At 35.4% G+C, this 72,089-nt stretch overlaps 5 protein-coding genes and 2 long non-coding RNA genes across 7 annotated transcripts; 2 read left to right on the top strand and 5 right to left on the bottom strand.

The window, feature by feature from the left end:
* The first annotated feature begins 25,794 nt into the window (after window positions 1-25,794).
* LOC113283188 lies at window positions 25,795-27,663 on the top strand. The gene is made up of 2 exons (XR_003327375.1): window positions 25,795-26,998; window positions 27,104-27,663. It is a non-coding gene; the product is annotated as an uncharacterized LOC113283188 (long non-coding RNA).
* A 1,059-nt stretch (window positions 27,664-28,722) lies between these two features.
* LOC113278604 lies at window positions 28,723-30,071 on the bottom strand. Its single transcript, XR_003325576.1, has 3 exons — window positions 29,976-30,071; window positions 29,728-29,787; window positions 28,723-29,090 (listed from the first exon to the last, which is right to left on the bottom strand). It is a non-coding gene; the product is annotated as an uncharacterized LOC113278604 (long non-coding RNA).
* A 7,176-nt stretch (window positions 30,072-37,247) lies between these two features.
* LOC113279862 lies at window positions 37,248-37,655 on the bottom strand. Its single transcript, XM_026528514.1, has one exon. The coding sequence runs from the start codon at window positions 37,653-37,655 to the stop codon at window positions 37,248-37,250; it is 408 nt and encodes a 135-aa protein (XP_026384299.1).
* Window positions 37,656-38,228: 573 nt separating this feature from the next.
* Window positions 38,229-41,183, bottom strand: LOC113279861. The gene is made up of 4 exons (XM_026528513.1): window positions 40,764-41,183; window positions 39,051-40,121; window positions 38,873-38,984; window positions 38,229-38,599 (listed from the first exon to the last, which is right to left on the bottom strand). Exons 1-4 carry the CDS (start codon window positions 41,181-41,183, stop codon window positions 38,229-38,231), a joined length of 1,974 nt encoding a protein of 657 aa, XP_026384298.1.
* A 3,328-nt stretch (window positions 41,184-44,511) lies between these two features.
* LOC113277971 lies at window positions 44,512-46,399 on the top strand. The gene is made up of 3 exons (XM_026526924.1): window positions 44,512-44,536; window positions 45,297-45,593; window positions 45,673-46,399. The coding sequence occupies exons 2-3, from the start codon at window positions 45,309-45,311 to the stop codon at window positions 46,270-46,272; spliced, it is 885 nt and encodes a 294-aa protein (XP_026382709.1). The 5' UTR covers window positions 44,512-44,536; window positions 45,297-45,308; the 3' UTR covers window positions 46,273-46,399.
* A 43-nt stretch (window positions 46,400-46,442) lies between these two features.
* LOC113279860 lies at window positions 46,443-47,612 on the bottom strand. The gene is made up of 2 exons (XM_026528512.1): window positions 47,216-47,612; window positions 46,443-47,110 (listed from the first exon to the last, which is right to left on the bottom strand). Exons 1-2 carry the CDS (start codon window positions 47,610-47,612, stop codon window positions 46,443-46,445), a joined length of 1,065 nt encoding a protein of 354 aa, XP_026384297.1.
* Window positions 47,613-48,188: 576 nt separating this feature from the next.
* Window positions 48,189-49,866, bottom strand: LOC113279859. The gene is made up of 4 exons (XM_026528510.1): window positions 49,372-49,866; window positions 49,034-49,291; window positions 48,603-48,932; window positions 48,189-48,530 (listed from the first exon to the last, which is right to left on the bottom strand). The coding sequence occupies exons 1-4, from the start codon at window positions 49,864-49,866 to the stop codon at window positions 48,189-48,191; spliced, it is 1,425 nt and encodes a 474-aa protein (XP_026384295.1).
* Window positions 49,867-72,089: the final 22,223 nt, after the last annotated feature.

Genomic DNA, 72,089 nt, shown 5'->3' with positions numbered 1-72,089 from the left:
CTTAATCAATTACATAGTTCTTGAAAGTCAAATTATCCAATTCTAAACTTGTTTGGAAGTGTGGAAAATCGGTTTCAAGATTGTAAGTATGAAAGAGGACTTACAAAGTAAAGATGTCGACATACTTTGAACATGTGCAATAACGCTTATCTTTTATTGTTCAAAGATATTCCTTAATAGTTAAAGAAAAAAATCCCGGATGGAAAAATAAGTTGAGGATCTTTTAATTAAGGTTTTTAATTTTATTTTTGGAAAATGAAAATTAGTAATGTGCATTTACTAGTTGGTGATTTTCTAAGATATTTTCGGTCAATGTTTGGACAAAGCATTTCCAGGAATTATGGAAACCGAATTTGGAATATATTGCATATCTTGAGAATATTTTCGGTTTTGGAAATTCCTTGGTGTCCAAACTTCCTTGGTCTATAAATATCAAAGTTTACATATCGAGAAAACCAATCCTCAGAGTCAGCAAAACTACCTAGTTGTGTTGTTACTGGTGGAGCCGCCTATTCGGAGAGGAAAGTAACCTAATTAGGCGAAATCTCATACGGCCGCTCAGTTTAAAGACTTCTTTGGGATTGAGAAGCTCTATTAGTACCGTTGGTAGGAAACTAGATAATTGCGGTTTATTATTAGTTTTCGATTGATTTGATTGACTAACGGTTGTTGAAATTTGATTGCACCTAGTTTGTTTATGCTTGAGAATCTTCTCTTCTGATATAAGATTCACTCAAACTAAATCGAAGTTTCTACGGAGATCTTTAGACTGTTTGTAGATCTAAAGACGTATTTAGATAATCCATTGTTAACAGACTCCGATCTGTGTGTGATTGATCACAAGAGATTCAAGTTGATTGTGTGCAGGTATTTATTGAAGATCTAAGAATATTTGAAGACGAAGAAGATTTCTGATTTGGGTTCATAATCTTTGGTGTGCACAATACTTGTTTCGGTTAAAGAGGATCCAACTATAATCGGTTTATCCTTGTGGTAAATTGGATTGATCAGTTGAGTAGATCGGCATCAATACAATTCTTTGTGATTCAAAGTATTGATTGCAAAATCTTGGCAATTACTTTGGTAGTTGTTATTAGATAAATCTAATGACCTGAAAGGATTTTATTAGGATAAACGGAAGATCCTTTTGTCGAACTCATATCACTTGGTTGAAAATAGTTGTTACCAAACAGATTTGTTGTTCCTTTACTGTTTGGTGAAAATGTTGGGTTCTAACAACCACACCCAACAATTCGTTTGGAAATCGGAGAGGACTTACTACAATACACTTTCTAGAGAATAAACTAGACAGTCAGACTCAATCTAGAATAAAGTATATCAAATAGTTTAATATCTCGAACTCTTAATTCAATCCGCAATCAGCAAATAGAAATCTGCGATCCCGATTGAATATAAGAGTAAGTACTTGAACGGTACCAAAGACAAATGTTCAAGTTTCAATCAATGTAAATCAACAACCCAAGGTTGGAAATTCTAATTGATTGATCTTAACGCACAACCTGTGATATTTCAATTATATAACAAAATATAATGCGGAAAAGAAATAACACAGACACCAGAATTTTGTTAACGGGGAAACCGCAAATGCAAAAAAAACCCGGGACCTAGTCCAAATTGAACAACGCACTGTATTAAGCCGCTACAGACACTATCCTATTACCAATTAACTTCAGACTGGACTGTAGTTGAACCCTAATCAGTCTCTCACTGACTCAAGGTACAGTTGCGCTCCTTACGTCTCTGATCCCAGCAGGATACTACGCACTTGATTCCCTTAGTTGATCTCACCCACAACCAAGAGTTGCTACGACCCAAAGTCGAAGACTTGATAGACAAATATGTCTCACACAGAAAAGTCTATCAGATTGAATAAATCTGTCTCCCACAGAAACACCCAAGAGTTTTTGTTTCGTCTTTTGATAAATCAAGGTGAACAGGAACCAATTGATAAACCAGACTTATATTCCCGAAGAAAATCCTAGTATTATCAATCAGCTCACAATAAACTTATTTGACTAGTGAAAGAAGTTATTCTGGAATCACAAACGATGAGACGAAGGTGTTTGTGATTACTTTTCTATCTTGCCTATCGGAGATATAAAATCTCGAGACAATTATTTGAATTATACTCAACACGATAGAAACAAGAAGATCAGATCACGCAACTGCAAAGATAATAGTTGGGGTCTGGCTTCACAATCCCAATGAAGTATTCAAGTCGTTAACCTATAGGGTCTCGAGAAGAAACCTAAGGTCAAAGGAGAATCGTCTCTAGTTATGCAACTAGTAACACACAAGAGGTGTAGGGATTAGGTTTCCCAGTTGCTAGAGTGCTCCTTTATATAGTTTTCAAAACAGGGTTTGCAATCCAAGTTAACTTGGTAACAAAGCATTCAATAATCATTGTTAGATGAAAAACCCGATTCAACCAAGATAATATCTTTCAACCGTTAGATCGAACTTAGCTTGTTACACACAAATTAAATGTACCCTCATTTAGGTTTATGTAACCGTACGTATACGTGTACACCATGTTGGTTCACAAATAGTTAGCCAAGGTTAGCCATATGATTACTCTCATATCAACCTTATGCATCTCAACCATAACTAGTTCAAATGACTCAAATGAAACTAGTTAAATAATTGTTCAATTGGTATAGAAAACACAATTGAAACCATATCGGTTTGATTCACTTGAATCAATCATGAACATTATAGCCACGGTTTGAAAAGATTACATTCCTTATGATTTAAATGTTTAAGTCCATGAACTGACCGATTTGACAAAGTAACCAGCTTAAGTATGCGTACGGGTGTGCGTACTTAAGCAACTGGATTTGAGTTTGTTAAGTTTCCAAACTCAGCAGAAATTTTCGGTCCGAAAACTTCCGCCAGTATGCGTACGGATACGCACACTTAAGGTGACTAGTTTAGGAGTTTGTAATTCCCAAACTCAGCAGATATTTTCGGTTCAAAAACTTCCGCCAATATGCATACAGGTACGCATACTTATCTTGTCTCCTTCACCAATTTGGTATACACACATATGCATACACTTGGTTCCCGGTTTGTGGATTTATACACTAATGTGCGAACACACTATATATGCTTATATCCAAACATGGTTACATTCTCAACTCTTTATTTAAATCATTGAAACATTCTTCTATAATGACAATAGCCGTTTTCACACACTATTAGCATCAAAGCAAATTTTAAGATATTGAAATAATCATTATCGAAACATTCCACGCCTACATCAAATGATTGTATCACACAAACCATGTAAGATGTTACTCGGAAATTTTCTCATGATATAAGATGAACTTGGTCGAAGCGAAAGCTTACCAACACATATTTCGAGAAATATGTAAGCGAGATATACTCAGCTCGAAATCTCAAATGTGTATAAAGAAAACTATATCTGAACATGACTTATGTCTCAGTATAGGAGATAGTAGAAATAGACCTTCCAAGTGATAGATGAGTTAAAGTCTCCACATACCTTTTGTCGAAGAAGTTCCACAAGATCCCATTAGTAGTTCTTCGTCTTCAAATGATTAACTCTGTGAATTCTAAGCTCAACTACATTATCTATGTCCACAAAACGACTATCTCTATCTGAGACGATGGAAGAAGGAATACCATGTAAATGGTAAATCTCTTTAAAAAGGAGTTGAGATACCATAACCGCATCCGTTGTCTTTTTACAAGCAATGAAATGAGACATTTTGGAAAAACGATCTACCACTACAAATATTGAATCCATACTTCTTGGAGTACGCGATAAGCCCAAGATGAAATTCATGCTCAAATCTTCTCATGGAAGAGAAGGAATAGGAAGTGTCATGTATAATACCGTATTAAGGGTTGTTCCTTTAGATACTTGACATATATGACATCTCTTCACATATCGATGAATCTCCTTCCCCATTCTCGGCCAAAAGTATGAGCATGAAACCAATTTACACGTACGAGTAGTCCCCATATGCCCCTCATCGTGAAACTCCTTAATAACTTTCAATCTCAAGCTTGATTGCGGAATGCAAAGATAACTTTTCCAGTAAAGGTATCCATCGAAAAGAACATAATCACCATTTTGGAGTGACCTTTCATCAACCATAAGAGGACCAAAATAAGTATCACTTTTTAAGAGCTCCTGAATATCATCGAATCCCAAAATACGAGCCCTCATTTGTGTAAGAAGAAAAGTACGTCGGCTTAAGGCATCCGCTACCTTATTTTGTACACCCGACTTGTGCTTGATGGAAAAAGTGATTTGTTGCAAATAAGAAGCCCATTTATCATGCCTAGTAGAAAGCTTGTCTTGAGAATTAATGTGCTTCAATGCCATGTGGTCCGAAAATAAGATGAACTCATTGTGGATAAGATAGTGCCTCTAATGTTTGAGTGCTTGAACAATAGCATAAAACTCAACATCATAAGTTTATATGCAAGTCTAGCCCCATTCAAATTTTCACTATAAAAGGCCATCGATTTCCCTTCTTAACTAAGAACCACCCCAATGCACAACTTAGAAGCATCACAATGAAGTTCAAATGGTTTATCAAAATTTGGTAATATTAACATTGGAGATGTACTTTACTTTATTTTCATCAATTCAAAGGTGTCATTCGCTTCTTGATTCCATGAATACTTTCTACCCTTCATGCATTCGGTTACTGGATGTTCCACTAAAATTTGTGATGAATCGACGATAGAAATAAGCTAACCCATGAAAACTTCGAATATCAAACAAAGTTTTTGGCTTGGGCCAATTCCTTATGCATTCCACTTTATCTTCATCTACCGAAATCCCATCCTTACTAACCACATAGCCGAGAAACAAAATTTTATCGATCATGAATGCACACTTCTTCAAGGTAGCATAAATTTGTTGCGCACGTAAAATCATGAGAACCTCACAAAGGTGACATATATGGGATTCCATATCGGTACTATAAACATCATCAAAGTAAACAACCACACACTTCCCAATCAACGGTCGAAGTGCTTGATTCATTACTCGCATAAATGTACTTGGAGCACTTGAGAGCCAAAATGGCATAACCATCCATTCATACAAACCATCTCGAGTCTTGAAAGCGGTTTTCCATTCATCTCCCACCTTGATACGAATTTGATGATACCCACTTTTAAAATCATGTTTGCTAAAAACACATGCTCCAGTTAATTGATAAAGTAAGTCATCCAAAACGAGGAATTGGAAATCGGTACTTCAATGTGGTTTTATTGATTGCCCTACTATACACACACATACGCCATGAACCATATTTCTTTGGTACTAACAACGCCGGTACCGCACAAGGACTAAGACTCGGTCTTATAAAACCTTTGGCTATGAGCTCAACGTAATTATTCATGTTCTTTGAGACTCATACGATAATGGGCTTTGCTGGGAAGACTTGAACCGGGTACTAGCTCAATTTGGTGTTGCACTTATCTTAATGGTGGTAATGCATCCGGTAAGTCGGTAGGAAAACATCTTGAAGTTCTTCGATAGTTGGCTTGACTTGTGGTGGAACGAAATCATATGATGGTGACTGTTTAACAAGAAGTGTATAGAACACCTCTGAATCATCCAACTCTTCTACTAACTTGTGATAAGTAAGTAGATTTTTTCCATCACTATTTTGTGGCTTAGGCAAAATCTCAAGATTGGGTACAAGAGTCAACTTCTTATTGCTCCACATGAAAGAATAGTTGTTAGATCTCCCATCATGATTCACAAACCGATCATACTACCAAGGCCGCCCAAGAAGTAAATGACATGCATCCATGTAAAAAAAACATCACACCAAACTTTGTCTACATATTTGTTACCAATAGAAAAATTAATAAGATAATGTTTAGTGACTTTTACCTCACTTCCTTGGTTAAGCCATGATAAATAATATGAAGAAGGGTGTGCTTTTGTCCCTAACTTCAACTTTCGAACCACTTCTTCGGAAACGATATTTTCACAACTCCCCGAATCAATCACAAGTTTGAAAACTTTCCCTCCAATTGTGCAAGTGTTTTGAAAAATATTATGGCGCGTCCATCGATCACCTTCATCGAGTTTTGGAGTAATCCGAGACATCTATAAATAGGCTAGAAATAAAGACTTATAGTTTTGATCACTAACATTGACAAACATGCTTGAGATACCAACGCATGCGAGTTCGACCGATCAATGCTCTAACAATCTCCCCCTTTGTCAATTTTAGTGACAAAACTATCAATACATATGGATTACAAAATAGATAGAAATTGTAGCTTATCATCCAAATGATTAATATCCTTGGCATCTTAAACGCGACTCGAAATCTTCGTCACTTCCAAGTACTCCATGATCCTAAAGGTTGTAAGTTCAGCATCACAGTTGTTGAAGATCCGTAGCGACAACAATGACAAAACAAAATGCTCTCAATCATTGTTATACGGTGTCATAGTCTTATTACACAACATCAAAGTTCAATTGTATCACAACTTTGACAACAATACTATGGTGGTATGTATCACTCCCCCTTAGTCAATACTTCACCTCAACATGAAAACCAATCCCCCTTACATAATGATCCGTAAACTATTTGTATTTGTAGTATCACACTACACATTAATTATCCCCCTTTTTGTCAATATAAATTGACAAAGGTACGAAAACTAGTGGGATCCTCATGAAATTTTCACATAGATACTTCATGAGCAAAAGAGAATATCATATCAACTTATTTAAAAACCATCATAAAGCCGAAACTAAATGCATTTATCAAGGAGTTTATAAAGATACAAGATAACCCCTAATATTCCCACAGCCGCACTCCCCACAAATATTTGGCAATTAAGAACAAGTTCAAAATGAACTCTCCTCCATAAAATGTTATTCCCGAAAGAACAACAAAGGCGACCTTACTTTCACAAGAAAAGAAGGATTTATTAGGACAAAATAAAATCACATGAAAATATGAATTTGAATCAAAAGTATTCAGTTAAATTATCCATAAAAGATTTCATGATTAATCCAATCGAAATGAAAAATTAAATTAATCAAAAGAAAACTCATGATTTAATTCAATCGGAATTACACAACTAAATTAACCACAACGTGATCAATTCAATTGGTCATGCTCAAACATAAGGAACCTTACGGAGCAACACAGTATATGCACAAAGATGTGGATCGGAGATCGACCAATACTGTGGAATAGACACGGATTCATTCTATTTTCCATCACTATTTCTACAATGACATATAATAGACTTAATCCTTGTAAACAAAAGTTTTATCCTTTCTTTCATCAAAACAATTACATAAAAGGATTTAACTTTTGTAATGTCAAAAGTTCATTTTATCTTCTATCAATACATTCATACCGACGTAATAGAGATAACTTTTGAACAAGTATGGAACAGTCACAGGTTCACAGACGTAAACAACATATCCCATAAAAATTTGCAATATATAAAATCATAAAGATTAAAATTGGAAAAATCGTCTTCCAAAAACTTAGAATTTAAATAAATAATTCTAATAACATAGAAGATGAAAATCATTGGACATAGCTATGTGTACTTACAATAATGCCTATTCCAAACCCTAGTTATTCTTCAAAAACAAGAAATAAATTCTCTAAAATAAGATTTACTAGACATTGTAGAGATTTCTCAAGGCATCTACAGAGAATTCCTTCTCATTATTGAAAAAGCTATTGATAACGAGATCATTCAACTCCTCCAAATCTTCAGAAATATCAGTTAATTCACTAAGTTCTCTTTTCAGTTCACGCAGAGTGTTCTTTGTTAGAGGCAACATTTGTTCATAATGAGAGATATCTCTTAGAGAATAAATGATTCGAGATTTTAAACCATTTCTTTTCCTGATGAAACCCTCCACCATATCCCTAAAGTTATTATCGGAATGATAAACAGACAATAGGCCGTTAGAGGAAGAACCTGGATCATCAGTCGTGTTTTTCGCCTTCCTTTTTCTTGAAGAAGCAATTCCTTCACTCAGATACACATTAACTGCTTCTACAACATCTCTTTTCGTGGTACCTCTAGTTATAGGGGCCATGAGACTGTATCTTTAGAAAAAAGGGTAAAGAACAGTGATGTTCACAAATGAACATAAATAGACTTCAGGATAGCAAAACCCTAAAGGACCTTGAAAGAGTCTCCACGGTTCATGATCCATTATCAATCTTGACAATAAAATATTTACTTGCTCAATATGGAACAGAAAAATCAACAAAAGATTTACAAGACTTGAATCAACCTTGAAGTAGTCCTTATTTTTCAAGTCAAAAATAAAGATACGATTTATTACTATGTTTTAGGTAGTAATAGAGTGAAGAGAGAGTTCACATCTTGTGTCACCGGGTGACATTTCAAGGTCTGTTGAGTAGATGGACTTACCTCGTCTGCCTCTGATTCTTTTGGATTTCTTCTTGTACCTAGACGTCTCTGACTGCTTCTCTATAGACAGATTCATCGTTTGCATGTCATCTTGAAGTTTGTTAATTCTTTTACAGTTCCTCTTGAATCTTGAACACTTACTCTGGACATGGATTGTACTTCCACAAAAAGAGCAGAGCAAATAGGATTTTCTTTGTATATTTGAAACCTATTTATCACGACGCGCAGGTTTGATTGATCCAAAGCTGGTTGGAATAACCGAGTTTGTTGTGCTTATAGTCTTTCCTTTGAACCATAAACCTTGTGTGTTTCCGAAAGACTTTTGACCAAATAACATTGCTGAAATTTTGTTTGAGCTTCCTGACAACCTTTGCAGGTCACACTTGAGAGAATTAATCTCTTTTTCCTTTAGTAAGTGATGACTCAAGTTTATTCAACAATTCTTTTAGTTGAATATTTTTCTGGTGAATTTCTTCAAACTTATCCAAAAATTTCTAGGATCTCAGTCTCAGATTCGCATTCCAAACGGGAGTTTGAATCGCAAGAAACTTCTGCCGAAAAGGCTGAACTTTCTGTACACACTATAATAGTGTGTAACCCACTGTGACACTGAGATGTTTGTTGACTTGAATCATCAGAAACAATAGAGAGAGAATACAATCTCTCGCATCTTTTGATTTTCATTACCATATCCTTGATCTTTTGTGTTATCAGTGATTTATTAAAATCAACATGACTAGAACAGCATTCATCAGCCCATGACAAATTAGAGGCTTTGCTTGGAACGATTACAACATTGAATGCAGAAGTTCTGACTGTACTCTGATCAAGATCGAGTAATTTAATCATTCCCACAAGAGTACTTCTGGAAAGAGTATCAAGGTTATTTTCTTCAACGATGGCATGCTTCTTAGAATCGTATCTAGATGGCAGCGATCTAAGAATTTTCATCACAACGTCCTTTTCAAGAATAGTCTTACCCAATGCAAAATATCATTAACAATTCCAGACACTTTGTGATTAAACTCATCAAATGAATCTTCATCTGCCATACGAAGGTATTCCCAATCGGAATCAAGGTTTTGAGCCAAGCTTCCTTTTCACTGGTATTTCCTTCTAATACGGTTTCTATGATATCCCAAGCATCTTTAGACCTAGTGCATGTTGTCACATGGTGCTGAAGATACAGGGTAATGGCATTCAAACCGTCGGAGTTTTGCTTTGCAGCAAGTATCTCGGTAGCATTGTATTCAACAATGTTCTTTGGAACGGTTGCATTCCCTACTGCCACAACGGGAGCATCATAGCAATTAACTACATAAACCCATGATTGAAAATCACGCGCTTTAAGAAAGGCACGCATAGAAATTTTACACCATAAGTAATTTGAGCCATCGAATACTGGTGGTACGTTTATAGAGATGGCACCTTTGTCCATATCAGATCGCTACAAACACAGACTTGTAAGGTCTTTAATGTGTTTGCCTGCTCTGATACCAATTGAAAATGCGGGGGTCTAACAACCACACCCAACAATTCGTTTGATAATCTGAGAGGACTTACTCCAATACACTTTCTAGAGAATCAAATAGACAGTCAGACTCAACCTAGAATAAAGTATATCAAGGAGTTAATATCTCTAACTCTTAATTCAATCCGCAATCAGCAAATAGAAATATGCTAGCCCGATTGAATATAAGAGGAAGTACTTGAACAGTACCAAAGACCAATGTTCAAATGTCAATCAATGTAAGTCAACAACCCAAGGTTGGATATTCTAATTGATTGATCTTAACGCACAACCTGTGATATTTCAATTATATAACAAAATAGAATGCGGAAAAGAAATAACACAGACACCAGAATTTTGTTAACGAGGAAACCGCAAATGCAGAAAAACCCCGGGACCTAGTCTAGATTGAACACTACACTGTATTAAGCTGCTACATACACTAGCCTACTACCAATTAACTTCGGACTGGACTGTAGTTGAACCCTAATCAATCTCACACTGATTCAAGGTACAGTTGCATTCCTTACGTCTCTGATCCCAGCATGATACTACGCACTTGATTCCCTTAGTTGATCTCACCCACAACCAAAAGTTGCTATGACCCAAGGTCGAAGACTTGATAAACAAATTTGTCTCACACAGAAAAGTCTATAGATTGAATAAATATGTCTCCCACAGAAATACCCAAGAGTTTTTGTTCCGTCTTTTGATAAATCAAGATGAACAAAAACCAATTGATAAACCGGACTTATATTCCCGAAGAACAACCTAGTATTATCAATCACCTCATAATAAACTTAATCGACTAGTGAAAAAAGTTATTGTGGAATCACAAACGATGAGACGAAGGTGTTTGTGATTACTTTTCTATCTTTTCTATCGGAGATATAAAATCTCGAGCCAATTATTTCAATTGTACTCAACATGATAGAAACAACAAGATCAGATCACGTAACTGCAAAGATAATTGTTGGGTATGGCTTCACAATCCCAATGAAGTCTTCAAGTCGTTAACCTACAAGGTCTCGAGAAGAAACCTAAGGTTAAAGGAGAATCGACTCTAGTTATGCAACTAGTAACATAAAATAGGTGTGGGGATTAGGTTTTCCAGTTGCTAGAGTTCTCCTTTATATAGTTTTCAAATCAGGGTTTGCAATCCAAGTTACCTTGGTAACAAAGCATTCAGTAATCACCGTTAGATGAAAAACCTGATTCAACCAAGATAATATCTTTCAACCGTTAGATCGAACTTATCTTGTTACACACAAATGAAATGTACCCTCATTTAGGTTTATGTAACCGTACCTAAACGTGTACACCATGTTGGTTCACAAATAGTTAACCAAGGTTAGCCATATGATTACTCTCATATCAACCTTATTCATCTCAACCATAACTAGTTCAAATGACTCAAATGAAACTAGTTAAATAGTTGTTCAATTGGTATAGAAATAACAATCGAAACCAAATCGGTTTGGTTCACTTGAATCAATCATGAACATTATAGCCACGGTTTGCAAAGATTGCATTCCTTCTGATTTAAATGTTTAAGTCCATGAACTGACCGATTCGACAAAGTAACCAGCTTAAGTATGTGTACTGGTATGCGTACTTAAGCAACCAGATTTGATTTGTTAAGTTTCCAAACTCATCAGAAATTTTCGGTTCGAAAACTTCCGCCAGTATGCGTACGAGTACGCATACTTAAGGTGACTAGTTTAGGAGTTTGTAATTCCCAAACTCAGCAGATATTTTCGGTTCGAAAACTTCTGCCAGTATGCATACGGGTACGCATACTTATCTTGTCTCCTTCACCTATTTGGTATATACACATATGCATACACTTGGTTCCCGGTTTGTGGATTTATACACTAATGTGTGAACACCCAATATATTCTTATATCCAAACATGGTTACATTCTCAACTCTTTATTTCAATCATTGAAACATTCTTCTGTAATGACAATAGCCGTTTTGACACACTATTAGCATCAAAGCAATTTTCAAGATATTGAAATAATCATTATCGAAACATTCCAAGCCTACGTCAAATGATTATATCACACAAACCATGTAAGATGTTACTCGGCGTTTTTATCATAATATAAGATGAACTTGGTCCAAGCGAAAGCTTACCAACACATATTTCGAGAAATATGTAAGCGAGATATACTCCGCTCGAAATTTAAAATGTTTATAGATAAAACTATATCTTAACACGACTTGTGTCTCAATATAAGAGATAGTATAAATAGACTTTCTAAGTGATAGATGAGTCCAAGTCTCCACATACCTTTTCTCCAAGAAGTTCCACAATCTCCCATTAGTAGTTCTTCGCCTTCAAATGACGAACTCTTTAAAATCTAAGCTCAACTACACTATCTATGTCCTAGTCCGAGACATCTATAAATAAGCTAGAAATCAAGACTTATAGTTTTGATCACTAACATTGACAAACATGCTTGAGATACCAACGCATGCGAGTTCGACCGAGCAATGCTCTAACAATTTCCCTCTTTGTCAATTTTAATGATAAAACTATCAATACATATGGATTACAAAATAGATAGAAATTGTAGCTTCTCATCCAAATGCTTGATCTCCTTGGAATCTTCAACGCGACTCGAAATCTTCGTCACTTCCAAGTACTCCATGATTCTAAAGGTTGTAAGTTCAGCATCACAGTTGTTGAAGATCCGTAGCGATAACAATGAAAAAACAGAATGCTCTCAATTATTGTTATACGGTGTCATAGTATTATTACACAGCATCAAAGTTCAATTGTATCACAACTTTGACAACAATACTATGGTGATACCTATCACTGCCCCTTAGTCAATACTTCACCTCAACATGAAAACCGCTCCCCCTTACATAATGATCCGTAAACCATATGTATTTGTAGTATCACACTACACATTAGTTCTCCCCCTTTTTGTCAATATAAATTGGCAAAGGTACGAAAATTAGTGGGATCCTCATGAAAATTTCACAGAGATACTTCATGACCAAAAGAGAATACCATATCAACTAATTTAGATGCCATCATAAAGCCGAAGCTAAATGCATTCATCAAGGAGTTTACAAAGATACAAGATAACCCCTAATATTCCACATCCGCACTCCCCACAAAGATTTGACAATTAAGCACAAGTTCAAAATGAACTCTTCCCCATAAAATGTCGTTCTCGAAAGAACAACAAAGGCGACCTTACTTTCACAAGAAAAGAAGGATTTTTTTGGACAAAATCAAATCACATGAAAACATGAATTTGAATCTAAAGTATCCAATTAAATCATCCATAAAATAATTCATGATTAATTCAATCGAAATGCACAATTAAATTAATCACAAGAAAATTCATCGTTAATTCAATCGGAATTACACAACTAAATTAACCACAACGTGATCAATTCAATTGGTCATGCTCGACATAAGAAATCTTACGGAGCAACAACTAAACTGACCACAAGAGAATGATCAATTCAATTGGTCATGCTCAAACATAAGGAATCTCATGGAGCAACACAGTATATGCACAAAGATGTGGATCTAAGATCAACCAAAACTGCGGAATAGACACGGATTCATTCTATTTTCCATCACTATTTGTACAATGACATATAATAGACTTAATCCTTGTAAACAAAAGTTTTATCCTTTCTTTCATCAAAACAATGACATAAAAGGCTTTAACTTTTGTAATGTCAAAAGTTCCTTCTATCTTCTACCAATACATTCATCCCGACATAATAGAGATAACTTTTGAACAAGTATGGGACAGTAACAGGTTCACGACCGTAAGCAACATATCCCATAACAATTTGTAATATATAAAATAATAAAGATTAAAATTTCAAAAATCATCTTCCAAAAACATAGAATTTAAATAAATAATTCTAAAAACATAGAAGATGAAAATCGTTAAACATAACTATGTGTACTCACAAGAATGGATATTCCAAACCCTAGTTATTCTTCAAAAACAAGAAATAAATTCTCTAAAAGAAGATTTACTAGAAATTGTAGAGCTTTCTCAGGCCATCTACAGAGAATTCCTTCTCATTATTGAAAAATCTATTGATAACGGGATCATTCAACTCCTCCAAATCTTCAGAAATATCAGTTAACTCACTAAGTTCTCTTTTCAGTTCACGCAGAGTGTTTTTTGTTAGAGACAAAATTTGTTCATAGTGAGAGATATCTCTTAGGGAAGAAATGATTCGATATTTTAAATCATTTCTTTTCCTGATGAAATCCTCCACCATAGACCTAAATTTATTATCAGAATAACAAACATACAATAGGCCGTTAGAGGAAGAACCTAGATCATCAGTCGTGTTTTTCGCCTTACTTTTTCTTGAAGAAGCAATTCTTTCACACAGATACACATTAACTGCTTCTACGGCATCTCTTTTCGTGGTACCTCTAGTTATAGGGACCATGAGACTGTATCTTTAGAAAAGAAGGTAAAGAACAGTGATGTTCACAAATGAACATAAATAGACTTCAGGATAGCAAAACCCTAAAAGACCTTGAAAAAGTCTCCACGGTTCATGATCCATTATCAATCTTAACAATAAAATATTTACTTGCTCAATATAGAACAGAAAAATCAACAAAAGATTTACAAGAGTTGAATCAACCTTGAAGTAATCCTTATTTTTCAATTCCAAAATAAGGATACGATTCATTACTATGGTTTAGATGGTAATAGAGTGAACAGAGTGTTCACATCTTGTGTCACCGGGTGATATTTCAAAGTTTGTTGAGTAGACAGACTTACCTCGTCTGCCTCAGATTTTTTTGGATTTCTTCTTGTACCTAGACGTCTCTGACTGCTTCTTTATATCCAGATTCATCGTTTGCATGTCATCTTGAAGTTTGGTAATTCTTTTACAGTTCCTCTTGAATCTCCAACACTTATTTTGGACATGGCTTGTACTTCCACAAAAAGAGCAGGGAAAAGAGGATTTTGCTTTGTATATTTGAAACTTGTTTATCACAACGCTCAGGTTTGATTGATCCAAAGCTGGTTGGAATAACCGAGTTTGTTGTGCTTATATTCTTTCCTTTGAACCGTAAACCTTGTGTGTTTCCGAAAGCCTTTTGACCAAATAACATTGCTGAAATTTTTCTGAGCATCCTGACAACCTTTGGAGGTCACACTTGAGAGAATTGATTTCTTTTTCCTTTAGTAATGAGGTTCTGGTGAATTCATCATTAAGACAGTCATTCTCAAGAGATTTCACCTGTAGTGATGACTCAAGTTTATTCAACAATTCTTTTAGTTGAATATTTTTCTGGTGAATTTCTTCAAACTTATCCATAAATTCTAGGATCTCAGTCTCAGATTCGCATTCCAAACTTGAGTTTGAATCGCAAGAAACTTCTGCCGAAAAGGCCGAACTTTCTGTACACACTGCAATAGTATGTAACCCATTGTGACACTGAGATGTTTGTTGACTTGAATCATCATAAACAATAGAGAGAGAAGACAATCTCTCGCATATTTTGCTTTTCATTACCATATCCTTGATATTTTGTGTTATCAGTGATTTATTAAAATCAACATGACTAGAACAGCATTCATCATCCCATGACAAATTAGAGGCTTTGCTTGGAACGATTACAGTATTGAATGCAGAAGTTCTGACTGTGCTCTGATCAAGATCGAGTAATTTAATATTTCCCACAAGAGTACTTCAGGAAAAAGCATCAAGATTATTTCCTTCAACGATGGCATGCTTCTTAGAATCGTATCTAGATGGAAGCGATCTGAGAATTATCATCACAACGTCCTTTTCAGGAATAGTCTTACCCGATGCAAAAGTTGCATTAACTATTTCAGACACTTTGTGATTAAACTCATCAAATGAATCTTCGTCTACCATACGAAGGTTTCCCCAATCAGAATTAAGGTTTTGAAGCCTAGCTTCCTTTTTACTGGTATTTCCTTCGAATATGGTTTCTAAGATATCCCAAGCATCTTTAGACCTAGTGCACGTTGTCACATGGTGCTTAAGATCTAGGGTAATTGCATGTATGATGGCATTCAAACCGTCGGAGTTTTGCTTTTCAGCAAGTATCTCGGCAACATTGTATTCACAAATGTTCTTTGGAACGGTTGCATTCCCTACTGCCACTACGGGAGCATCATAGCCATTAACTACATAAAACCATGGTTGAAAATCACGCGCTTGAAGAAAGGCACGCATAGCAATTTTCTACCATAAGTAATTTGAGCCATCGAAGACTGGTGGTACGTTTATAGAGATAGCACCTTTGTCCATATCAGATCGCTACAAACACAGACTTATAAGGTCTATAATGTGTTTTCCTGCTCTGATACCAATTGAAAATGTGGGGGTCTAACAACCACACCCAATAATTTGTTTGGCAATCTTAGAGGACTTAGTCCAATACATTTTCTAGAGAATTAACTAGACAGTCAGACTCAATCTAGAATAAAGTATATCAAAGAATTTAATATCTCTAACTCTTAATTCAATCCGCAATCAGCAAATAGAAATCTGCGAGCCCGATTGAATATAAGAGGAAGTACTTCAAAGGTACGAAAGACCAATGTTCAAGTGTCAATCAATGTAAATCAACAACCCAAAGTTGGATATTTTAATTGATTGATCTGAACGCACAACCTTTGATATTTCAATTATATAACAAAATATAATGCAGGAAAAAATAACACAAACACCAGAATTTTGTTAACGAGGAAATCGCAAATGCAGAAAAACCCCGGGACCTAGTCCAGATTGAACACCACACTGTATTAAGCCGCTACAGACACTAGCCTACTACCAATTAACTTCGGACTGGACTGTAGTTGTGCCCTCATGTTTTGGTGGAAGTGAGGATGTCGCCTACTGTTAGAGCACTGCTCGGTCGAACTCGCAAGCGTTGCTATCTCAAGCTTGTTTGTCAAGTTTAGGTGATCAAAACTGTAAGTCTTGATTTCTAGTGTACTTATAGCTATGTCTCGGATCAGGATAGAATGTGTAGTTTAGTTTTAGACTTCACGATGTTCATCGATTGAAAACGAAGATCTATTGAGGAGAGCTTGGAGGAACTTCATCAACAAAAGGTATGTGGAGAATAAAACTTATTTATCACTCAGAAGTTTATTCTATTTTTTCTCCTATTGAGACTAAGTCGTATAGCTATATAGACTTTTACATTATACACATTTGATATTTCGAGCTGAGTTTAACTCGCATATCTATTTCTCTAAATATGTGTTGGAAAGTTTTTTGCTTGAGCTACATTCATCATAATTCTTGACGAGTTTATTTGGAAAAAATTTATTTGTTGGAAACTAAATAATAAGTCAAAAGATGATCATGTGAATATTGCCTTGAAACATCTTACATGATTTGTGTGAGACAATCAATTGATGTCGACTCAGATTATTTCGTATTGATCATTCGATCAATTAAAATTACTTATAAGATAATAGTTTGTGTGAGACATCTATTGTTGTCTTCTAAGGACGTTTAATGATTGAAATGGGAGTTTAGAACAATTAACCATTGTCTAGATATAGCACAGTATGCATACCAGTATGCAAACTGTTGTGGTATGATTTAGGTCGGGGAACCAAGTTTTCATACCAGTATGCGAACGGTGTTAACTGTTAAATTCTGGGAACCAAGTTTGCATACCAATTTATGAACGGTTTCACCTGAGTCCGGTACGGAACGACAGTATGCGTACCCGTTTGCGAACTGTCGGAAAAGACCAAAGTCCGGAATTAAGTTTGCGTACCCGTTTGCAAACTAAGTTGGTTTAAAATCTAAACTCGGTTAGGTATGATTTCATACTCATGAACAAATATATTTATAAATTAAGGAATGCAATCTTTGCAAACCGTGGCTAAATGTTCAAGAATTGATTTTCTTGAATCAATCTGATTTTGTTTCAATGGTGTCTTGTATACTTCTATGAGAATATAAACAAATGAACAACTCTATGAGTAACACAATTAGATTCATTTGATTATAATTTGATCTAGAATTTTTAGATGAATGTGGTTAATACAAAAGTGTTTGTATGGCTAAATTCGGTTAACTATTGTTGAGCCAACTCAATATACACGTTTAGGTACGGTTACCCATATCTAAATGAAAGTATATTTCATTTATGTGTAACAAGGTAAGACCATCTAACGGTGGAGAGATATTGCTTTGGTTTTAAGCAAACTTAGCTTGAATCTTAAATCAGGTTTTCATCTAACAGTGAATATTGATTGCTTTGTTTCTAAGCTATCAAACCCTGATTTGAAGACTATATAAGGGAAAACTCTAGCAACTGGAAAACCTAATACCCACACCTTCTGTGTGATACTAGTTGCGTACTAGAGTCGATTCTCCTTTAATCTAGGTTTTTCCTAAAACCATTATAGGTTAACGACTTGAAGACTTCAGTGGGATTCTGAAGCCAAACCCAACTATTTTCTCTGTATTTGCGTGTACAGATCCTACTTGTTCTATTGTATTGACTACTATATTCTCTAAGATTGGCTCGAGATTCATCTCTGATAGGTAAGATATAAAAAGTAATCACAAATCTCTTCGTCTCATTCTTTGTGATTCCACGATAACTTGTTCTACTACCATATAATTAAGTTATTGTGAGGTGATTGATGTTTCTAGGCTGTTCTTATGGAATATAAGACCGAATTATCAATTGGTTCCTGTTCATCTTGATTTATCAAAATACAGAACAAAAATTTCGTAGGTATTTCTATGGGAGACAGATTTATCTATCAGAATAGGCTTTTCTGTGGGAGACAGATTTGTGTATAAAGTCTTCCACTTTGGGTCGTAGAAACTCTTAGTTGTGAGTGATATTATCTAAGGGAATCAAGCGTGTAGAGTCCTGCTAGGATTCATAGGCGTAAGGAACGCGAATGTACCTTAATCATTGTGAGACTTGGTTAGGTCTCAACTACATTCTAGTCCGAAGTTAACTTGTAGTAGGCTAGTGTCTGTAGCATCTTAATACAGATTTGTTTATAAAGTCTTCGACTTTGGGTCGTAGCAACTCTTAGTTGTGAGTGAGATCAGCTAAGGGAATCAAGTGTGTAGAGTCATGCTAGGATTCAGAGGCGTAAGGAACGCGACTGTACCTTAAGCATTGTGAGACTTGGTTAGGGATCAACTACATTCCAGTCCGAAGTTAACTTGTAGTAGGCTAGTGTCTGTAGCAGCTTAATACATTGTGGTGTTCCAATCTTGACTAGGTCCTGGGGTTTTTTCTGCATTTGCGGTTTCCTTGTTAACAAAATTTCTGGTGTATGTGTTATTTCTTTTCCGCATTATATTTTTTTATATAATTGAAATATCAGGTTGTGCGTAATTCAATCAAATGGTAAATCCAACCTTTGGTTGTTGATTGAAATTGATTGACACTTGAACATTGATCTTTGGTACCGTTCAAGTTATTTCTCACATCAATGATTGAAATTGATTGACACTTGATCATTGATATTTGGTACCGTTCAAGTTATCTCACATCAATCAGGCTCACAGATGTAATGACCCGTCCCTCCACCGATATTGTCCCCACTTAGCCACTGTGGTCATCCAACAGTGAGGTTTTTAACGGGCATCGCTGCGGTAATCCAGTAGAAACTTCACGGATGGTCACCCATCCCTGGATTACTCCCACCCGAGCATGCTTAACTGCAGATTTTTCCGCCAACTCTGGGACCAATTGTGCTGAAAAGGCTCGGTGTTAGGAAAGGACGAACCATTACTTATATTCCATTCGGCCAACCACTGCCGAATATTTGGGTATTACAATACCACCATCTTAAATTGGAGCCGTCCTCGACTCCGGAATATGTACAATCCCAGATCTCCGACGTTCCCTGCCCCTCATGAGAAGAACTTGGACCAACCCTGTCCAGCATACCTTCCCACCCTCGACAGATGACCTGTCGTCGGCTCTGATACCATTCGTAATGACCCGTCCCTCCACCGATATTGTTCCCACTTAGCCATTGCGGTCATCCGGCAGTGTGAGGTTTTCAACGGGCATCGCTGCGGTAATCCAGCAGAAACTTCCCAGATGATCACCCATCCCTGGATTACTCCCGCCCGAGCACGCTTAACTGCAGATTTTTCTGCCAACTCTGGAGCCAATTGTGCTAAAAAAGCCTCGGTGTTAGGAAAGGACGAACCATTACTTATATTTCACTCGGCCAACCACTGCCGAATATCGGGGTACTACAATAGATCTCTATCTGCTTGATTGCAGATTATATTGATAAATTGAGATATAACTCTTGGATATATTTTCCTTGATTGAGTCTGACTGTCTACTTGATTCTCTTGAAATTATATTGGAGTTAGACCATACAAATTGTTGAACGAAATATTGGGTGTGGTTGTTAGACCCCCGTTTTTTCACCTACCAACTCAAGGTGTTGGGAGGAGATTTATGTGTGGTTCGTTTAGTCGAATGAGGTGGGCATTTGGACATATGCTCATATAAAAACGAGCAGAAGGAAACTGATGATAAAGAAGAAGGCAATCAATCATGGAGCTGGAATCTGGAGTTTCATATGCCACGCTCAGTTATCAGTGACAACAACTACTATGAACCTTTGGCGCTCACAAATAACAATGAAAATTTAATGTGGAATGGAAGAGGTCTTTCTTGTCATCATGACATGAAAACTAAAACTATAAGTGACATACTAGATGAAGAAGTTAACGACTTGCACAATTTTCAAGAAATCCCACATATAAACAACTCTCTTTCCATGAAACATCTAGGTGGAAAACGTAAAGCCTAGGAAAGACAACAAAAAGGAGACTCATTGCTCTCCAGGTAATATACGAAATGATGACATGAATAAAACCAAACAGATATTGATGAACCCTCCAGGTGATTTTCCTCTACTTTTCTCGAGAGTTCTGGTTTTTGCTTTTATATCGGAAATGCTATTCAGTGCTCTAATCACAACACTACTTACAGCTCAAATCCATGTGTCCCAGTATTATTGGTCAAGATTGTTAAGCTGTGATCCACCTTTTTACCAAAATCCCCAAATCTAGGGTCTGGATGTGGTTGAGTGCTAAGTAGTGCTGCAATAAGTGTGTGGAATATCAGCTCCGCTTTTTATATGATTTTGATGTATAAAGGCAACAATATCTTACTTTAGTCTGAGTTTTGTACACATTATTGAATGATGACATCTTTGAATTTCACCATGCAATCAACATCTTCTGCAACAATTTCTACAATTTTGGGTGTCTCTTAAGCTTTTGGTTTTGTGAAAATTTGCGTGCTCTTGTGAATTTCAAATTTCACTGCGAGTTTTCGTTGAATCCACTTATATGGACCGTTTTTTTTTTTCTTTTTTTTTTTGTTTTGCATATTCAGTGTTAAGAACTCCGTAAAGTGAAAATGTGGTTGGTGTCACAACCGAAACTGTTACAGACCCCCCAAATCACTATTCCTAATAGGTGGCATGATCATGGACCATTGATTTAGAGAGGGTGGGGATGGTGAAAAAAAGGGGTAGGTATTTGTGTATGGTCGTGCGTGTGGGGGAAAAGTGGGGGTATCTCTGGGGGCACCAAGCATTTTCGGTGTCACTGCCTTGCCTTTTAACCCTGCCAACATTTAAGCAATCGCCCGAAATGCAAGACAAAAAAAAATATGAAAAAAAAAAACATTTTGAAGCATTAGTCAGTCAGAGGCCAATTGGTGGAGTTTCTGCAAATTTGTGGATAACCTCTCTATTTAACAATAATTACAGCAATTACAGTGTCTTGACCAGGTGCATATGCGCGGGAGAGCATGGTGTTATGCTCCATTTGTGAGGACACAATGGGTAGTCGAAATCAACCAAATGATTTGATCAATAACCACATACAATTGGTCTGCACTAATAATATATATAGATCCCTCGATTACTCACTGACATTAAAGATCAAAATTCATGACTTGTCACACTTGGTGAAAAAGGAAATTTCGCAAGCTACAAATCCAAAATTGAAATTCAATACATTTTAGTAACTGGTATAGATTATCCTAGCTAAATTGGGATTTATGTCACATAATTGGGAGCTATCAAATTTCCCTTCCCACACCATCAAATTGTTATGGGCTACCAAATTTCTCAAAAATACTAATTTACTCTCAAATTAATTCCTAAAACTATCTCATATAAATATTAATCTTTCCATTTTCAGTAAATCAAAAACATAAAAAAACTAAACCTAAAAACCTTTTTATTTTCATCCTAATCTTCTCAAATCCTCAAAACCCTAATCAAATTTTTTTTTTGATCCTCTTCTCCAACGATCTTGGATCCAACCAAGAAAAAGGTAAATCTCTATCAACCCGTTGTAGTTTTCTCATTTCCTCATTGATTTACATGTTTAAATTTTCGATTTTTAAAAACCCAAATCTCCGATTACACCCAGAATGGGTATATGTTGACATATCGAATAAATCGATTCTGGGTTTTGTTCTTCGACCATGAAGAGCATGCAGAGTAATCGGTTTATATGATGATGAACATCAAGCAATTCTAGGTTTAGAAACGAAAAATTAAAAGACATCACCAGAATCGGTTTATAAGTGCTTTAGAATAATCCGATTTGTAAACTTTTATTTTTTTAACTATGCGATCCTATAATCGGGTGTCATGTGCTTGTTAATTTACCGATTAATATTGTCTCTTCAAATTCCTTTTCGTAATCGGTTTTTATATATGTATCACATAAACCGATTAATAATGTTTGACACTCCTGTATGTTTTTGTAGTTAGAATCGGATTACATGTGTTTAATTATGTACCGATTGTTAACTAGTTGTTTTTTTTTAATATAGATATGGACTTCGGACACCCAGCGTTTTACACTCGAGAGCTCACCTTGGGGGATATTCTTAAGGAACCACAACCAGTGCAACTATAGGTTTGCTTTTGGGCGTGAGACCCGTCTTGAACAAGCCCTCGCATTGATAGACAAGCTTGCACTAGAAGAGCTTTATGAGGTCATGAGGTTCACTAGGACAAGGAGAAACATGATTTTAGCTGAGAGGGATCGCCATGGATTTATGGAAGGTATGTGGGAAGAAATGGCTCAACTTCAAGCCATGGCTGAAGCAGAAGCTACTGCTATTGATGGTGATGGTGCTGCTGTCGCTGATGATGCTGGTGATGGTGCTCCTGCTGGTGGTGGTGTTGCTGCTGATGCTGCAAATTCTCTCGGTGGTGCTGCTAATGCTCTTTAAGTTTAAGTTTTAGATATTAAAAGTTTAAGTTTATAAGACTTGTGGTTGTTTTAAGTTTTTAACACTCTTTTGGGATAGTTAAAGTTTGTATTTTGGATGATAATGGTGTTAAACTTAATGCACTTAAAATTTAATTATAATTATGTGTTGCTCAATAATTCTAGCCTGACATGCCAACAATCGGTCTACTTGATATGTCAACATAAACCGATTTTCTAGGTTCCATAAAGGAATCGGTTTATGTGTGGGTTATGTATAATCCGATTCTTCATGCCTTCAAAATGTTATTTTTCCTGTATGTTTTTCAAGCTACAATCGGATTACATGTGCATCTATATAAACCGATTAGTGTCGGTGAAAATTCAATTTTTTTTACATGTCTTCAATCGGTTTATATTAGTCACAAGAAAGACCGGTTCATGCTGGCATAAAAACACAATCGGATTTTACAGACCTTCGAGAAGACCGATTATTTCAAATTATTTCACTTTTTTCAACAAAAAAAAAATAGCCGTTAGGGACTTTCTCTGTATACAGAGACCTCATCCTTGGACCCCATTTGCCCCAAAATTGCTCATTTTATTCCCTCTCACTCCATATACTCCGCAACTACTCATTTCATACCTCCAAAATGACATCATTTGATTCAAATGAAGATCTATCCATCACCAAAGCATGGTACACGGAAACTCGAGTTAGAAATCAGTCCTCCGCAAGGGTGGATGCCGCAACCTTTTGAGTAAGGGTATACAACAAATATAGGCAAGAGTTTGGGAATCCTGATGGAAGAAATGTTCAACAAGTCCATGATAGGCACCTAGTCATCGAAAATGCGATACTTGCTTTTTTAGCTATCCAAAAACGGATTTTGAACGCCAGCCACTTTAGCTACTCCACTGGACAATTTGCAGTATTTTTGTGGTTTATTTTATGTAATCCAAGTTGCTTGGTCTTCCCACTAAACACCACTAACAAAGTAAGTTTGCGTCGTGATTTTGTAACACGAAGCCGTGAAAGCGCGCTACTTGGAGGAAATGGGGGAAGCATTCGCTTTTGATGCAAGCTATCACTTCATGGTATCCAAAATCCAGGAGTATGCCCCGGACTTCATGGAGGGTGGATCAGACTTGGATTCCTCCGACAAAGATTGATGGTTTTAGAAGTTTTTGTGTAGGTTTTGTGGGTAGATCTCTATGTAAACCCTCACGAGACTATAACTCGTCCACTAGGATCCGCTAGGGGTTTAAAGGCTTGATGCATGTGCTAAATACATCCTACAATAATGAAGTGAATGAAAAAAAATATCTTGTGAAAGACAACAATCGGTTTATATATGTCACATAAAACCCCGATTCGGACAATCGGATTATACATATGCCAACGTCAACCGATTGTTGAAGTCCTCTGTTAATTTTGGAACACCAACCCAGAGTCGGTTTACAAGTGATGTAAACCGATTATGGGTACTGTTTAGGCAAAAAAATCAAAAAAATTTAAGTTGTTTGATGTTTTGAAGAACTCTTTAACATTAGTTAATTCACATCTAAAACATAATTAACACCTAATATGATTAATTAGTACTAATTAAACAGGTGTAAATTAAATACTTAAATAATTATTGGATAAGGGGTGATGTGAAAATTATTTCTATTGATCTTTTTTGTCATCTAATAGTAAGCTCCAATTAAATGGAATAGGCCTCGATTTAGCCAGGTTGATTATACATGTCGTTTAAAAATGTGAAGTGCCGGTATAGATTATACTTCCCGAAGTCCACTCTCCAAAAACTTGAATTAAGTATGCTAGGTGATAAACTAAACTCGAATCTTTGGATGGGACATTAATGCAGCCAACATACTACTATAATTCACTGGCGTGGTTGGTTTGGGTGGGGCCGACCAAAGCTTCGAACCGAATTAAGAAGGAAGTGATACAAGTATACAACTGCAACTGCAAGCGCCGCATATGGTTTCTCACTGAACATACAAAAAAAAAATGAAAAACTAAACTTTACCAAAAACAAACAAAATTACAGTGAAACAGCTATTTAAGTTTAGTCGCCTGAATTGTCCATTGTATATCACCGCCGCGGTCGACTTCTTTACAAATTAAAGACTAAAATTCAAATGGGGAGACGATGAGGTGAAATGTGAACACAACCGTATAATAAAAAATATATTAGCAAAACTTTAATTTTAAATTCATTTCGAAGTAGATGTGAGAATAGAATTGCCAGCCGGTGATTAAACCTAATTAGAGTAATATAAATAAGGAAAGGAATGTGTACGTGATCAATGAAGTCGGTATACTCTGGACTAATGAAACTGATCCTAATGTACTCCACAGGTGAGGAACATGGCGAAGCTCTCTCGTGCGGACACACCGGGTCAACTGGTGAAGGACTTGGTATATTGTTTGAACATCTTTAAATAATAAAGCATTTCTTTCAAATTTATGGGATAACATTCAATAAGCTAGGCCAAGGGTGAAAAACTCATCCCTAACCATGTGTGTATATATATATATACAAATACATCGCAGCAAACTGTGTATTACTACAACCAACCAAATTATAAGACAAGAAAATCAGTTTCAAAACCACATATCATGGAGGGCAAGAAGGTTACAGATTTGTTCTTTGTATTAGTTTTGGTCTTTTCTCTGTTTCTATGTTCTGTTCATTCATGTAAGACTGATGGCGAGGAATGTTCCACGGACCCAGATAGTGACGATAGATGCTGTAATGATGAATTACATTTAAAATGCAGGGGTATTGATGCAGTGTCAGTGCCTTGGCCTTTTAACATCCCCAGGATATCATTGTAGCCGTTTATGTTACAACGTCGGTGAAGGTTGTATTGCTGGCCAGTGCTGTTCTGGGGCTCATTGTAGTGGTTGGTTTTCAGGGAACTGTGTATCTGACTAATTTGTATCACAGTTATTGAAGGCATGAGGGATGAATCTGCTTACACGAACGTATATATTGATAGCAGTGTGTGGTCAAGCGAAACAAACAACTCTATGTACTAGATCAAACATGATCACTTTCTTGATAATTTCTGTACGTTTTTCTTTTTATCGCGAGGGTGTGTTAGCTTAAGTTTTTAAACTAAAATACTTCTATGTCTGTACTTGTTTTTTCATTTTTGTAATGTGAAGGTGTGTTGTTACCTTGAGTTCTTAAACTCATAATGTTGATTTTTTGTGTGTGGCTCTTGAGCCTGTATCGTTTAATCCTGGTCGGGTTATGATATTATTTCTTTGAACATTTTATGTTTTGAAAATTATATCGATTGTTTTTGGCAACCGCATACTGAGATGGCATAGACAATTGTCCTCACTTTTCTCTCTCCACTCTAGCACCTCTTCTCCTAAAACTTGAAACTCAACCGGATTAAAGTTTTCCTGCTCAGATTTGGTCTTTAAAGACCAGATCTGAGCAGGTTAATGTTAGTTGTTATTATTCTTTTAGTCTTTGCTTTGGGTTTTCATTTTATATTTTAAAGTTGCAGCTTTAGATCTATGATTATTTGGGTTTCCATGGGGTTTCTTTCTATCCTTAATTAGCTTAATGGTGTTGTGGTTTTCTTCTACACCTTCGTTTGCCTTCCTTTTCAGCATCATATTCAGTCAAAACCTTGTTTAAAATCTATCCTAACTCATCTAGAGCGGTTTCAATGGTGGTTGATAGATGTGAGGTTTGAAGAAGGAGTTACAGTGGTGGTGGAGTCTCAAATTGCAGCTTCTTTCAAGAATATAATTGGATTCTTCTGGTAGGCTTCAATGGGTGTTGCTTTGTATTGTTATTGTTGTTCATCCAATTTTTCTTCTCTTCTCAATCAGTTCTCTCCTGAAATCATTGATTTCATCCATTAAAGGTACATGTTTAGTTGATGAAAGCAGTAGCGCCGGATTTCATGATAATGTTTGATTATGAAAGATGATTGGTTGGCAGTTACCTAAATCTCCGGTTTGAAATGTTCTTAGCCAAGAAGCCATGTCGGACCAAGCTTTTAAGGTTTTCCAGAGAGTATTGCAAGGGTTTTATCCATTTTTTTCTTTGGCTTTCTATCTCTTCTTCATTTGGGTGTATCAATGGCAAAAGAGGTGGTAGTTCTGCAAAGTGTTGGTGATTTCCAGGTCTTCCAGCGCCGGCGGCGGCTGTCGTATGCAACATTTTAGGGTTTCTACTCATTTTCTGAAATGAGATTGTTTTAGGGTTTGACAATTGATGTATTTTGGGTTTGGTCTTTCCATCCGGGTCTTCTCACAATTACTGTGATTAGAGTTTCTTAGGCCTACCAATTAATTTGGTTAGGATTTTGGGTTTCTTAATATCAATGTACCGGTACTACTACATGTAATGTGGGGTGTACCATTTCCAATTTTTATATGAATATATAAAATTATTTACCCAGCAAAAAAAATAAATTATATCGATTGTTTGTTTTGGTAAGACTCGGAGCATTGTTTGTTTTTTCCTCTATATAAAGACTAATCGTAGTGGTGGGTCCTATTTATATTAGTGTTTGTTTTTTCCACTATCTATATAGAGGTTTGTCTCTATTTATATAGAGGAAATCAAATAGCACTAACCAGGTGCTATTTTTGAACCTCTATTAAACCTTGAAATGACTAATATATTCTCGAATAAACTTATAATTTCCAAAAAGAATTCCTTAATTCAAAATATTAATTTCCGGCCGCTTCAAAAAAAGTGATACTTTCGTCCGTTTCAAAAAAAGTGATACTTTCGCCCTGTTTCAGAAAAAGTGATACTTTTTCTATTTTAGAAAAAGTGATACTTTCGTCTTTTTCAGAAAAAGTGATATTTTCTCCCCGTTTCAGAAAAGGTGATATTTTCGCCCCGTTTCAGAAAAGGTGATACTTTCTTCCCGTTTCAGAAAAGGTGATATTTTCGCTCCATTTCAGAAAAAGAGATATTTTGCTCCGTATAAAAAAAATGATACTTTTTTCCTGTTTCAAAAAAAGTGATGCGTTTGTCCCGTTTTAGAAAAAGTGAACGTCTTTGGTTGTATTTTCTAATACATTTTTCTTTTCTTTTTTGAAATTTTGAACATCTTTGGTTGTAATGGATTTTCATGGATTTTTTTGAATTTTATAAGGATAAAAAGAGAAATATATAAAATTGGTTACATAATGTAGAATTGTTAGATAATGGTCAAACAAACATGATTTTAAGAGACCTTATATAGTGTTTATATATAGATATATTGGTAAATATATGTAGAATCCTCAACCTATATAGAAGAAAATACAAACGTAAGGGTGCACACGGTACGGTTTGGCTCGGTTCTTGACGAGACCGAGTACCTGTACCTCCCTAGCCTCGGTTCCAAAATTCTGGACCAGTACCTTTACCTTGTACCTCGGTTCCGGTTCCATTCGGTACCAGGTACGGTACCGGTTCCAATCGGTTCTTTTCCAGACAGAAATATGTCTTTTTCTCTGACAATCTAAGTACATGTTTTTACCTGTTTTTCAATATATTAAGTAATAACTCATACTTAGAACAAAGCAACAATTAATAAGTAGCTATATTACTAGCAAACCAAACAAACAAAGTCTTGAAAACCTGAGTAACAGTAGGCAGTAGCAGTGTAGCACACAAACTGACAATCTCACAATCACACACACTAAAGTCTGGGAAATCCGAAAAAACAACAATTAGCAGTAGGCAGTAGCCACAGACACACACACTAAGTCTTGAAAATGAGAAAATCTGAAGAAAAAAAAAAGAACAACTAGCAGTGCAGCTAGTGATGCAGTAGTCTTGAATCTTGATCTTCTAATCCATATCAGCAGCACTTGTGGTGTCATCAGTGTTGATAGGACCAAGTAACGCTGCCAAACAAATAATAGTAGTTAGTAACTCAATATCATCTCAGCTTGCATCACAACTCATTTAACCCATCAACATACATAACAACTCTTCATTAGACACAATTCATTAATCAGCTAAACATCCTAGAATGATCAACATCCAGAAGACCAAACTTCAATTCATAATTAAGATGAGAACTACAAAACCACCACCAAAACAAATTAACACCCTAATTTCTCAAATTAACTACACACATCAAGATACACATTACCAGATCAATAACAAAACATGAACCCTGAATTAAGACAAGTACTAGCTTGTTATTAGCAATTCAGCTAAACTTTCAATCCAAAGATTTTGCAGCTCATACTCAAAATCAAGATAACATCTGGATCTTCTCAACATCATTCAATTGATCAATTCTCATCCAAACAAATCCAAAAACAAAACCCTAACCCTAAAATCACAAATTCAGTAACATAAAACAGAGCATAACATCACAATTCAATGAAACACACATCAATTAGATAAGATCTCAATCTTTCAAACATTAAACAACAAAACTAAAGCAAAACCCAGATTTTATTTAACACCCTAATTTCATTAACAAAAATAATGAAAAATCAAAAGAAAAGATTAAGAAGATAGAATTCTTACCAAATCCAAGCCAAATCAATCAACTCTTGCAAATCTGATGAACAAGTCTTAATTACAAATCTGAAAAATCAAAAGATTAAAAGTAGAATTATTAGATTCAGATTCTCAGAAGATTCATAATTATTACAAATCTCAAATTACAAAACCCTAGGTTCAGTTCGCTTACCCTTTGAATCAACACTTGAGATTCAAAGTAGGTTCAGTTCGCTTACAAATCTTAATTACTTACCGTTTGAATCAACACTTACCCTTTGAATCAACACTTGTAATGGAGAAGAGAAGATTGTCGCTCGTCTCTGTTAATCAACATTTGTAATGGAGAAGATTGTCGCTCGTCCCTTCTCAGACAGAGAGGAGACGGAAAAAAAAATAAGAAGAAAATGAGAATAGAAACGGAAACCCTATAATGTTCGCTTATATACCCCCCTCTAATCTAACGTCTAATATTAATCCCTTATCCCCTAAATCTAACGGCTCTAATCATTCGGGACATTCGGTCCGGTACGGCACGATACTTGTACAGGACCGTGTACCTGTACCCCCAGACCTCGGTTCCTATTTTTTGGACCGGTACCTGTACCTTGTACCTCGGTTCGGTCCAAAACCAGGTACGGTTCCACCGGTTCCAGTTCGGTCCATCGGTCCGGATCGGTTTCTGTGCACCCTTATACAAACGTGTTGTCAGTTTCTTTGTCCATCTCCTAATTTTATAGGAGATATAGGGGCTAGATAAAAATTCAACTTCCTAGACAACGCATAGACAAAGTAGAGGAAGAGGGTTGCAAGTTAGTTCTTTGTGTTGGTTATATATAACTCTTAAGTGCCAACACTAAGACAACAAACCGTTACACACAGTGGCGACTCCAAGATTTCAAAAGAGGGGAGCAAAAAAGAAAATACACCACAACAACAGAAAAGATCTAGCCAAAAAAAAGAAATAAAATTATTGCACCCCAACTACCACAACAACCACCTAATACTCGCTACAACTATAATCTTAATAATAATCAGGCCCGATTTTAACGCCCGCCATCATGTGTTGTTTTGCACACGGCGGATTTTTTTAAAGAAGTTACTGACTTGGACAGTAGAAACTCCATTAATTAGTACTCGATTATTTAATAAAATCTCTTAAATAATATTTTTAATCGGTGCTGAATAGGGGACAATGGACCAAATTAATAATTCGCTAAAATTATAAGATAATACGTTTTTGATTACACATGTATACCCCATATGAAATATAAATTAATAATTCTCTATATATATTCAATAGTGTAATGTTTTATGAAGACTTTTTGAAAAATGAATCAATTATTGTCTTTTGTTTTTTGTTAAAATCAATATCCCATGGAATATCATCTTTAATTTTTCTTATCATCACAAGAATTTTTTGTGTTGTTTCTCATTGTCCGGCCAGGAACTATTTAATGTGATTGTCGCTTTAACATCCTCGTTTCGTGAAGGGGAATATATTGTAGAACTTTCATCGTCCGTCTCTCTTCTTTATCAGTTCCCATAACGCGCAACAAACAATTGTGTAACTTCATTTTCTTACAGATATTCGAAAAGAAACATCATTAAGATTATACTAATATACCAGGAGGAGATCCACCTAAAGCCTTGGTATGTCAAAAGAAACCAAAAGAAACATTATTAAGATTATATTTACACATCCACTGTCCGAACCCGCTGACACATATTATTAAAAATATCAGAGCTTAACACGAAAATGAGTGACACATCATTCAAATTGTACTTACACTACCAAAACACAAAAACAACAATTTGTTAACTATGTAATTGGAAGGTAAAGATGCTTGATATGCATCACTATGGCAAGAAGAAGTAGGAACAACATGGATAGGGATTCATAGTATGCATCCTTTGTCAAAGAAGCAAGCGACACATTTGTCAAAACCGATCCAAAACAATGCCTATGCACATTCAAATTTCATAGGGTGGTTGCATTGCAGCAGCCCAACTTCCTTGGGTTGGCACAAGGTGGGTGCGCTTAAGTGCTCACCTAGGGCCATCCCAGGAAATTTTGGTACATAAATTGACACATAAATCGTAAGATGTTATTTATTTAAGTTTTGTTGTTCCATACTGCTTGATGTCTTGCCTTTTTTTTCTAACTATTAATATAGATTGTCTATTTAGCTTGATATCTCCTATTTTATGATAAAATTTGATTGAACTACATTATATGAGTTTCATACACATGCAAACAACTATCAACAATATCCATGTCCTAGGCGCTTATACATCAATGAGCAACATAGAGCAAAGAAAGTTATAAAAAATAGAGAAAAAACAAGGTTTAGAAGCATACCCCAAGAAAAGAACATCTTAATTTTAATATTTTCACTTCACGAAACCTTCTGAAAAATCTCATAAAATGTCGGGCATAAGGTTCTTTCATTCCTTCATAAATTGCTGAAGTTCTTCCTCCCATTTTATCTATACTATAAATGTTTTTCCCAATGTCAGCAGTGACTAAAGATGAAAGATTCTTTAGAGTGAAACTTGTTGACATGTAACTGTCGAAAATGATTGATGACAGACTTAGAGCATGCAGTATAACTGATGTAGTACATCTTCCCTATAACACATTGTGTCAATTATAAAATTTGATACAAAGAACTCTGTTTTGGTTTACTTGTTTTTCAAGTCTTTTCTTTCCTATTTTAGTTAGTTTCCTTTTCTTTACCTAGTCCGGTCACGTAAGACTATATAAAGCTATGTCTTCCTATTTTTAGAACATTTTATTATAATCAATCGATATTATTATCTAGTTTATCAATCATCTTAATTCTCTTATTCTTAATATTTGATTTCATCTTATTTGTGTCTCTTTCTTCTCTTTGTATCACCTGCAATCTCTGTATTGCATTGTTATAAACAAGTTTTACATTAGTTGGTACAACAACCAACGATTTTAGATTCCTATCTAAAATACGATCCTTAAACCGCTTCTGCAACTCAAACCCTAGTTATTATTTTTTCATCAACTTTTAGTTATCTTTTTCTGAAAGTCCAATGGCTGAAAAACCACTTTCATAAACGGATCTTATATAATTAAAAACTGCCATCACGACAGAGCTTAAAACAAATTTTGAAACAAGCATCAAATCTCGTAAAGAAGATTTAGAGACGAATTTAGGAACTCATCAAGAATTCATGTTCATGTTGGAAAAACATGTAGGTATTGGAAGATAAAGACAGGCCAGGGTTAGGAGGAAAGGAAGAAGATGAAACAAAGAAAGTTAAACATTTTTTCTTTTAGAAGACTGATATCCCTGAAAAAGTTTTAAGTGAGCTAAAACAAAAAAAGAAGTTCGAAAGTTTTCTAGACATTTCAAGTAAAAAACTTGCAGTTTGAATCTCTACAGTAATGAAGATGATGAGCTAGAAGAAGAACAAGAGAAAAGGTGGACGGAGGATAGAATATTGAAGTCTAGTATGAATTTTTATGGGACACTACCAGAGTATAATTTGAAAGATGATATTCCTAACTTCCATGGTGGTTTACAGATTGAAGAATTGATAGATTGGTTCTATGAAGTAGAATCGTTTTTCAAGTTCATGGAAGTACCTAACCGTTCTAAAGTGAAGCTTGTTGCATATAAATTCAAGGGAGGAGCAGAAGCTTGGTGGGAATTACTTGTATCAAATATGGTAAGCCCCCTATACGTACTTGGGAAATAATGATAAACTAAATTAGAGATAAGTTTTTACCTATAGATTTAAGACAACAACTGTTTATCAAGCTTCAGAATTGTAGACAAGGAGCTAGACTTGTTGTGGACGTCTGGCTGAATTTTACAGTCTTATAGCACGTAATAAATTGAATGAGTCTTAGGAATAGTTGGTTGCATGTTTTATAGAAGTTTAAATCGGCTTATACAACAAGGAATGACTCAATCGGTATATGTATGGTTGAGGATATTCAAAAAGCTATTAATATTGAGAGACGTGTGCTTAATACTTTTAGCCAGGCACAACCACGTCAGAATCGTAATCAAATCTGTAATAAGGCTACAAAACAATATAATTCTTATTATGGTAACCAATATGGTTCTTATTATGCTCAAGAAATGAGTTATAGTCGACCCATTCAACAACCACCAGCAACAAACTTTTCATACAACCAAACACCTTTTCCTACAGAAAATTCACCATTAATTGATGTTCCACCTGCTAAACCACCTCGGGATACTAACCATAGAGATATTACTCCAAACACTAGAGGTAATAAATATCAGCAACAATTTCCTCCCTTACCCAAACCTATTAATCCTTATTCCAATTTTAGAGGGAAAACGCAATAAGTGCAACCAAACTGGTCATACTTTTAGTGATTTCCGTAAGTTCCATGCATATATTAGTGAAACTCAAGAGCAAGCACAAGAGGAAGATGTATTTGAGGATAATGATAAAAATTAAGAACATGCGCATGAGTCTTATGATGCATATTTCCTTGGCGCCATACGTGCTATGTTGATTACTGAACCATGTCTTTCATAAAGACATAGTATTTTCAAATCTCAGTGTGTTATTGAAAGAAAATATTGAAGCATGAACATTGACACTGGAAGTACAGAAAATTATGTAGCTGCAATCCAAATCCATATTCTGTGGGTTGGATAAATAGCTCTTCTACTCAAAAGAAAACTCATTAGTTTTTGATTAAATTTTCATTCCATGGATATGAAGATTATTCCCTTTGTGACGTGATTAATATGAATGCAGAAAGTTTACTTTTGGGAAGACCGTGTCAGTATGACATTTGTGTTGTTCATAATTACTATGAAAGTACATACACTTTCGTTCATGATGGTTTCACAAAGGTGTTATGGCATTTTCGGTATTCTACTTCAATACGAGAGCATTCAGAGCAGAAAACAACTAGTTTAGTTGTTACCGCTGCTCGATCTTTACAACAAACTCATTATCTGAGTTCTAATGAAGCTACTAAGCCTATGGTAGAGATTTCTAACAAGGTACAATACTTATTATCTTCTTTTAGTGAGTTATTTTATGATGAATTACCTAATACTTTATCACCGTTAAGGGACTTACAACATCAAATAGATTTTATACCAGGAACTTCTTTTCCTAATCAAGCTCACTATAAAACCAAAAGAGCATGAGATATTACAAGGACAAGTTGATGACCATTTACAAAAGGATTAATTAGATTAAGTAAAAGTCCTTGTGCTAGTCCAGCCTTTTTAGTGGACAAGAAAGATGGTGGACGGCGTATGTGTATAGATTGTAGAGCGCTGAAGTCTTCCCTTATCTTTTGTTAATGAAGTTCTCCAAAAGCTTCAGTTGATCTTCGCCTTCAAATGGTAGAACGAAATGATGATTGTTGTGATCCACTGTTTCTCAACCACATTTCTATCCTAGTCTGAGACTTAACTAATTGTAGACTAGAAATCAAGATACAGTTTTGACCACTAAATTTGACAACAAGCTTGAGATAGCAACACTTGTGAGTTCGACCGAGCAATGATCTAACACTGATCCATATCTTCATCTTCATCCTCTAATAAATTTCTAATATCTTTAAGCATCTCAAACTCTTCATCGCGAGAAAAGGTTTTCTTGTATATACTGAAATATTCGGTTCTCACCAATATATCCTACATCAATGTAAACGAACCATAAAATAATACAAAAATTAAATTATTTACAAATAAAAAATATAACAAATATTGTGAACATAAACATATCAGGTTATTAGTATCCAAGCCCGGATTAATGGCATTGACTGTTGCAACATAATCAGAAAATTTATTCACTTCTGTCTTGATTATGCTAATACTACGAAAGCTTTTTACAGTTTGCTTATATGTATTTCCGCCACAAACTTTTCAAGAAGTTTTTCATAAAAAATATTCTTATCCGGAAATCTTTCTTCATTCTCTAGAGAACAAAACGTAGTATGATTGTCTTCCAAAATAGTGAATTTTTTATGGGTTTTGATTTCTCCGTTTGAGATTGCGACATTGTTAAGAAATTTTAGTGAAAAAAACAAGTTGTACGAAGATGATTTGGAGTGATTTAATAACAAATATAAGTTTGTATTTATAGACATTTTTCTCAAATTTTTGAGAAAATATCAGTTGGGATTTGATGGCGGATGGTTATGATCGGGTGTGAAAGGAGTGTAACAGAAAAAATGTAAAACAAATAACTTTTGCGGAACGGAAACTTATTTTCCGTGTAGTATGCCACGGATAAAAAGTGCACGGTTTCCGTGTGATTTGTTTTCGTTACAAGGCGCATCAGATGTGATCAACTTTAAAGTGCAGCTAAGTGATTTCACCCCATTTAAACGATACGGAAGACCATAGTAGTTGAATTTCCCTACAATTAAGCTATAGAGAAGCGAAATCGCTCAGCATAATTCTTGGCCTTACGACAATACAATACATCCGCGTAAATGTTGAAATGAAACTGTAAATTTTATAATTGGTAAAAATATTTAGGTAAACTATTGCAATTATGCTAATGTAGTGATGAATTAACAAGCTTATGGAAAGTCAAAATTAATGGGCTCCAATACACAACAGTTAGTTCTTAATCTTCAAAGTCACCAATATTCGGTAGCTTTTGAAAAAAAATCGCATGTTATTCACCTCCTTATTCTCCTTCCTACAATTCAGATCTCACATTTAGGAAATGATAAATCTTGCGTGACTTAAACCTAAATTTCCACCCAGAGTTTAAATTGTAAGCAGGTGGATAATAGGTAGCTTTTGGTAAATAAGGTTTTCAATAAAAATTTCACTTTTATCTTATTTTTGGTTGACTTGGAATGTGTGCATGTTATGTATTTACTATAAGTGGGCATTGCAAGATGCTATGCGTCTGCAGCTGATCAACAACTCTTTTTCTTTTTCTTCTTACAAGAAATCATTAACTATATTAATATTAGTAGCTAGCAAAGTGATTACAACCTTAAGTGATTACAACCTTAATTAATGAAAAAGGAAAAAAGAAAGATTATTAACCTCAATGTCAACTCTTTAGAAATGGAAATTATAGCTACTAATACCGATGCAGCTTTTGATAATGATAACGATTAAGGGTTATATTAATTATAACTAGTTAATACGCACGTGTGATGCACCTGCCGATCTGTCATTCCGTTAAAAAACTTACGGGATAACAAACTATAATACTAAGGTGGAAAATTAGCCTTCAAAATAAAAATTACTGTTTCACAATTTTATCTCTTTTAATCAATTAGATGCAACTTACATTTTAGCGAGTGAAAATTCATACACAATAGACACCAAAATGTAAGATGAAACCAAAACTAAAATAATAAAGGAAAAGAAAAGAAAAAAAAAACGTTAAGTGAAAAACAAATACAACGACTAAGAATTTTGCAAACGGCATTAATTCGTAAGATGTTTACCTAAGCTAAGACGACGTAATAACTTCCTTGTACACAACGTTATTGGTGAATGTTCCAACTTTATAAACAACGCGTCCTTTCTTGATTAACACTTTAGTGTTGTTGCTGGAAACACCCCTTGAAACCCAACATACAATTTCCCATGACTAAAGACATGCTCGGGAAGATAAATACAGGTGTTTTCAATTGTTTGTCCCTGTTCTTTGTTGATGGTGAATGCAAAGCACATACGTACTGGGAATTGCTTGCAAATCATCTTAAACGGCATCTCAAAATTCTCTGGCGGACTCATTGGCATCCTATGGAGAAATAATCTTTTACCCGTTGAATTTCCACTGAGGATCACTGCATCGATACAATTTGGAAATAACTTCTTTATGATAAGCCTAGTACCATTGTATAAGCCGTTCTTGGCACTAACATTCCTCAGTAACATAATGGGTGCTCCTAGCTTCAATTTCAACTCATGAGGAGGTAAACCACTCGGGGCCATTCCGTTTAACTGTTCTTGAAGTCAGAGGTTTTGTAAATCATCTTCCACAGAATCAAATGAATAATATGTATGCTCTTGTACGGGAAACATGCTAATGCTCATTCAGTGATATAATCAGTGCCCGGTTAAGCAGGTAATCTTGATCCTCAAAATTATCTGCCAAGTCGGGAAAGGTAGCATTTATCAGTTGGGATACTGAATCTTCACCAGTCCATGGTATCACCATATCATCTGGCATCTTTATCATGTCATTTCCCAAATAAGGTCATTTCCATCACCAACTCGCATCAAGAAATCAGAATAAGACGTATCTCCCACTGCACGCATATTCTTCTTCAGACGAAGAACCTCTACATGTCTCCACAGAGGAGACCTGGTAAGACATGAATCAACCATTTGCCCCCTTGAAGCTTTTGGTACAATTGGCAGAACCTGACGGAAATCACCTCCCATAATAACAATCTTAGCACCAAACGGCTTCTCGTTACCCGTTATATCTCTCATAGTCGTATCAAATGCCTCGACAGAATAACGATGTGCCATGGTAGCTTCATCCCACATAATCACAGTAGCTTAACGGAGAAGATCAGCCAACTTGTCATTTTTAGCAATGTCGCATGTAGATGTTGTTGTTGGGGTAAATGGAATCTTGAATCTTGAGTGTGCAGTTCTTCCACCAGGTAACATAATAGTTGCTACTCCAGACGTAGCTGTTGCTATGGAAATGCCACAATTTCTTCTAACGGTCGACAAAATAACACGATAGAGAAAAGTCTTCCTGGTACCTCCTGGACCATCAACAAAGAAGACTCTGCTTTCTTTTCTTCGGACGGCACCCATAATTGCATCATAATCCCTGGACTGATCTTCATTCAACTTGTCCACATTCATCATATCTTCATCAGAAACCGGAATGGATACCTCCTCTTCGATCAAATCAGAACCTGTAAATTATCGTCTAATATGCCGACAACTTTCGGAATATCATAATCCTTTAGACGCTTGCCATGTTGATGAAACATTTGACCCAATTCTCTAAGAAGACGGTCTGATAAGTATGCGGAGCTTATCACTTGAACTTGCATAATCTTAAACCATGTCGTTGAAGAACTCATCCCATAACTTTCTAGTGTCCACCGAGTTGCAAAAAAACAATATGCTATCAAAAAGAGTTCTCAAAGCAGATGACATCTTTTTTGTTGCTGCTTCGGCCATACATGCCCTCAAACTGTTGTCATTCTCTAAAAATCCTCGTGCCTCGGCTGCACTTTTAGATGTATGACATCTTCTGCCATCAAGTGTCAACAAATCTTCGTATGAAGTAGCACCCTTAACATGCATAAGTATGAGCCTCATAAAACCCTTTCAGCCGCAAATAGGGGGCACAGTATATACCCTACCAATCACCACATGATTTGTTCTTCTTCTCTGCCATTTCATAATTGCTTTATCCCATTTGTAGTATTCAGGAAACTCCCGATACAACCATCGCCTAGCCATAGGATCACATGCATTTGTAACAAAATACTCAGTCAACATTTTTTTGGAATTATTTTCATTTTCCAAGACCTCATCGATTGTTTGATTCTCATATAACATGACACTATTTTGTTTGGGAAGATGCAAGTGCAATCGTTGAACTGATGGACACATCTTATTCATCGCAAACCTGTATATCCTCCATATTTCCTGTTGAGCACACACCCATCTTGCATTGATATAACGTGTTACCTCGTTATTCTCGGATTCTGGATGTACTAGTTGCACTCGAAAGGAAATACAATCTGGGCCTTTGTAGATGTACTTGTAAAGATACTTAACACTTTGGACAGTGGAACAAACTTCTACATTCATATGGAAATCGTATTTTTGAAGAAGCCAAGGATTGTAAGGAACCACAAATCTATTGTCCGCTATGAAGGTCTTAGTCATTTGTATAGTATTTCCATAATCTCTCCTCTGGTAGACTGGGTAAGCATCTTTGCCTTGCACGGTACATTTACAAAATTGTTTCGGAAACCCTCTCTTGTACTTTCCTTCCATCATGCACTTTCTGCCACACAGACCATGAATCATCCTTTTTTTCACACACTTATACAACTCGGGCTCTTTCTTCTTATCCGGGATTTCTGCTCTAACTATACTATCATAATCATCAGGACCTTGTAACTTGTCTTCTTTTTCCAATATGATCAACATATGGACATGAGATAGACCTCTTTTTTGAAACTCAATCACGTGAACATGAGCAACTACTCTTCCTAGTACATTCTTGTTATATATATCTTCTTTCAACTTTTCAAATTTAGCACGGAATACTCTAGTTGTTAAATCAGGTCTATCTGATGCAGATTGACCGGGACGTAATTTAGCTACAATCTCGGGACAGAGTGGATTGCAAATCATTGTAAGAAATATATCAGGCTTCCCATATTTTTGTACTAATGCCATCGCATCTTGGTATCGCTGGTACATATCACGCGGCCCACCAATGTATAAAGAATGTAGTACTATCTTCTTTCCTAGTTCGTCTATTGAGACAAAAAAACGTATCAAAAATCCATGCATGTTTGATGTACTTAGGTTATAAAATTAGAAACATGCCAAGTATTTTGCTTTCTTTTAAAACTAAAGTGGATTCTGAAGCTTTGAGTTTGAATTTTATCTTAGGAAAAAAACATAATGCACAAATGTATTCTATTTGTACCTACGCTAGTTTCGCCAGCTCTTTGTGCATCTTGTAGTCCTTCGTATATTTTCGTCCGTATTTCCTTCTGATGACCTGTAACCCATCTTAGTCTGGCGGAGTCAATTTTAACCTAATTATCCACAGCGTACTGTTGCAACAATCGCACACCTCGAAGAAAAAGTGAATCATGATTGTTTCGCATCTTTCCAACAATTGAAAGATATAAAAACACCCAAAAAAAATTAGTTAAAAATGTGAGTTCAGGACTTTTGATTTATAGGTTGTATTACTTAATATCTATGGAAGTAATATTCGGAAACACATTAGAGAAGATATGATGCAGGATATAATGAACGATGTGTTATAATTCAGGAAAACATGAATTCAAAAGCTTTCTTAATTAAAGACTGTATTAATACCTGCACAATGTACGAATAGTATCCACGGCATGGCATCTTTCTTCCATATTTATCTTTGCTATTTATGTCCCACTCGTAGCTTCCATAAGGAAGTAAAAGAGGATATTGCATAAGATCGTAATTACCACCAGTCTCAAAGACCTGAAAGAGATTCGCACTCGTTGTCTGCACTATTATTTCACGTTCAGTATGTTGGTAATTTTTATCACCTATTGGCACAATAGCTGCAACCTGGGAAGCACTTGGAAGAGTGTACTGCAATTGACCTTTAGGTTGCTCTTTAATAATCAACTGGCAATCCAAAAGATTTTCTCGTTCTGAACCTTGATGAAAAACATGGACGAGGTTATTGTGTTTATTCAAGATTTCCCTTAACAGCTTCAATACATCTCTATCCAACACATCGTTACCTTCCTTCATCCTCCACTTAATCTCCTGATCTGTGTCATATAAATATATCTGGAGGTATCGTGGACGAGAAGCATTCTCTCCAAGAAAGAGACTACCAATTTAATGGTACATATGGCCTTGAATACGGAAAGTATAAACTCCTTCGGTACTATTAGCGAGATCCTTATCAAAGTAAACCCTCACCGAAGTAAACACAAAGCACCGATTATAAGATCTAATGTTAGTTCTAAACTGTTTCCCTCTTGGCCCCTATCATCAAATAACTCCAAAAGTGCTAAAGGTGGCTTAACAAATTGCAATGGTATCTTTCCATTACCACAACAAAAATTCTATGATTCACGATGGAAAAGCTTCGCTTGACATTTTGGACATGTTTCCAATGGTGACAAATGGTATTTTACAAATCCAACTTGGTAAGTAAGTCCCCTAGCACAATTACGGAACGAAGATCTTCCCACAACAATCCGAGTGGATGACCTATCCGTCTTCCTTGTGAATTTGTTATACATAAACCGAGAGAGTTCAACTTCTAATTATAGTTTCCATTCCATGGATATGAAGATTATGCTCTTTGTGACGTGATTAATATGAATGCAGCAAGTCTACTTTTGGGAAGACCGTGTCAGTATGATATTTGTGTTGTTCATAATTGCTATGAAAATACATACACTTTCGTTCATGATGGTTTCACAAAGGTGTTATGGACTTTTCGGTATTCTACTTCAGTAAGAGAGCATTCAGAGCAGAAGACAACTAGTTTAGTTATTACCACTGCTCGGTCTTTACAACAAACTCATTATCTGAGTTCTCATGAAGCTACTAATCCTATGGTACATATTCCCAACAAGGTACAATACTTATTATCTTCTTTTAGTGAGTTATTTCCTGCTGAATTACCTAATACTTTATCACTGTTAAGGGACTTACAACATCAAATAGATTTTATACCAGGAACTTCTCTTCCTAATCAAGCACACTATAAATCCAAAAGAGCATGAGATATTACAAGGATAAGTTAATGACCATTTACAAAAGGATTAATTAGATTAAGTAAAAGTCCTTGTGCTAGGCCAGCCTTTTTAGTGGACAAAAAAGATGGTGGACGTCGTATGTGTATAGATTGTAGAGCGCTGAAGTCTTCACTTACCTTTTGTTAATGAAGTTCTCCAAAAGCTTCGGTTGATCTTCGCATTCGAACGGTAGAACGAAATGATGACTGCCGTGATCCACTGTTTCTCAACGACATTTCTATCATAGTCCGGGACTTAACTAATTGTAGACTAGAAATCAAGATACAGTTTTGACAACAAGATTGAGATAGCAACACTTATAAATTCGACCGAGCAATGCTCTAACACTGATCCAATCATTTTAATCCTCTACTACATTTCTAATATCTTTAAGCATCTCAAACTCTTCATCGCGAGAAAAGGTTTTCTTGTATATAATGAAATATTTGGTTCTCACCAATATATCCTACATCAATGTAAACGAACCATAAAATAATACAGAAATTAAATTATTTATAAACAAAAAATATAGCAAATATTGTGAACATAAACATATCAGTTTATTAGTATCCAAGCCCGGATTAATGGCATTGACTCTTGCAACACAATCGAAAAATTTATTCACTTCTGTCTTGATTATGCTAATACTACGAAAACTTTTTACAGTACGCTTATATGTATTTCCACCGCAAACTTCTACAAACTTTTCAAAAAGTTTTTCATAAAACATATTCTTATCCGGAAATCTTTCTTCATTCTCTAGAGCACAAAACGTAGTATGATTGTTTTCCAAAATAGTGAATCTTTTTATGGGTTTTGATTTCTCCGTTTGAGATTGCGACATTGTTAAGAAATTTTAGTGAAAAAAATAAGTTATAGGAAGTTGATTTGTAGTGATTTAATAACAAAAATAAGTTTGTATTTATAGACATTTTTCTCAAATTTTTGAAAAAATATCAGTTGGGATCTGATGACGGAGAAAATAGAGCCGTTAAGAATGGCAGATGGTTATGATCGGGTGTGAAAGGAGTGTAACAGAAAAAAGGTCAAACAAATAACTTTTATGGAACAGAAACTTATTTTCCATGTAGTATGCCATGGATAAAAAGTGCACGGAAACTGAGTTTCCGTGTGATTTCTCTTCGCTACAAGGCACATCAGATGTGATCAACTTTAAAGTGCAGCTAAGTGATGTCGCGCCATTTAAGCGATACGGAAGACCATAGTAGTTAAATTTCGCTACAATTAAGCTATAGCGAAGCGAAATCGCTCAGCATAATTCTTGGCCTTACGACAGTACAATACATTCGTGTAAATGTGGAAATGGAACTGTAAATTTTATAATTGGCAAAAATGTTTAGGTAAACTATTGCAGTTATACTAATGTAGTGATGAATTAAAGAGCTTATGGAAAGTCAAAATTAATGGGCTCCAATACACAACAGTTTGTTCTTAATCTTCAAAGTCACCAATATTCAGTAGCTTTTGGCAAAAAATCGGCATGTTATTCACCTCCTTATTCTCCTTCCTACAATTTAGATCTCACATTTAAGAAATGATAAATCTTGCCAGACTTAAACCTGAATTTCCACCCGGAGTTTAAATTGTAAGCAGGTGGATAATATGGGGGTGAATAAGGTTCTCAATAAAAATTTCACCTTTATCTTATTTTTTGTTGACTTGGAATGTGTGCATGTTATGTACGTACCATAAGTGGGCATTGCAAGATGCTCTACGTATGCAGCTGATCAACAACTCATTTTCTTTTTCTTTTTCTTCTTACGAGAAATCATTAAGTATATTAATATTAGTAGCTAGCTAAGTGATTACAACCTTAATTAATGAAAAAAGAAAAGAGAAAGATTATTAACCTCAATGTCAACTCTTTAGAAGTGGAAATTATAGCTACTAATACCGATACGGCTTTTGATAATGATAACGATTAAGGGTTATAATGATTTGATTAATAATCGTACGGTGACTAGTACGTACTAATAACGCGTTGATCAATTCTTGTGAATAGACCGATTCCTTAATTAATTGAACGAGAGGCAGGAAAAATGTCGATTTCTGATGTCAATGTTCAGAGGATAGCATATCCAAAGACCAACGTAAAACTAATACCTATCTCATTAAACTTTTTCTTAAATAGGATCAGATTGATAACAAATGGGACCATTTCCATTTCCTAAGTCAGATTCTGTACTGTACCTGAGGTGCTGCAACCATTTCCTCGAGTCATATATATGAAGTTAATGCAAAGAAAAAGACAATTAATATCCTTAGAGCAACCACAGTCATGACCAAATTTGGGGACTATACCCAAATTTGGTCCCAAATTCAGCCGCAGTGGTACTGACTAAAACCATATTTAGTCCAGTTAATTAGGGTTTGCGACCAAATGTGGTCGCCAACCCAGACTAAAATGATTAATAGTGGGACGGTAGTATAGTGGGCGTATGATTTCAGACGGAAGTATAGTGGACGCTCCACATCGGGCGTACGTATAAATAACGTATGATAATGGGGCGGATGTATATAGAGCGTTTGAGTTAGGCGTTATTATAAACACCGCCGGGCCATACGTAGATAAAACCTACGCCCCATAGCAGACGCAGTTATTAAAAACGCCTGGTTTGGACGCAGTTACTAAAAGCGCCCGGTCCGGGCGCATGTATTATGACCGTATGCGGGAGACGGACGTATTATTAACGTCTGTGTGAGACGCATGTTTTATGGGCGTATGAGTGAGACGCATGTTTTATGGGCGTATGAGTGAGGCGCATATATTACGACCGTATGGAGTGGGCGCATGTTTTAGAAGCGTCTGGGATGGGCGCATATATTAGGACCGTCTGGAGTGGGCGCATGTTTTACGAGCGTCTGGGACGGACGCTCGTATTATGAGCGTTTGTTCGGAGCGCATGTGTTACGAGCGTCCGTTACCAGGCGCATGTATTACGTGCGCCAACGGTTATATTTTGGAATTCTGATTTTGGTTTTCTGATTTTCCGACCGTTTGATAGATTGCAACGGCTCTTTCGTATATCTATATATAGCATTTGACAAACTTATTTCTGCATAATCTATCATTTATAATTTCTATTTCAAGAAATATAGAAATATGGCACCACGAGGTCCCAATTTTACAACAGAAGAAGATACAATGATATGTAGAATCCATTTAGCCATATCTCAAGATTCTGCTACCGGAACCGATCAACCAGAAAGAGTATTATGGAGTCGGATCAAAGATAAGTTGGAAGAAGCCCTGCCTTGTAAACCAAAACGTACTTGGACTTCTATCCAGAGTCGATTTCAGGGAATCAGTAGACAGGTTTCACTTTATTCTGCAAAAGTGTTGGAAGTTGATGGTGAATATCATAGCGGATGGAATGAAGTCTTGAGGGTAAGTAATCGTCAATTTTTGCACCCTTAATAATTATATACATGTAATTGGAACTGATGAGTATTGAAAATAATAACAGGTTGAAGAGATAAGAAAGCGATTCAAAGAAAGTAATGGTAACAAAAAATTTAAGCACGAAGAGTGCTACGAAATTCTAAAAGATAGTATCAAATATTCAGGACGGTCGACGTTTGTGTTTGATTCAGGCCAAGAAATGGAAGATTCTCAGAGTGGTGAGGAAAACGCTGATATTGAGGAAACAATTCCAGGCGAGTCCAGTGATGATCTAGATATTGGAGATATAGAGAACACACGTAAGCGTCAGTTGGGGAAGAAAGCATCGAAACAACTAAAGAAAACAGGGAGAGCAAAATCCAATGCCCAGGAGGAAATGCTAGAGGATATAATTAAGGAGCAGCAAAGTTTCAATGAACATTACAAAGCACAATCACTAATGAAGATGGGACAGAGACAAGCTGAGTTTGAAGCAATACAAGCTAAGTCTGCGGCAAAGTTTGCGGCGAAACAAGCTAGGCAAGAAAAACTCGATTTAAAGAAAGAAGCGGACGATGACTTGGCCATAATGTTGAAGGATGTCTCTACATTGGACACTGTAACAAGAGAGTACTTCGAACTTCGAAAGATGGAAATACTACAACGCAAAAGAAACCAATCTTAAAGCATGACCGAATTAGTTGAACCTTAATATTTATCATTAATAAAAAAATTAGTGAGTTTTAGTCAATTTTAGTGAATTTTAATTTTTATATGATAAATAGTACATTAGTAAGCAACGTTACAACATATTTTCCGATGAAGAAATACGATACAACATATTTCCATCCCAACTTAATAATTATCTCCAAAATTTGACCATATGTGTTCGATTAAATCTTGACGCAAGCGAAAATGTGTTTCTTTATTGTGTATAGCATGACGCCGATGTGCAGCTCTCATTCTGGAAAGTTCCTCAGTACCTACCCTCGATATATTCACCGGTGCCGACCTGCTACGTGAGTCATATTCATGTGGCCAATCACCGGGAAGACGCTCATCCTCCACTATCATATTATGTAAAATAATAACCGTTTTCATTATATAGGCAAGCACATCCGGGTTCCACATTCGTGCAGGTTGTTTGACAATGGCAAATTGTTGTTGCAGTACACCAAATCCACGCTCTACATCTTTCCGTGCTCCCTCTTGCATCGATGAAAATTTATATTTTTTCGGTGTATCTGGTTGTTTAATGGCCATCACAATAGTAGCAATCTGTGGATAAATGCCATCACCGAGATAATATCCCATATCATATGCATGCCCGTTTACTTCAAAGTTCACCGGTGGTGTTTTCCCGTTGATAAGTTTTCGAAAAATATAAGAACGATTCATTACATTAATATCATTGCAGGAGCCGGGCATACCAAAAAACGCATGCCAAAACCAGAGATCATGTGACACCACTGCCTCTAGCACAATACTTTCACTCCCTTTATACGCGGTGTATACTCCTGATTCTGCTGACGGACATCTATCCCATTTCCAATGCATACAATCCACGCTCCCCAGCATCCCAGGAAATCCCCTGTCTTTGTTTTCTTTCAGCAACAGTTCAACATCACCCGCAGTTGGTGAGCGTAAATATTCTTTCCCATATAATACCACAATCGTCTTGCAAAACCGACGGGTTGCTTCTAAAACGGTGGTTTCTCCAATGCGTAAATACTCATCTATTGCATCTGCTGCACATCCATAAGCTAACATTCGGATTGCTGCAGTTACTTTCTGATGAGGGGATAATCCAAGAATGCCACAAGCATCTCTTTTTTGAGCAAAATAAGGATTTCTAGACACCACATCTGCCAATATTCGGTTGAACAATTCTCGCCGCATTCTGAATCTCCTACGAAATATGTTAGCTGGGTAGGTGGGGTTGTCAGAAAAGTAGTCATTCCAGAGAAGTATATCTCCGGCTTCACGATTTCTTGGTATTTTTATACGAGTATGAGACCATGTCATACTTGTAATGGCAGTTCCCAAACTAACTGCTAGATTATTTCGGCTCAATGCAACCGCATCTTCATCTGATGAGTAAAAGCTGTTATCAGAGATCGCAGAAGAAGAAGTAGAAGAAAATTCGGAGTCCGAAGAAGAAGAAGATTCAGCGTTATTGTCACAGTATTCCATTGGAATGTTAGTTTGAGAAGTGATTGGGAGAGTTCGAAGAAGAAGAATATTTGCAGTGTTGGTTTGTATTCACCGAGATATGTTATTGGTTTTATAGACACATGATAGACACTTATGGCATTGCAGATTGAAAATGCGAGTGAAAAGAATTGACACTGCAAAGACTAAGACTATAGCTAAAAAGAAGCGACACTGACCGATTGAAAATGAAGGCTTAAAAAGAAATAACACTAATTAAACTACAAGTACCGAAACGGAGGCTGAAAAGAAATCAACATGTCAGAATGAAAATGGAGTCTGAAAATGGAGGCTAAAAAGTAACCCTATATAGAGATAAGATAGGATATTGTAGGAGTATCCAAGTGGAGGCTAAAAGTACATCCAAAGTGGAGGATAAAAAAAAGTTACTTATTCATCAGTAGGAGTATGCGATGGTGTTTGCCGTGGTGGGATAAACGTCATTCTCGGATGGGGGTTAACAGACGACATTGTTGATGCTTGACTCACTGGAGCCCACACCGCTGGTGGGATAGTTTCAGAAAAACTGCCGAATCCAATAGGGGGACGCGGCGTTTGTTGCATACGGAATTGCATCTGATCCTCCAGGTAATTGTTACGAGCTGCAAGGCCTCGTATTACTTCATCTTTTGCCTTTAAACGTATCATCCTGTCTTCCGTTTCATATAATACAAACTCGCGAAACGCACGATTAAAATCGGCATGTTCTTGAACTAGATTATAAGCTTCAGGCTGTCGTTTAAAAAAAAATAATTAAGAAATGAGATTACCATATATTTTAATATAATGACGGGATGTACTTACGTATGATAATTGTTGTGGTGGTGGAATAGGTACATGCTGAGCAGGTCGTTGAATAAGGTGTTTAACACGGTCACCATCAACCCCGTGTAATTCAACTACCCAATCGACTTTGGTCACGAATTGATGGAAGTTAGTTACATGTCGCCAATATCGCAGATACATATTATATGAAACAGCTTTCACAAACATATTTGCATCTACCCATCCAGCTTCTTTCACAAGTTTTGCTTTCTCATGACTGACCTCGCCAATTTTAAATGGTGGATTTCTAGGAATTCCAAAAGTAGGATGATTTTGCCTCCAAGATCGTTCTCCTAGGTACCACATATTCTGTCAAATTACCAGTAATCAGAGAAAATAAGTTCTTCAACTTAGGATAAAATGATAACTTTGAAGTAATAATGTTCATATAAAAACAAGTACTAACTGACCTTGCCAATCCAAGTAAATATAACCCTTTTGTTTGAAAGCTCCACAGCCCTGCGACCAACATCAGAGTCAAGAACACCAATGGCGGATTCCCACGGTCTCCATGTCACGATGTCTGCAGTCAACTGATTAAGCGCATTCCTACAGTGAACAATATCGATAGTCTTTTTCTTCGCTTTCCACCGGGAAGTTCTTGGCCATTTTTCTTCACTAGTTGGGTCGCACGGTCTACATATGCCCAGATATTCATATCCCCAAAACTACTCCATCATAACCAACCAAATAAATCAACTGCCAAAAAATATACATTTAAATGAAATAAAAATAAATAATAATTTACCTCTAATATTTGGAACGGCCCAGATAATGACTTCTGTCCCCTACCAGATGCGTTGAGTGCCACATACAATTTTGCAAAAGCAGGACCACCCCAATCATACATATCAACTGCATTTAGATCCTCAAAAGCAGCTAACCAAGCCGCATCAATGTAGTTCTTTGCATTGGAAAAGAAAAAATTTCCCAAAACATACATAAAAAAGGCCCTCGCCACTTTTTCTGCAAGTTTGTCATCCAAATTAGCTGCAACCAAGATATCTTCTTTGAAATACGTAGTCAAAAATTTAATTGTGATTGCATCTGAAATCCACTGTGCCGGGGGGCGTTTTTTTCCAGAGATTGGGGGATCTTCATAATCTAAGGGTTCTTCTATTTCTGGAAAAACATGCTCACGGACATAATCAAATTTGTACTTGACTGGGTTATACGGAACATCATCCCCAATTCCAATACTCAATCCTGTCAACACTACCCAATCAAGCGGCGTGAATCCCATTTCACCAAAAGGGAAGTGAAAAGTATGCGTTGTATCCCACCAATGTTCAACAAGATAATCAATCACTGGGTGTGATGCTTCTCCTATTTCCATGGCTAATAAACGTCCCCATCCTGCCTTGTCGATAATGTATTTAATTTTTGGACTATGTTTTGTTATCTCCTTATAATAAACAATGACCGAAAAGAGTGAACCACGATGTTGGTACCTGAATTTTGGATCGCTTGAATATGTAATATCTGTAGAAGCGTGTTTGTCACTATCTTCCAGGCAATTGTAGTTATCTAGGGATACCACGGACGGTGTTGTTTCATCTTCGCTATCTTCATCGAACCCGGTATCTGGAACTTCCAAATCTCCAACATTAGGGTCTATTTCAGGCTCCATTGGACCTTTACCTTTGCGTTTCTTATTATTCATCTTTTTTCCTTGTGCAAATCTCGACGTTATTCTGCTCAACATCTGAGCACGATATAAATACAAGTTAGTAATTGTTTTTTCTGAGTTTACAGCATCCATAAGAAGTTCTATTCTATATTATAGAAGATCAAAATTTACAGTATAGAAGATCAAAAAAATTTACAGTAAAGATTATTTTTTATTTACTTACAGTATAGAAGATCAAAATTTTTTAAAGTAAATAAATACGAAAATTACATTAAACGAGTTTGAATCTCACTACATACACCGTCTATATCACAGAACTGTTTAAAATTTTGTATCTCCCCTTGTGTGAGCAACAACAATACATGTTTAATGAATTTGAGTGAACTACTACAGGTGATAAATTAGAATTATTGTATTCTATCAATCATGTTACAGTGTGTTATTTCGCTATTAGATGATGATGCGGAAGTATATAACTAATCAAACAAACAGTAATCAAACAAACAGTAATCAAATAAACAGTACATAATCAAACAAACAGTAACCTCACGGTATTCTTAATGAAATCAACATGCAATCCACCGATTCCACCCAAACACAGCCTAATTAATCGTAACTTTAATCTTTAATCAAATTATCCAACCAAAAACAGATTACCCCAAAACAAACCATACCTTTAATCTTCAATCAAATTTGCCCGCACCCGATTAACGAATAAGATTAGTCGTTTCTTTCACAAGAACTCGTTTCTCCGCACCCAATCAAATGGTCGTCACATGAGATTTAGGTATTGCCCTAGATTTTTACTTAGATTTCGTCGTTTTTTTTTCTTCTGTAAAAACGTAGGTTATGTAAAAAGAGGAGGAGAAGAGGATAAAAGAAGTATATATTCAGACGCTCTTTCCTAAAAGCGCCCCACACAAACGCTATTTCTGTGCACGCCCCATCGAAACGCATTTATTAACAACGTCCCAACTAGACGCACTTATTAACAACGTCCTAACCAGACGCACTTATTAAAAACGTCCCAACCAGACGCCTCTTTCATGCACGCCCCACACAGACGCTTCTTCAATGCACGCCCCATTCAGACGCTCCTTCTATAAACGCCCCAATCAAACGCATCTTGTATAAACGTCTCACCCAGACGCATAAGCCATTAACGCCCGAAACATACGCACTTTATATCTCCGTATGAATGGGACGCACTTTTAATCCCCGTCCCTGTAGACGCACTTTCCATCCCCGTCCCATATCCGGCGTTAATTATACCTACGCCTCAATCAAACGCGCATTATACCTACGTTTCACTCAAACGCATAATATAAAGCCGCCTAATCAACAAACGTGAATATAATTTCCGTCTGACATCGGGCGTGTGTATAAGTTACGCTTCACCAAATTTAGTGTTCTACCACTGCGCTTGAACACCCAGAATACCAAATTTTTTTGGTTTTTAGTCTTACTTTTGGTATTTGGTCCGTCTCATGGCTGTGGTTGCTCTTATGTGTGCAATATTCGTTTCCTGTTGTGAGAATATTATACCATGTAACAGAAGGAACGTTCTACCTCTAAATGAAACTGATCCCAAATCATTGAACGAGATTAATAATCGGAAAATGGGTCATTTGTCCAAATATTTTTAAATCACGGTTCAAATGGACGAGTAAAAAATAGTTTGGGTGAAATGGCCAAAAAAAATAGCAAGGATGAAACTGGATTCATCCTAACTTAAATTTAAAAAATAGCAAGGATGAAACTGGATACATCCTGTGTAAATTAAAAATAAGAAAAAATATTTGAAAATGGGCACGATGAAACTAGTTACATCCTGCCTATTTTTACATTTTTGTTCATTTAAACAGTATCAAAATCTAACTGTCCATTTCACCCATAAATTATTGATTTTGATCTTTTTAACTAATTTTGTGATTAATAATATAATACTTCTTTTCAATTGATATGACCAACTTTGCAGTACTATATATAGGGTACGTAGTAAAAAATTTATATGTATACAACCAACAAATTCTAAGACAAGATTATCGGTAACAAGATACTAGAGATCATGGAGGTTAAGAAAGTTGCGAATTTGTTCTTTGTGTTGGTTATGATTTTTCCCATTTCCTTTATTCTGTTCATTCCTGTAAACAAGAGGGTGAAACCGACTGTGAGTTTGGCACACTCGGTCCTAATAGTTGCTGTCAAGGAAATCGTGAGTTATTTTGCGGGGGATTCACCAAGGATTGTATACGTAACTGCTCCTTAGCCGGTGAAGGTTGTGGATTATTGGGCCATTGTTGTCTGGGGGAAGGGATACACTGCGACGGTGACTGGTTCGGGACCTGTGTATCTGACTAATTTGTATCAGATTTATTGATATAATGATTGGCTCAATTCGTCTATGTGTTTGCTGTCCGTGTAGCTAGCTAATTACTAGCCCAAATTACTTCCTTCATAGTATCATTGAGATGTTATATATTGATTACTCATAACTAGATATGGTCAAGTAAAACCACTCTAGTACTGATCGATCGATAATCATAATCATTTCTTGATAAATAAATTATATGTATGTTCTGCTTTCGTAAAGATCATGGTTGTATGTGTGCGTTTGATTTCTAATGAATACAAGCTCCATATTCAGAGATAAAATTTCTAAGATATATAGTTTCTCATGGTTGGATGCGTGCGTTTAATCCTACGTGCGTTACATGTGATGTCAAAGAGCTTAATCTGTTGACTTGAATCAAAGAGCTTTATTAAGAAAACCAGTAAGTATCCACAACTCTATTTTAATAGTCGATTTAATTATAATTATGCAATTATTGATAGTTTCGGTTATAAATATGATTAGTTTGATTAACAGAGGTGTAATTGGACATTGGACCATTGGATTTGTTTAATTTTTTTAATTATTTTTATGATTGGTTTACTTTTGTGACGAAATTATGATGAACTATTAACATCGTGGTGCGATTTTATTTTTGTTTATTCGTCAACATTTTAGATTTTTTTTTAGAATTAAATATGCTTCATATTTTTGGATTTATTTTCAGTAATTATAATAATTTTGTTTTTGGTAGAAAAATATATTTTGGTGACCGAATATTATTCTTCTTATATTAATTGATCGGAATATGATTTTATTACTTAAAATAATCATATTGATGGGCCAAAATCAACCAGAATAGAGAAACAACCACAAGTTCCGTTGAACAAGGGCGCTCGATAAAACTGTGTTATTATATAGAGAATGTTGGCACAAGTTTTTCTATTTTTACTTTGGTTTTAGAAGATTTGCATATATAACATATTAACATATTTTAGCTGAAAACATAGTCCCGGTAGCTTTTTTTTTTCCTTTTTAGAAAGAGAAAATTTTTATTCATTTACCAACAATTACAAGACGTAAAAATCAGAGTACATAAATAAAATTTAAAGAAGAAGAACAACAGAAAGACAGAGAATAGATAAAATTTAAAGGAAAAGAGCAATAGTAACAAAAAGAGAAAACAAGGGAAAACAAAAACATAAAAAAACTAAGGGACGAAAAGCCAATCCCGTGATTGCTAATTTTAATTAGATTCCATGATACAAAAAGATTATTTTTAATGATGATCGATTTGGTGATTTACATGACCGACGACCGTCAGAGAGAGGACATTAAAGGCGCTGCTAGTTATTATTAGGTGTTGAAAATAACTTGGTTAATGAACATGGTGGCTTGTGAGTGCTAATTATATTTTTTTTGTCATATAAAATATAAGAGTTCTCGACCCGGTGCATATGCGCCGAAGAGAATCGCACTACGCTCCAGTTGTACACAATGTGCAGTCGAAATCAACCAAATGATTTGATTAATAATCACATACTCCCACCTCAATTATCCACCGGCATTAAACTTAATGTAATGTCACACTCTTTTTTTTTCCATAAAATTGGTCAATTAGTCCTAAAACAAAAATTTTTGGTGAGAAAGATTTGGAAAATTTGATATTGTTTAAATGGACGGGAATCAAAAAGATACTTTTCTATGAATCATTTAGGATATTTTTCGCAACATAATGTTCAAAAGTTTACCTATATGCCCATAAACTAAACAGTTAAAACCTAAAAATCGTCGAAACCAAAATCATTGTTCTTCTCCATCATAAACAGAAAAAAAGAGATTCAATATTCGATCTGAAGTTAGTTGCGGCTTTTGTTATTAGGATCCGTGTTTTTATTTATCATCATAATCTTCTCTAATCTTTTGTTCAACCATGTAAGATTAATTTCTAGGGTATTGAGTTGATTTTGAATCAAAAACCAAATCTAATCCAATCCAATTCAATTTTGAGTAGGAAAGACAGGTTTGGTGATGTCCGAAGTTGGCAGCTAGGGTTTTGATATTGGCGGTGATGCTAAGATGGAGAAGGAGATTAAATGGGGTTTGTTCTTGAGCCGGAAAACAAGGAGGAAGAAGAGGTTTGTGTGCTGCTGTCAAATTGGAACTAGGGTTTTTGCTGAATATTGGGTTTGTATTACAAAGAAGAAGATGATTAGAATTTGAAGACGGTGGTGTTGATGTGTTGTGCAGTAATAAAATATGACGTTGTTTTCAATGGGTTCAATTTAGTTGTTGCTGCTGATTTCAAAAGGAGGAGAAATGGTCGTGGTTGTGTTAAGTTGTTTGAGTATTGCATAAGAAGACAAGGAGATTAAAGCTAGATGAAATCAGGATTATCTTGGCTTAAACTGATTGAGTTCAGATTCATCGATACAAGAATAACGCAAGATGCAACCAGGTTCATTCAGTTTGAATTTGGATAGTAACACTCGATGCAACCCAGTTTCATTTAGTTTGAAGTTGGATAAATCTGGATTCACCCAAGTGTGACACGATGCAACGCAGCTTCATTCAGTTCGAAGTTGGATAAATCTGGATTCACCAAAGTGTAACGCACGATGCAACCAGTTTCATTCAGTTTTGAAGTTGGATAAATTTAGATTCACCCAAGAGTAACACAAGATGCAACCAGTTTCATTCAGTTTAATCTTCTACAAATTCAAATTCATCCAAGAATAACACAAGATGAAACCAGGTGCATCCAGTTTAAACTTGGTTTGAATTTCTTTTAGTGTTCTTCTTCTATTTTTTCTTCTCTTAGTGAAGGTTTTTGGCGGTTACGGTGGTCGATTAACCATAAGAAATGGTGTTGTTAGTGTTTGTAGTGTCCCCAGTGAAGGATATCACAGGTTTTTGATGTTGGCAGTGATTCTAAATCCAATCTCCGGCAGTTGAATGGGTAAAATAGATAATTTTCATATTTAAATGTTTTCGTCCATTTGACCCAGACCAAAATCTTACTCGTCTATATTAACCAGGATTTGAATGTTTATGGGCAAATGACCCTTTTTTTTAATTGATAAACAAGGAACCTTTTCATTAATAGAAATTTGAGGTTACAATGAGTTCAATATCGAAAATAAGAGAATATAAAGTAACAAGAACATAATGTAAAAGTACAATACCGAAAAATCCCACAAGAGAAAGAGAAGAATTACCGGAGTAAGACAAATACAAGTATGAATAAGATCCTATTAAATCGGAAGAATGATGGTTTTTCTCGGAATTAAATTCCAACCATTTGGTTTGTTTTTTTTCTATTTAGAAAGATGTGCTCCCAAAATAAGAGTGTTTTGCTCAAATCTCTTGTAACTAATGATGAAGCTTCCGTCGTCAAAAGGACCATCGATGAAGTTTCCGTCGCTGTATAAGTTGATGATGCGCCGGAGGTAACAAAGATGAAGATTTCGTCGTTGGAGAGTAACATTATTGATCTTAAAACCTAACCCGATAACTAAGAATCTCCGTTAAAGCGAAGATAAACCTCAAAAGAGTAAATTAAACCACCATAACGATGTAGATAAGTAGAAAACATAATAACAACTATACAAAACTACTAATTAACCTAGAAAACAAGAAATAATGAAGAAATATGCTCATATGTAGTCCATTCTTGATGGTTTTATTGAGGAAGAAAAAGGAGTGAGAGAAAGGAGAGAGAAGGTTTAAAAAAAAATGTGTCACACTTGGTGAAAAAGGCGATTTCTCAAGCCATAATCCAAAAAGAATAATATCAAAATCGAAAAGGGTGATTCTGAATAGACTTGTCCATTTGAACCAGCCCAAAACCGCACATACACATAAAGATGGGTCATCCCCTCGTGACAAGAGCAGGGATCCCGTTTTTAATTTGATTGTGTGTCTGTGCGGTTTTTTTGGACGGTTTTTTCCTGTAGTCTATTCAGAATTTTTGAATTGATAATTATACATGACAAAATGTTAGGTACAAGTACATATTAAATATACTCCCAGGACTACTCTTTAACCGAAAAATTAATAAATTAAGTATGACAAGTCAAATCTTTAAATGAGACATTACTACAGCTAACTATTATAATACGCCGACACCGAGGCGGAGCCAGAAACTCTATTAAGGGGAAGCAGAATATTACTAAGGTGCAAGATAGAAAAATAGACTTGGGAACCCGAAGTTTCTGAAAACTTAGACTTGGGAGCCAGTTTGGAAAGGGATGCAACTGCACACCCTTACTTTAAGCTGCCTCTGTCCCTGGATGGCACGGTGGGTGGGGCTGGTTGAAGGTTCGAAGTGACTTAGACTTAGCAGCCAGTTTGGCAGGGGATGCAACTGCACACCATTGCTTAAAACCGCCTTTGTCCATGGATGGCATGGTGGATGGGGATGACTGAAGCTTCAAACTGATTTAAGAAGGAAGCGATACAATTGCAAGCGTCACATATGATTTCCCTAGTTAGTAATTTGCCGAATTTTTGTCGAATTATTCGCGAACTAGTTCTTTTTGGAATAATTCTTCGTCAATTATAATCCTAGATTGAATATGCGATATTTCTAACCTTCCCGGAGAATTATTCACGAATTTTCCTCAAACTATGCTTAATTCGTCGTAGGCTTGAGCCCACTATTTCCTGCATGTCCCATCGATTCGTCTCACTCTTTATAAAAGGAAATGATAAAATAATGTTCACAAAGAGGTTTGGTCACTTGACCTTCAACTCCCTCACTGAGGATGTGACCACCAGTCCATTCGGTCATGCGTTTGAAGTAATGTTTGTATACGTTATACTCCCCCGGTTTCTAAAAATAGACTTGTTTTCTTATTTGGACATGTCAAAAGAATAGGCTTGTTTCCATAAATGAAAGTTTACTAATAGAGGGACCACTTTTTTCTCTTCCTTTTCTTTCTTAACACAAAAAGGGTACCACTCCTCTCTCCCCTTTCTCAAATGTCAAATGAGTGGGACCAATGACAAATTAGGAAAAAGCATGAAAAAATGGCTGCAATGATTAGTTTCTTAATCTTTGTGCAAACCAAACAAACTTACTTTTTAGAAACGGAGGGAGTACGATATTTACAACATCAAATTAGGATTTGAGAAGCTGGAGGTGAATCATGATAATAAAGAAGGATCTGGTGATAGTGACAGGTCAGTGATTAAAGGTTCAGATGACAATGCTCAATCGTGCTGTTACTTGTTATGGAAGAAAAGACAACCAAAATCAAAAAGATAAAAAACAAATTTAGTAGATGCAGAGGAAAAGGAAACCACCCTCAGGGAGGTTTATGAAAAGATTGAGGTTTCAGTTCTGGTGTAGTTTTGGCTAGGAATGCGATTCCAAGCTAGATTGTTGTCCCATTTGCAAGGCTGCAAAGAATGAAAGATTGTGAGTCTATATGTCCTAACTAGGTCAATTATAAGCTTTAAAATAACATTTTTTTGTTTTACTAAAATTAAAATTAGGCCTACGAGTTTTAGTGATCCATTATTTGGATAGATCTTAATAATTTGGTGACTCATTATTTTTCAATTGTTTCAACAAAATAAAAAAGAGTCAAATGAAAATGAATTTTTTGTATTTTTAACATAATGTTTTTTGTTTTTTGTTCTTTGCAGGACGATGAAGGACAATTAACTTATTTCAAGGCAGACATGTTAAAACCGCAAACGTTCTCATGTCATTTGTTCTTCGTAGGTTGATGAAGGTGCGCTTACTCGATTTTAAAAGGATATAAGCCAGAAAAAAATATTTTTTTGATTAGAAAATATAAGTTGTACATAGTTGTTGTGTTTAATTGGTAAGAATTTTTTTGTTGATATATTATTTTTTTTAATTTGTGAGGCACTTATTATGAGGGTTGTCAATCCATATATCCATAATTGAAGGAGGTTATAAATTTTACACATGTCGGATATTTTTTTTGGGGATGAGATTTGAATGGTCGAAAGCGACGTTTATCTCTCAAAATGTAATCCGACCGTCCATAACTCAAAAATCCCTTCTATTTTATATTATAGATAAAATGTTATTTTCTCACCATATAACACAATAACTAATCTTTTAATCTTATAAATATTTATATTTATGATATATATGGGCCGAATTTTTAATACAAAATTGGGATATGTACAACGCATTATACACGTATTTCCGAATTTTTACGAATCGCCTTTTTTTTGTAGTCTGCATGCAAAAAGGAAAAGAAAAGGGTTAATTAATTACATGCCCTTATAGTAGAGGCCCAACAAAAATACCCTCCCCTAAAAATCCTGGATTGTTAGATTACAAATATCCCCCTCAATATATTTCAGATTATAATGTTAGAGAATCATTTACTCCCGTAGCCGTTTCAAACAACTTTCACGATCTCTGTCTCTCTCCTCCATCTTCTCATTCTGTAACTGCAGTAGAACAAATTTTTTGAAAACTGAAGGAAACCATAAATGAAAACCGTCGACCAAAACCGTCAATCAAAACCGTCAATCTATATAAATCTCAGTAACCTAATCATTTCAATCATCCATCATCTTTACTTTAAGAAAAATCAAAAAACTTTGAAAAAATGACCGAAAATTAGGTATTATCGAGTGTACTGAGTTTGAAGAACAAAAGAAAGCCTAAAACAGGTAATAAAACTAAAATCCCTAGTAAATCTATTGTATTCTGTGATGATTTTGGTATAATTTTTGATTTGTTATAGTTTTACGGTTTCAGTTTTCAAATCAGATTTCATTTTTTGAAGAATTCTTTTTTTTTTTGCATGAATGATTTATCATCAATTCTGCTTCTAATATGTTTGATTTGATTTGGTATCTAGTTAGTTTGGTATCTAATTGATTGATTCTGATTTTAGATTAGTTTAGGTTGTTTTCATACGTTGGAGTGATTTTCAGCAGTTGCAGTTTTAGAAGAAAGAGGTAAGAAATGATTTCTTCCGTTGATTTTGATTTTCATCAAATCTATTGTTCTTTGTGTGTGTGTTCTTTTATCAGTTGTTGATGTTTTTGATGCTAATGATAGACCATAGATGGGGTCAACAATATGAGTTGATCCCATAAAATTGTGTTAAAAATCAAAGTTGACAGCAAAAAAAAAAGTTATTTTGAGTGATCTTATTACTTAAAAGTAGATTTTTGACCTTTTTTGTTGGTGCACATGCCATTCCCTTATTTGTATAGCTTCTTTCACCATGACAATAAAATGTGATCTTATTACTTGTTGAATGTTTGAAACTACAGATATAATGCCAGTTCAGTTTAGGTTTTGGTTTTACTAGCTAGCACTACACTTGAAACTCTGTGATACTCATTTGGAATACAACATATCTGTAGAATTTGTATCCGACTAAATCCATTGTTGAAGAGAAAAATTTTAACACGATTTAATTGTATACATTGTCTTGTGCATGCAGTTCCAAAAATCGCAAATTACAAGCAGAGTGGGTGTTAGTCAAATCATTTAGATACCAACACTTCCTTAGATATGGATTCATGAATTCAATTTTGATTGTAATCCAATGAATTGATTGTAAATGAATGAACTGGTTATAAATTATGTTGATAGCAACATTACAATGAGTTGATGCTGATGCTAATATTACGAAATAGATGGGGTCAACGATAAGAGTTGATCCTAAAAAATTATTCTAGAGCCTAAAGAATTGTTCTATGAAATGATTGCATGTTATTGTTCACTATGTTGTGTGAGTTATCCAATAAATATCATGTTGCTTCTACAATATTTGTTGAAAGTTGATGCTCATGTTACAGATCAATTATATACAGTTGTTGTTGATGTTAATGATGATTTTATTGATTGTAAATGAACATTCATATAAGGCTAAATATGAACAAGTTGTGGTAATTGTTGTTATAAATAACAACAGTAGTTGATGCCATAAAACTGAAAACTAACGACATATTATACCAGTAACATGCTTCAACAGCAGAAGTTGATCCAAACCAATGGGACAAACAACAGGAGTTGATGCCATAAACTGAAAACCATGTAATATTATACAAGTAAAATGGGATCAACAAGAGGAGTTGATCCAATTTTAATAACTATTATGGTTGTATTATTGAATACTGATTAAATTAATTCTGTTTGAAAATACAATGAGCAGAGAAACGAGGAAATCACCACGGTTAAATCCGAAGAATCAAAAAGAAGATGAACATCGATAAATTCAAGAAGATGTACCAACCAAAAGGAAGAGGGTAAACAAGAAATTATTGGAAGAAGAAAAGCAACAGGCGGAAATAAGAACTAAGCAGAAACATGATTCAGCAGCAAAAGAGATAGAAGAAGATTCATAGGAAGAAGAATCACAACAAATTGAGAAAGTTACTGCAACAAAGCGAAACAGTGAAAAGAAGAAGAAATTTTATGATGAAAAGAAAGCAAAGGTACAGAAGAAGAAGAAAAATGGAGAAGAACAAGTACGTAAAGGAGAAGAAAAAGGATATTCAGATGAAGAAGAATCAGAATCAAAATCGGAAGAAGATGAAAAAGAAGCATATGAAGAAGAAAAAGTAGATGCAGATGGCAAACCAGAGAACGAACTAAAAAGTAAAAAAAAAAACATTGAGTTGAGTTGTATCCTGCAATATAATTAAGTTCATTTTATATTAAAAATAAAAATAAATGAATGAGTTGCATGTATGCAGGTAGATCAAGGAAGAGCGAAACCAAGTACAAATCATGTCTGATGTCGTTTGTTGAAATGGGTAAATTTCTACACAAATAGTTTGAAGTAGGATATTCCGAAAATCAGAAGAAGACAATTAACGGGAAAGCACTAAAGGCCTCTCCTTTCTGGGACTTCTTCATCTCATTTTGCACACATGACATCAGCAACATAATGACAGATAAGTGGTTAAAGAAAATTAACCTTGCAATCCAGATGCTTATTAGTGCATTCGATAATAAAACGAAGAAGTTCAAATTTGGAGATTCTGAGTGCTCTCTAGAAGCAAAAGATTTTGCCGCCATGTTTAAGATAAGAATGGTTATCGAGAGTGAAGAGTTGAAAAAGCTGCTGAAACAAAAGAATGGAGCTGAACCCGCTACATGGTTAAAGAACAAGTTCAGGCCAGAGATAGATGCATATTTGAGTGAGAAAATAACAAAGGATGAAATTGAGCGTAAACTAAAAGATGCAGCTAAAGATGAGTCTGACCCACGACATTTTGTGAGACTTTATGCTATGTGGCTATGCACTATTTTTTTTCTTCAAAGATGCTGGTGCAACAGGATTAGCAAAGAAATGGGTGCCTCATATTTTAAACATGGACAATGTCTCATGGCCATATCACATGGTAGAGTATCTGCTTAAAAACATTGGAAAGCAGAAAGGAAAGAAGGAAGTGTTCCTGTCTGCACAACTCTACTACCGGTAAGAAAAGAAGTTCATTTCATATAAAGTAACAAAAAAATATATTTATTTTTGAAGATAATAAAATGCATACTGACTGTCAAACTAACCTCATTGATTCTCTGTGTGCAGTATTGGTTCTGCGAACGTACAGGAAACTACATCACCAAGAGGGATAAATTTGAAGGTTCAACTCTGAGATTCCTGAGATGGAGCCAACACACATTGTGCAATAAACTTATAAAATACTTTGGGAAGAAAGTTAACAAAGGAATAGACATGACTTGATTTTTACATAAGGTAAAAAAATATATTCATTTACCCAATTTATATTTCAAAAAGATTCCACTTTCTATTGGGTCAACAAAGGAAGTTGATCCCAGTTTGTGTATCAACAATGGAAGTTGATCCAATTGTATGGATTCAACAACCAAGGTTTACAAAAATAACTGAAATGTACACCAGTTTTTTAGTGTCAGCAATGGTAGTTGGTCCAGTAAATGGAGTCTGAAAAAGCGGGGGTCTAACAACCACACCCAATATTTTGTTTAGGCAATCTGTATGGACTAACTCCAATATATTTCCAATAGAATCAACTAGACAAACAGACTTAATCAAGAAAAATACATCCAAGAGTTATATCTTAATTTCTCAAATTAATCTACAATCGAACAGATAGAAATATGTAAGCTGGATTAATATGAGAAATAACTTGGATGGTACCAAAGACCAATATCCAAGCGTCAATCAATTTCAATCAACAACCAAAAGTTGGATTTACCAATTGATTGAACTATGCACAACCTGTGATATTTCAATTATATAAAAATATAATGCGAAAAAGAAATGATACAGACACCAGAAATTTTGTTAACGAGGAAAACGAAAATTCAGAAAAACCCCGAGACGTAGTCCAGATTTGAACACCACGATGTATTAAGCCACTACAGACTTTAGCCTACTACAAGTTAACTTCAGACTGGAATTTATTTGAGCCCTACTCAATCTCATATTGATCAAGGTACAATCGCGTTCCTTACGCCTATGATTCCCAGCAAGACTCTACGCACTTGATTCCCTGAGCTGATCTCACCCACAACTAAGAGTTGCTACGCCCCAAAGTCAAAGACTTGATAAACAAATTTGTCTCACACAGAAAAGTCTATTGAATAGATAAATATGTCTCCAACAGATTTACCTACAAGTTTTTGTTCTGTCTTTTGATAGATCAAGGTGAACATGAACCAATTGATACACCAGACTTATATTCCCGAAGAACAGCCTAGTAATATCAATCATCTCATAATAATCTTAATCGTATAGTAGAGAAACAAGATATTGTGGAATCACAAACAATGAGACGAAGATGTTTGTGACTACTTTTTATCTTACCTATCAGATATTAAATCTCGAGTAAATATTAGAGAATATAGTACTCAATATGATAGAACAAAGTAAGATCAGAACACGTAACTACAGAGAAAATAGTTGGGTATGGCTTCAGAATCCCAATGAAGTCTTTAAGTCGTTAACCTATAATGGTTTTAGGAAAATCCTAGGTTAAAGAAGAATCGACTCTAGTCACAACTAGTATCACACAGGAGGTGTGGGGATTAGGTTTCCTAGTTGCTAGAGTTGTCCCTTATATAGTCTTTGAAAACCGTGGGTCTAACAACCATACCCAATATTTCGCAAAGCAATCTGTATGGACTAACTCCAATATACTTTCAAGAGAATCAACTAGACAGTCATACTCTATCTAAATAAAATTATATCCAAGAGTTATATCTCAATTTCTTAATTCAATCTACAATTGAACAAATAGGAATTTGCGAGCACGATTGAATATAAGAAATAACTTGGATGGTGTCAAAAACCAATATCCAAGTGTCAATCAATATAATCAACAACCAAAGGTTGGATTCAAATTGATTGAACTTACGCACAACCTGTGATATCTCAATTATATAGAAAATATAATGTGGAAAAGAAATAAAACAGACACCAGAAAATTTGATAACAAGGAAACCGAAAATGCAGAAAAACCCCGGGACCTAGTCCAATTTGAACACCACACTGTATTAAGACGTTATAGACACTAGCCTACTCCAAGTTAACTTCGGACTAGAATGTAGTTGATCCCTAACCAATACCACACTGATCAAGGTACAGTTGCGTTACTTACGCCTCTAGAACCACGCCGGATTCTGCGCACTTGATTCCCTTAGATGATCTCACCCACAACTAAGAGTTGCTACGACCCAAAGTCGAAGACTTAATAAACCAATATGTCTCACACAGAAAAGTCTATAAAATAGATAAATCTGTCTCCCACAGATATACCAATGAGTTTTGTTCCGTCTTTTGATAAATCAAGGTGAATATGAACCGATTGATATACCAGACTTATATTCCCGAAGAACAACCTAGAAATATCAATCACCTCACAATAATCTTAATCATATGGTAGCGAAACAAGATATTATGGAATCACAAACGATGAGACGCAGATGTTTTTGACTACTTTTTATCTTGCCTGTCGGAGATTAAATCTCGAGAAAATCTTAGAAAAGATAGTACTCAATCACGATAGAAAACGTCAAGATCATAAACGCAATTATAGAGAAAATAGTTGGGTCTGGCTTCACAATCCCAATGAAGTCTTCAAGTCGTTAGCCTACTGTGTTTTTGAAAAACCTAAGGTTAAAGGAGAATCGACTCTAGTCGCAACTTGTATCACATAGAAGATGTGGGGATTAGGTTTCCCAGTTTCTAGAGTTATCCCTTATATAGTATTCAATTCAGGGTTTGCAATCAATGTTACCTTGGTAATAAAGCATTCAATATTCACCATTAGATGAAAACCTGATTAGACTCAAGCTAATATCTTTCAACCGTTAGATCGAACTTAGCTTGTTACACACAAATGAAAAGTGACTTCATTAGATATGAGTAACTGTACCTAAATGTGTACACCTTTATTGTCTCAACAATAGTTAACCGAAGTTTGCCATATGAACACTTTCATATTAACCATATTCATCTTAACCATAACTAGTTCAAATGACTCAAATGAAACTAGTTCTAAAGTTGTTCAATTTCTTATAATCACATAGAAGTATACAATATACAATTGAAGCAAAATCGATTTTGATTCACTCGAATCAATTCATGAACATTATAGCCTCGGTTTACAAAAGATTGCATTCTTTATTGTATAAACGTAATAGTTCATGAACAAACCGATTTAGAACATAACCTACTCAAGTATGCAAATGGGTATGCATACCTAAGTGTCCGGACTAAGTTTGGGTTAGCCAGTATGCGAACGGGTACGCATACCTTCAAACTCAGTTGAATTTTCGAAACTTGAAACTCACGTCAGTACGCATACCTGTATGCATACTAAGTTCCCGGACTTTCATTAACCAACCTGTACGCATACAAGTATGCATACTATGGTTCCCGGACTTGGATTAACTTGCAACAGTTAGCATACAAGTACGCATACTGTGCTATATCCAATCATGGTTATTTGTTCTAAACTCCCATTTCAATCATTGAAACATTTTTAGAAGACGAAAATAGCTGTCTCAGACAAACTATTAGCTTCAAAACAATTTTCAAGTGATCGAATGATCAATACGAAACATTCCGAGTCTACATCAAATGAATGTCTCACACAAATCATGTAAGGTGTTACAAGGAGATTTTCACATGATCATCTTTTGACTTTCGTCAAATATGAGATGAACTTGGTTAAAGCGAAAGCTTACCAACACATATTTCGAGAAATATGTAAGGGAGTTAAACTCAGCTCGAAATATCAAATGTGTATAATTGAAGTACATATAGATAAACGAACTTTGTCTCAAAATAAGAGATATAATAGATAGACTTTTCAGTGATAGATGAGTTCAAGTCTCCACATACCTTTTGTTGATGAAGTTCCACAAGCTCCCCTTAGTAATTCTTCGTCTATAATCGATGAACGCCGTGAAGTCTAATGTTCGACTACACTTTCTATCCTAATCAGAGACTTAGCTATAAGTAGACTAGAAATCATGACTTATAGTTTTGGAAACTAAACTTTCCAAACAGGCTTGAGATAGCAACGCTTGCGAGTTCGACCGAGCAGCACTCTAACAATATCCCCCTTTGTCAATTTTAGTGACAAAACTATCAATACATATGGAATACAAAATAAATAAACTTTGTACCTTCTCATCCAAATGCTTGATTTCCTTGGTTCTTCAACATTAATCAAAATCTTCGTCACTTCCAAGTACTCCAGTGATTCTGAACGTGTTCAACTCAGCATCATAGTTTTTGAAGATCCATAGCTATAACAATGAGAAAAAAGTATCTCTGAATCATTGTTATACAGTTTCATAGTATTATTACACATCATCAAAGTCCAATTGTATCACAACAATACAATGAAAACCACTCCCGCTTACATAATGATTCGTAAACTATATGTATTTGTAGTGTTAACTACACATTAATTCTCCCCCTTTTTGTCAATATAAATTGGCAAAGGTACGAAAACTAGTGGGATTATAATGAAATTATCATATAGATACTTCATGACTAAAAGAGAATATATCAACTTTGTTTTCACATAGTAGAAACTTAGTGTATTCATCAAGGAGTTTATAAAGATACAAGAAAACTCTTATAATATTCCACATCCGCACTCCCCACAAAGATTTGGAAATTAAGCACAAGTTCAATTAAGAACTCTCCCCCATAAAATGTCATTCTCGAAATAACAACAATAGCGACCTTAATTTTACAAGAAAAGAATGATTTCTTTGGACATTAACAAATTACACGAAGCATGAATTTGTATCCAGAAAACACAATTAAGTTAACCATAAGAGAATCCATGATTAATTTAATCGGAAATGCTCAACATAAGAGAACTTACGGAGCCGCGCAGTAATTTCACATATAAGTGGATATGGGAAACATCAATACTGCGGAATATACAAAGATTCATTCTATTTTTCATCAATATTTGCATAAAGACATATAATAGACTTAATCTTAACGATTAAAAGTTCATCCTATCTTCCATAAATATTTGCATAATGACATAATAGGCTTAACTTTTGACAAATATGGGACAATCATAGTTCACAGACGCAAACACACATATCTCATAACAGTTTTTGCAATATATAAAATCAATAAAGATTAATACTGCAAAATCATCTTCCAAATAAACTTTAGAATTTAGATAAATAAATCTAAAAACATTGCAAGATGAAAATCGTTGGCAATATCTATGTGTACTCACAATAATTGCTATTCCAAACCTAGTTATCCTTTTTAAAACATAAGAATAAATTCTCATAAGAAGTTTCCTAGACATTAAGAAAAATAACTCCTAGAGAGAACGCAACCGAAAGTCATCATACATGACCAGCAACCAGAGATCGAACACAAACAAGTTCATTAGTTTCTTTCTTCAGTTCATTTTTCAGAAATTCAAGATTCTTTGTTGCAATTCTAAGTTATTCACGTACAACTTCAAAATCTCGAAAAAGATTTCTTACCAATTGAGACGACATCTGAACTGGCAGATCTTTCTCATGATCAACTGCATGGAAGCATGTTATAAAGAGAGATTTTTTGTGAAACTCAATAACTTTGCTGCCTTCAAAATTGTCTTCCTTTTTGCATCCATCCATTGTGCACACCATAATCTCACAGGAGAATTTTGACGTTACCGAACGAGCATATATAATAGGAAGAGTTCATGATATATATAGATATGAGACGTTCATAGGGAAACCCTAGTTACTCGTTTACGTTCGGTAATGGGCCAGGTGCACGTACGCTCATGGTTATGTACCAGGTTTAAAACCAAGAGAACAATGGAGCCTAGTTTAGAAGTAGTTTTGATAAAACATCAAAGACAAAATATAAACATATTGACAGAAAATCTTAGCTCAAAATAATATAAGATGATTGTTGATAGACAACAAATCGAATGTCATTAGGAAGAAAAAAGAGGGTTTCCAAAGGGGGAAACAAGAAGAAATTTCTCAAGAGTTACTGATCAAATATATTACAAAAGTTAACCGGAGCAAGGCTCAACAGTAATATGATCATTTTATTCTTAAATGAAAAACAGATACAATAGAGACCACTTTGTCAAGAAGAAGAACTTCTTAAGAATTATGAGCATCCTCATATGGTCTCAAAGAGGAATATCATTAGCAAGCATTCAAGTTGTAGTTTGACAAACAAATAGGTCATCAGGGGCATTGACATTTTCCCTTTTTCTTTCTTGACTGTCATCAGAAACATCACCAGACTTTTCAAAAGAATTAATAGGAGAAGAACAAGTATTACCTGATGCAACAGTTTTTCTCGCCTTCTTAATACCGCATTTGAGTCTATTTATACTTGTCTTGAGCTCTGAGACACAATTATTGATGTGAATGTATTCTGGAGCAGACATTTTAAATTCAAGACTTTTTTCAGTGAGAGGCAAGGAGTTTGAAATTTTCTTCTTCCTTCGATGATTTTTTCTCTTCAAATATAAGCTCTAGAAGCTTCACCTAGTTCACTCGCCAAGTCTCTTTTCATCCATGCAGAGCAATTTAAAGAGTCGGTAGTCCACATAACATTCTTCCCTTTACAATTGTAAACATATTTTTGGTCATATTTACACCTAAGAGTTGGCCCATCACAACGCTTTTCTTGATTGCCGACTAGACCTTTAACACCAGCATAATGAGAAGCAGGTTTGATTACTTCTTTAGACATCCATACAAGAATGTTATGAATCTTTTTATTCCGCAGACGAAAACGACATCTCCTTTCAAGATGACCTTTGTTTCCGTAATAATAACAATTAAAGGGAATGTTTTTGACTGTTCTCATATGAGCTGTTTTTGAAGGTTGACAATCTTTGTCCTTAGGAACATCAGCTGCTGAAGGTAGTTTTCCACTTTTGATCTCAGTGAAATTTTCACTTAGGATTTTGTCATTAGCACAGACAAAATTGATCTTACTAGCACTTGGAGCGTCTATTCCTTTATATCCCAGACCACGTGTATCACGATGTTCTTTACATGTTCCTAGCATAGTAGATAATTTTGTAAATCTAGCATTGAATCTGTTCAGATTCTGTTCCAGTGATTTGACCTTATCAAGAGCAGCAACTAGATCAGACTCCAATTGTTTTTCTCTGACGAGAAAGTCGATTTCTCTGTCATTAAAACATTTTTGTTGAGAGTCATATCTTGCTTCAGTTCTGCAAGTCGAAATTCAACACAAATAGATTTCGACGAAGATTCTCACATTCAAATTTTTTTGGACGCACATCTTCTTCACGATCTTTAAGAAGAGATTGTAAGATTTTATAACCACAATCATATACCTTAAATATTTTTCTCAATTTCCTGTTTTCTTGACGGAGAGGAGTCAGAAATTCATCCAAGCACGATGTTGACTTCTTTTTCTTTATGAGATGGTCGAAAAGCTTGATATATTGCGAGACTTCCATATCAACATTTTGTCCCTCGTCTGAATCACTTTCATCTGAAAGTTCATCCAACTGTTCATCTAGGATTTTTTTCCTAGTTGGATACAGTTTCAGACAATGGAGAAGACGTGAGATATTTCACAAAAGACTCAAGGTTTTGAACCAAGACAGAATGTTTCTGAACTAGTGTTGCGTTTTCAGAGATAACACTATTGTCCATAGAGTCAGATCGCTACAAATACAAACTTATAAGGTCTTAAACGTGTTTGCCTGCTCTGATAACAATTGAAAAGCGGGGGTCTAACAACCACACCCAATATTTTGCTTAGCAATCCGTATGGACTAACTCCAATATACTTTCAAGAGAATAGGATAGACAGTCAGACTCAATCTTAAGAAAAGTATATCCAAGAGTTATATCTCAATTTCTTAATTCAATCTGCAATTGAACAAATAGGAATTTGCAATCCCGATTGAATATAAGAAATAACTTGGACGGTATCAAAAACCAATATCCAAGTGTCAATCAATATAATCAACAACCAAAGGTTGGATTCAAAATTGATTGAACTTACGCACAACCTGTCATAGTTCGATTATATAGAAAATATAATGCGGAAAAGAAATAACACAGACACCAGATATTTTGTTAACGAGGAAACCGCGAATGCAGAAAAACCTCGGGACCTAGTCCAGATTTGAACAACATGATGTATTAAGCCGCTACAGACACTAGCCTACTCCAAGTTAACTTCGGACTGGAATGTAGTTGAGCCCTAAACAATATCACACTGATCAAGGTTCCTTACACCTCTAGAACCACGACGGATTCTGCGCACTTGAGTCCCTTAGATGATCTCACCCACAACTAAGAGTTGCTACGACCCAAAGTAGAAGACTTGATAAAACAATCCGTCCCAAACATAAAAGTCTATTGAATAGATAATCTGTCTCCCACAGATATACCTATGAGTTTTATTCCGTCTTTTGATAAATCAAGGTGAACAAGAACCAATTGATATACCAGACTTATATTCTCGAAGAACATCCTAAAAATATCAATCACCTCACAATACTATTAATCGTATGGTAGCAAAACAAGATCTTGTGGAATCATAAACGATGAGATGAAGATGTTTGTGACTACTTTTTATCTAGCCTATAAGAGATTAAATCTCAAGAAATTTTTAGAGAAGATAGGACTCAATCACGATAGAAAACAGCAAGATCGGAACACGCAACTACAGAGAAAATAGTAGGTATGGCTTCACAATCCCAATGAAGTATTCAAGTCGTTAACCTACTGGGTTTTGAAAAAACCTAAGGTTAAAGGAGAATCGACTCTAGTCGCAACTAATATCACACAGGAGGTGTGGGGATTAGGTTTCCCAGTTGCTAGAGTTCTCCCTTGTATAGTCTTCAAATCAGGGTTTGCAATCAATGTTACCTTGGTAACAAAGCATTCAATATTCACCGTTAGATGAAAACCTGATTAGACTCAAGCTAATATATTTAAACCGTTATATCGAACTAAGCTTGTTACACACAAATGAAAAGTGACTTCATTTAGATATGAGTAACCGTACCTAAACGTGTACACCTTTATTGGCTCAACAATAGTTAACCGAAGTTAGCCATATGAACACTTTCATATCAACCATATTCATCTTAACCATAACTAGTTCAAATGGCTCAAATTGAACTAATTCTAAAGTTGTTCAATTGTTTATATTCACATAGAAGATACAATTGAAGCAAAATCGATTTTGATTCACTCGAATCAATTCATGAACATTATAGCCTCGGTTCGCAAAAGATTGCATTCCTTATTATATAAACGTAATAGTTCATGAACAAACCTATTTAGAACATACCTACTCAAGTATGCAAACGAGTACGCATACCTAAGTGGCCGGACTAAGTTTGGGTTAGCCGGTATGCGAACGGGTACGCATACCTTCCAAACTCAGTTGAATTTCCGGAACTTGAAACTCACGTCAGTATGCATACCCGTATGCATACTAATCTCCCGGACTTTCATTAACCAACCAGTACGCATACGGGTATGCATACTATGGTTCCCGGACATGGATTAACTTGCAACAGTTAGCATACAAGTGCGCATAGTGTGTTATATCCAAGCATGGTTATTTGTTCTAAACCCCCATTTAAATCATTGAAACATTCTTAGAAGACGACAATAGTTGTATCAAACAAAGTATTAGCTTGAAAGGAATTTTCAAGTAATGGAATGATCAATACGAAACATTCTGAGTCTACATCGAATGACTGTCTCACACAAATCATGTAAGATGTTATTAGGAGATTTTCACATGATCATCTTTTGACTTTCATCAAGAATATAAGATGAACTTGGTTAAATCGAAAGTTTACTAACACATATTTCGAGAAATGTGTAACCGAGTTAAACTTAGCTCGAAATATCAAATGTGTATAATTGAAGTCTATAAAGCTATACGATTTTTGTCTCAAATAGGGGATAGAGCAGATAGACTTTTGAGTGATAGATGAGTTCAAGTCTCCACATACCTTTTGTTGATGAAGTTCCACAAGCTCCCCTTAGTAG

Source organism: Papaver somniferum, chromosome 5 (assembly GCF_003573695.1).
Source record: "Papaver somniferum cultivar HN1 chromosome 5, ASM357369v1, whole genome shotgun sequence".
Classification (NCBI taxonomy): Eukaryota; Viridiplantae; Streptophyta; class Magnoliopsida; order Ranunculales; family Papaveraceae; genus Papaver; species Papaver somniferum.
This window is presented reverse-complemented; position numbering and strand designations above follow the sequence as displayed.

Excerpts from the sequence above, each read along its gene's own strand:
- LOC113279860 (XM_026528512.1), bottom strand. The coding sequence starts at position 47,612 with ATGACATGGTCTCATACTCGTATAAAAATACCAAGAAATCGTGAAGCC. Across the intron at positions 47,111-47,215 it reads TTTACGCTCACCAACTGCGG|AATCAGGAGTATACACCGCG; the intron begins GTGATGTTGAAC and ends GTCCGTCAGCAG.
- LOC113279862 (XM_026528514.1), bottom strand. The coding sequence starts at position 37,655 with ATGGCCCCGAGTGGTTTACCTCCTCATGAGTTGAAATTGAAGCTAGGA.
- LOC113277971 (XM_026526924.1), top strand. The coding sequence starts at position 45,309 with ATGGCACCACGAGGTCCCAATTTTACAACAGAAGAAGATACAATGATA. Across the intron at positions 45,594-45,672 it reads GATGGAATGAAGTCTTGAGG|GTTGAAGAGATAAGAAAGCG; the intron begins GTAAGTAATCGT and ends AAATAATAACAG.
- LOC113279861 (XM_026528513.1), bottom strand. The coding sequence starts at position 41,183 with ATGAAGGAAGGTAACGATGTGTTGGATAGAGATGTATTGAAGCTGTTA. Across the intron at positions 38,985-39,050 it reads ATCATGTGGTGATTGGTAGG|GGTGCTACTTCATACGAAGA; the intron begins GTATATACTGTG and ends ATGCATGTTAAG. Across the intron at positions 38,600-38,872 it reads TGACAACAGTTTGAGGGCAT|GTTCTGATTTGATCGAAGAG; the intron begins GTATGGCCGAAG and ends GATAATTTACAG.
- LOC113279859 (XM_026528510.1), bottom strand. The coding sequence starts at position 49,866 with ATGGGATTCACGCCGCTTGATTGGGTAGTGTTGACAGGATTGAGTATT. Across the intron at positions 48,933-49,033 it reads TATTTACTTGGATTGGCAAG|AATATGTGGTACCTAGGAGA; the intron begins GTCAGTTAGTAC and ends GTAATTTGACAG. Across the intron at positions 48,531-48,602 it reads CACCACAACAATTATCATAC|CCTGAAGCTTATAATCTAGT; the intron begins GTAAGTACATCC and ends TTTAAACGACAG.